General features: G+C 42.1%; 2 long non-coding RNA genes, 1 other non-coding gene and 2 pseudogenes across 6 annotated transcripts in view; 3 read left to right on the top strand and 2 right to left on the bottom strand.

Annotated features, from left to right (window-relative positions):
- Positions 1-1895: 1895 nt before the first annotated feature.
- Positions 1896-22880, bottom strand: LOC100728456 (uncharacterized). The gene is made up of 3 exons (XR_002788462.2): positions 22640-22880; positions 19183-19248; positions 1896-4985 (listed from the first exon to the last, which is right to left on the bottom strand). It is a non-coding gene; the product is annotated as an uncharacterized LOC100728456 (long non-coding RNA).
- A 10343-nt stretch (positions 22881-33223) lies between these two features.
- Positions 33224-33330, top strand: LOC134476197 (U6 spliceosomal RNA). The gene has a single exon (XR_010047756.1). It is a non-coding gene; the product is annotated as a U6 spliceosomal RNA (small nuclear RNA).
- Positions 33331-41535: 8205 nt separating this feature from the next.
- LOC100727989 (shootin-1-like) lies at positions 41536-42787 on the bottom strand (annotated as a pseudogene).
- On the top strand, positions 42786-48732 carry LOC100728274 (pyridoxal-dependent decarboxylase domain-containing protein 1-like; annotated as a pseudogene).
- Positions 48733-57940: 9208 nt separating this feature from the next.
- LOC134476169 (uncharacterized) overlaps positions 57941-61350 on the top strand; it is a 106590-nt gene continuing 103180 nt past the window's right edge. Inside the window, exons 1-2 of one of the 4 annotated variants that reach the window (XR_010047740.1) lie at positions 57941-58209; positions 58624-58781. This is a non-coding gene — a long non-coding RNA (uncharacterized LOC134476169). The other 3 variants (XR_010047741.1, XR_010047742.1, XR_010047739.1) reach the window with 3 other exon arrangements.

The following is a 61350-nucleotide window of genomic DNA, read 5'->3' as shown; positions in this document are numbered from 1 at the left end:
CCCAGGGCAGATACACCACACACAAAATCTGTGCTTCCTCCTGTTACACAGAACAAGGTATTTACAAAGGGTCTTGACTGCCTGTTAAGAAAACTTTTAAGCTTACATTGACACAATGTATCAACCGTAACAGCACCCAAAATCTCCCGCAGAACCAACTTCAGCAACACAGCAAGATACAAGAGTGACACACAAAAATCTTTACCATTTGTAAACACCAGTAACAAACTGAGTAAAAAGGAAATTATGAAAACAACACTCTATGGATTAACTGGACCAAGGAAAATAAAAAGACCTCTAAAAACTACAGCACTCTGAAAAGAGATTGAAGAAGACATCAGGAAATGGAAAGACATCCTTTTTTCTTGAATAGAAAGATGCAGCATTATCAAAACTGGCCAAGGGCCAAGGATTTAGCTCAGCAGCTCAAGCACTTGCCTGGTAACTGCAAGGTTGTGAGTTCAATCCCCAGTACCAAAAAAAAAAAAAAAAAAAAAAAAAAAACCAAAACAACAAAAGACCTGGCCATTTTCCTCACAAAACAGTTATACAGATTCAATGCAGTCCCAACTAAAACACCAACAGCATACATTATTTATTGTTTGAGACAGGTTCTTGTTGTACTCTAAGAAAGTAGCTTCATCATTTTGTGTATTATAGCAAACCTGTACCGTGGCTTACTAAATGTTTTTTTTTTTCTATCCTTTTTCCCCAACTGATATGTTCAGTGACCCAATTGAAATGTTGAGCAATACTCTCCTCTGTAAAGAACTGCAAGAATTTCACTTAATTGAGATGTTAACCAGAGCGGCCCTCTACAAACAAGAAGAGTGGTGCTAAAACAAGCTAACAAGGGTTGTTAATCATGGTTAGGCACCTCTATTCTTCGCTAAAGAGCTAAAGAAGACTAGAAGGCCCACTGATTTACACATTGTTTGAAATAACTTGTTTATATGCAGGGAGATTTGTGTATGAGTTTAACCTTTTTACCTAACCTTAGTTACTTTTCCCACAAGATAGATACTCGCCGTTTTCCTGTTCTGTAATGCGCCTTATTGCCTCCCCCCACCCACCTATCTGGGCCATAAAGAATTTGGGTTTCTTGTGACCTCTCCCCGACCCGGTGATGATCTGTCATAAAATGAGCCTGCCCCAATTTTAAGAACTGCTTAGCTTAAAAGAAATTACCGGGTAACACTATGGCCCAAACCCCGATCGGTGCTTTCCTTTTGTTCTGTATGTATCAAATGAGTTAGATATCAGATCTTTGTAAAACTTAAGTTCCAGCGTCTCATAACTCGTGACCCCTTCGCACTCACTAGCGAAGACAAGCTGTCCTGAGATAATTAACTCTCCACTTTCTTCTCCAAATATTGCTGCAGACGTGCCACTCTGAGATAATGTCAGTCTGCAGGATGGGAGTAATTTAAGGAATACCAGGAACTCCCGAGATTGTCAGAGCTAAGTGGACAGCAATACAGTTTCCAGATGCAGGTCAACAGGTTTAATGGCCTCGCAGGTTTCCCCCCACTTTCCCTTACTTTTAAAAACCCCTTTCCCCAGTCTTGGGCGCGCAGTCTTTGGGTCGATCCAGGAGAGACTGTGCCACCCAGACTGGCTCAATAAAGCCTTTGCTACTTAAATTTTTGGACTCTTGTTTCCTTAGATTTTATACCGGGGCCCGAGTTATAACAGTTCTCACTATGCATTTCAGGCTGGCCTTGAGCTCACTTCATAGCTCAGAATGGTCTTGAACTAGCAATAATAGTCCGGCCTCAGCCTCCCAAGTGCTGGGATTACAAACATGTGCCAACATCCTGAATTTTCTACAGCGTACTTTACAGAACTTGAGCAAATGATCCTAAAATGTATATAAAGACAGAAGACACACAGAATAGCAAATGAAATTTTAGGCAACAAAAGCAAAACAAGAGAAGGCACAGTTAATTCCTAATCTCAGTTATACCACAAAACAATAGTGATAAAAATAGCACATTACTGGAAGAAAAACAGATGTATGCATCAATGGATCAGAATACAGGATATAGAATCTTTCCCAGACACATTCATTCATTTTGCTTTGTTTTGTTTTTCATTTGGTGGAGAGAGTGTCTCTCCAAGCAGTTCAGACTGGTCTTTAACTTCCTATGTAGTACAGGCTGGCCTTGAACTCAAGCAATCTTCCTGCTTCAGTCTCCTGCGTGTTCTCACTAGAGATATGCACTATCATGTCCACGCAGTTACGTGATCTTAGACAAAGGAGCCGGAAGCATCGGCTGCAGAAAAGACAGCCCATTGAACAACTGGTGCTGGTAAAACTGGTTATGTGTTTGCAAGGATGGAAACTGGACATAAAGTAAAATCAAAGTTGATCAACATTAAAACAGAAACATTAGATGTTCTGAAGATAAAACAGACAAAACACTTGAAGATACCAGTATAGCATAATATTTTATTTTCTATTCTTTTTCTTTCTTTTTTTTGTACCAGGGATTGAACTCATGATATCTCATGCCTGACAGGCAGGTGCTGTGCCACTGAGCTACATCCCCAGTCCCAAAAAACATTTTCTAATGAGAACCTTAGCCACTGAATAGTAATTTTTGCCAGGTAGTCCTCAGACAGAGGACAAATATCTAATAATACGCAAAGACTCAAAAATTAAGACACCTGAAATTAAAGACTGTCAAAAATAAGCAAGAGAAATGAACAGATACTTCACAGAGGAAGACATACCAATGATCAACAAGTCTATGAAAAAAATGTTCAAAATCTCTGACCATTACAGAAATGTAATGTATAACCCTGATACGATTCCGTGTTGAGGCTAGACCTCCTTATTTTTCTCTTACTGAGAAGCTTTTTTTTCTTTCAATAAATTCTTTATTAAAAAAAGGAAAAAGAAACAAAATTTACATGTTTCTCTGTAAAGAATGGCAAACATTAAGAAATGAGAACAGTATCAAATTCTGGATGAGGCTGTCACAAAAAAAGAATCCTTCTTTGTTGGTGGGAATGTAAATTAGTACCAGCATTATGGCATAACTATGGGGGTTTCTCAAAGAACTAGCATTAGAAATACTGTATGACCCAGTCTTCCCCTTGAAGTATCTTCCTTGTCACAGTTGATACACTGTATCAACTTGAGAATTGAGAAGCTTAACTAAATAACCCAACAGGACAAGCCCAACAGCTCTGGGATGCTGTTCATTGTGTCAACATGAGAAGTTCAGAGGGTCAATCAAATGACTCAGCAGGGGGCCAGGTGCCCACTTTGTAAACACCCTCATCCTGAACAAGGTGAAGGCAGGGAGATGCTGTGAGAGCTGTACCCACGGTAGCCTGCTCACAACATAAGGGAGGAAAAGAGGCTTGTACCCCATGCTCTGTGCTCTTGTTGCTTTGTGTTCTACCACCTTGAAATGTTGCCTCTGTGCCATGCCAACCTGCTTTGCATCTATCTGATTACAGACTGAAACCTCCACAAACCGAACTATATAAAACATTCATTCCTTTAACTCGGGGTTTCCGGTATCTCATGTCCAGTGAGAGAGACGTAAAACATCCCCCAAAGATCTTGATACTACAGTTACTCATGCATACCAATCTTTATAGCAGCATAACCAGTAATAGCTAAATCCTGAAGGCAGCTTATATACCCCCAACAGACAATTTGATAAAGAAAATATGGTATCTATATGTACTGCAGTACTACTTAGCTATAAAGAATACAAACATGGGATATTTGCATGAAAATAAATGTACCTGGAAAATACAAAGTTGAGTGAAATAAACCAGAGCAACAAGGTAAATACCACATGGTATTTCACATTAGAGTGAGGCAAAGTAGAAAGAGAATAATAAAGGATAGATAGAAAGGGACAAAGGGATGGATCTCTCACAATAGAAAAGTGGTCCAAGAGGGCAAGGACTGAAGAGGGGGAAGGGGAAGGAAAAACACAGGCTGCATACAGAAGCTAATGAGCTCAGTGAACGCAAACACCATCTGCCATAGCAGGAACTGCCACTGATGCCTGCCAAGGCTCCAGACAGGAAGGGTGCTGACCTGAGCCTCTCCACCATGTCTGACCTCCAAGCCCCAGGCTTGCAGCTAGGAGCCTGCACAGGCAGGGCTGGGGCAGCATCTGCAGAGAAGCCCATGGACTCTGTAGTTTACTGGAAGGCGAATCCAGCTCTGAGGCCACGTTTTACTCAATGATTACTTAGGTGAGACTTAAATCCAAGAGCCTGCAAAAGCTTAGTACACATTCTTCCAATCTCACAAGGGCCCTGGCCCGGCCCAGCATCAGCCAGGAAAGGGAAAGGGCTTGGTTGAGGCCCCAGCCCCTGACAAGAACCCGAAGGCTGTGTTCCCACCCCTCCCAATGCCAGAGGGGTGGCCACAGGCCCCAGTTTCCTACTCTCCTGAGCTTCATTCATTCTGTGTCTCTAGACATGAGGTGACAATGGCTCCCTGTGACCTGTTGGGGAGCTCAGTGCTCCTCCCTTGACTTCCTGTTCCTCTCTCCTTTGAAAGCCACTCAATAGTTTCAGCAGTACAATTCAATTCAAAGCACTTTTACGCTTTAGTAATTAAGAAAAATGCCCGAGAAAGGGCTCTGGCCAGCCTCACCCCACACACACAGCAGACTCTGCAGTGAGCACCTGAGGCCAGGATCCTGTGTGCAACCAGGTCATTCCCTGGAACCTAAGGCCTCCTGACAGACTTCAACAGCTGTGCATGTTCACTTATCATCACAAGAGTTTTCATCTACAATTGCCAGATCCCATTTTTTCTCCAGATAAAATCCAATGCATGCTGAAACAGCTCCTACCTGCCTCTTGGCCTCTGTTTCCAGCTGTTGATCAAGTCTCCAATTCAACTGAGGCACAGCAGTGCACACATTGCATGCAGTCCCAGCATTTCGGGGGCAGAGGCAGGAGGATCACAGGCTCCAGGTCAGCCTGTGCCACAAGGCAAGATCCTGTGGGGGGAAAAGAAAAGGTCTGAGTACCTTGAGGGGAAAATCCCTTACGGCTGGTCATTGGGCATCGGCATGTAACTCTCACCCATTCTTGTGAAGCTTTATGATCTCAGAATTCACTCCTGTTTATCACACTTTTATTAAGTTGCCTGACTCACAAGTAATCTCACTTGTAAAAATACCACCAGCAACACCAAAAAATGAGGGGCTACGAGACCTGTCTCTGCTGACACATGTAAGCCCAGAGAGGGTCGAAGCCCCAGTGAGCAAAGCCCACAGCTACTGGAATCAGCAAAAGTGATGTGGGCTGAACTGTGTAAGTGACTCCTCTCACATGGCAGACTGGAGCTGGAGAAGTAACCAGTGCGGTGGATGCCCAACTGAAGGGTTTTCCCTGCAGCTATTTTAGGGAGGTTCCCTGTGTAAGACTGAGGTACCCAACACCTATTACTTCACGGTGACTGGGTGGGAGACAGCCGTGAGCAATGGACACATCCTTGCTCCCTAGGTCTGGGCTCAGGCCCAGAATGACACAGACACCCTGTCCTATCTGCTGAGAAGCCAAGTCAGTCCACTGTGGCTTCTGGAGGGCATTTGGTCTAAGTGTTGGCATGAAGCCTGGGGGTTTCCTTGAACCTGCACTCTGCTGCCCAAATCCAGCAGAACAGTGCTGTTTGCTTTCTTCCTGTCCCTATGTGACCAAGAAGTCATCTCAGCTTGGATGACTGTCACAGACCAGGGCACTCACAGAAAGGCCTGTGGAGTTGGGTGGGGAGCACATCACAAGCCCTGGAAGCTTAGGGCTAGGAAAGGCAAGCAGTGACTCAGGGAGTCAGTACAGAAACTGGAAAAGGCTGCAGTGCACACAGGCTCAAGGTGGATGCCAGGGACCAATGAGGAAAGGGAAGGGGGCCTCGGCATTCACTCACAGAAATGCTTACACCCACTGCTGCAGGCAGTGAAAACCAAGCAGTCATCAGACATATGCCGTGCATGTTCACTTCTGCATCACAAGCATTCTTCCTGTCAGGAAGTCCCTGACAGGAAACATTATTCCTTTTTTGAAAGTTTTAGGTTTGCTCTTTTTAGTTTTTTTATTGAGGTTTTTCAAACTATTTCTCTGTTCACTGCTTTCTGTTACTTTTATCTAACTTTATTATTTTTCTTTGACTTATTAGGGTCCTTTACCTTTTTCTCACTTGCCTTTCTCCCTCATGTTCCTTTCCACTATTTTTCTTTTCTTTTTTTTTCTTTTTCTTTTTTTTTTTTTTGTCTTTTTCGTTTTTATCGGTACCAGGGATCGAACTCACAACTGCCTGCTTGCAAGGCAGGCGCTTATGCCGCTGAGCTAAATCCCCAGCCCCTATTTCCACTATTTTTCAAATTTCACTTTTTTCACTTTGCTGCTCCCCACTGCTTCTACCTGTACTATTATTAATATTTACTACTCTTTAGATATTTAGTTAACTATGCTGTTAAGGCTGAATTCTTTTCTATTGCTAATGGTGGCATGATGTTGTCTTCAATACATATTTATTATATATCACTATTTGGATCATCTTCCTGCCTATATTAAAATTATATATTTTTTCCCACATACTTAAAGATGTACAATGGTAGTGCCAATTGAATTTTATGACACTTCCATATCCAGACTGTTAGTGACTAATGTGTGTGCACATGTGTGTTTTGAGACAATCACTTACTATGCAAGTCAGCCTGGACTTCAACTCACTATGAAACCCAGTTGTGCTGAAACTCATGGTGATCATCCTGCCTCAGCCTTCTGATTGTTTAACTCTATTATTGTTGCTGATTTTTTTCTATTGCCCAGGAGGCACAGATGTGACTATGAATTGGCTTTTCACTGTACAGCTCAATCTGGTTAATCTTTGTGTCATCAAATATGTATTTCTGTGGGACTGTTGGGCAGATGGCAGAGTGATGCACAGCAGCTCAAATCAACCTCTCTACGACTTCAAATCCAGACACTGGAAAGTAACAACTTGGGGAACAAAAGATAAGGCAAGAGCTGGGGATTTAGCCCAGGAGCTCGGGACATTGCTGGTGAGAGTGACTGTGGTGCACTTTGGGGAGCTGTGGTCCTTACATCAAGCACCGCTTCCTGGCTCCAGAGGGGAAAATGTGTGCCATTTAATCTCCAGGACAAACTCAGACTGGCTTCCTGGCATGCACTCAAATGTGCTTATTGTTGGAGGAGTTCAGAACCTCAGTGTCACTGAGAATGGCTGTGGTGCTTCCTAGGATAGCCCTGGTCTTTATTTTGAGCATGACTTCTTGGCTCCAGCAGAGAACCCTCATCTCACCAGCACAGCTCCTTCACTCTGCTGGCATGAACTTTCTAGCTTCCACTGCTCACCTTTGGGCCTTCCCAGCGTGGATCCATAAAACAGACTGACATGAGTCCTTTGCATGGGCTCTAGACCTCCAGATGGACTTGTGAGAGCCTTTGTCATGGGCTCTAGGTTATCATCTGCACTCATGTAGAACATTGCTGTGGGATTCAGGCCCTTGGTTAAATATTCTGGGTCTTTAGTGCTGTGGATAGATTTCCTGCACTTCCTTGTTAACTCTAGGTGACCATAATAAAATATTATAAATTCCATGTCCTGATTCTAATTGTTCGCCTCACAACCCCTGACCACAACACCTGGCAAGCACCAGGTTGTGAGTTTAATAACTGGCACCACAGTAAATAAATAAATAAATAAATAAATAAAGGATGAGGTGAACACCCAGGACCCAGGAAGTATCTTGAGGGAAAACTGGATCCACAGTGCAAGTGAAGTAACAGATTACAATACAGAAAAAGTAGGTAGCTAAGTGCATTTTCTACCCAGCCTCTGCTTCACAACATGAGAGCAGGATCAAATCCACCAAGGTGGTGAGGGTTGAGGGTGGATGACTCCAGAGCCCGCCAAGGAGATACACATCAGGAGGGATGCATGCTAAAGCAGCTGGCCTTGGAGTGAGCTCAGGCCAACAGCCCACCATGTCCTGAGAGATTGCTAGGCCAGATGCCACTTAGGGAGGGGCCACCTTAACTTGTGATGAGGAGTAGTTACGGGGTGACTTCATCTCAGGGCTCCCCATGTCAGAATCCCACAGTGAGTGAGTGAGAACAGAAAACTCATGAAAGAAATACAAGGGAGGAACCACATCTTTGAACAAATGGGCTTAGTAGATACCTACTCAGTGTTCACTCAATCATAGAACACACGTTCCTCTCAACACATGGGACTTTCTCTAAAATAGACTACCTCCTACCTCCCAGAATATGCTTAAAAAAATGCAAGAGAATTTAAATGATAACTAAAGATCAGAGCAGAAAGCAATACAATTGAGATTAAGAAAATGACAGAAAGAATCAATGCCTTGAAGAGTCGGTTCTTGAAAAATCAAATATAATAGACAAATGTTTAGCTAAGTTAATCAAATAACAAACAAAAAAAAGGAAACAGAAGAGTCAAATTCATACAATTAGGAATGAAAAGGGAAAAATCACAACAGATCCTGCAAAACTTCAAAAGATCATCAATGCTTACATTGAGAATCGTTAATGAGATACAAAATGTCTGGAAAAGACATGGATAGATTCCTAGATACACATTAATTATCCCAGCTGAATCAAGAAAATATACAAATTCTAAATAGCCCAATTTCATCCCATGAAATTTAATACTATTAATAATAATAGTAACAAAAACTACCAACAAAAAAAATCCAGGTCTTGATGGATTCATTGCTGACTACTATAAGAAATTTAGAGCAGATCTAATGCGACTACTCCACAAGCTTTTTAATGAAACTGAAAGTGAAGCCTTTCCAGAAGCAAAAGTTACCCTGATACCTAAACCAGAAAAGGATCCAAACAAATCTGACAACTACAGGCAAATCTGCTTAATGAACATAGATACAAAAACCCTCAGTAAGATACTGGCAAACAGAATGCATCAATTCATCAACCAGATTATACATTGCATGCAAGTAGAATTCATCCCAGGATACAGGGATGATGCAATATGCAAGTCACATTAACAGAACCAGAGGCAACAACCACATCACCATCTTGATAGATGCAAAAAACCCATTTGACAAAGCCTAACACCCATCTGTGACAAAAACCTTAAAGAAAACTAAAATACAAAGTCCATTGGTTGAGATATAGCTCAGCAGCACAGCACCTGCCTGGCAAGCATGAGGTCATGAGTTCAATTCCAAGTATATATAAAAAAAAGTAAATCCAAATCTATTGGAAGCCTTCTATGACAAACCAATAGTCCACATCATATGAGATGTTCAAACACTGCAAGCTTTCACTTCAGGAAAAGACAAGGATGCCCATTATCACAACACCTATTCAATATAGTTCTGTAAACATTAGTCAGATCAACTAGACAAGTAAAAGAAACAACAGGAATAAGGTAAGAAAGGAAGTTAAACGTCACTATTCATGGATGACATGATTCTCTACATAGAAGACTCCTAAGCTCCACCAAAAGACTTCTAGATTTAACAAACAAATTCAAAAATGTATCTGGGTACAAAGTCAAAACTCAAAAATTAATAGCATGCTTGTATACAAATAACACTGATAAGAGGAGAATCGGGGGAAACACCTTGCATGACAGCATCACAACAAGTGAAATGCTTTGTGATGGGTTCTACTTGTGCGAGACTCTGTCAGGCTCAGTAGGATACCTGCCCAACATGGCACTGACCCCTAAAACAACAGCGCCTCTCACCCACACTAACTCCTCTTCAAGTCTTCTGGTCCCAAAACAATACACCATCTGCCTCCCTTTCATGTGCACCACAGGTCCTCCAATCCCCCTCCCCAACATGGTCCCCTCAGGTAGTCTCCACCCCTTTTGCCTAAAAGTCCTGCAGCCCTCTGCCAGCCTGATGACCTATCCACCCACAGTCTCCACCTTTGTCCCTATCCCAGAAGGGCAACTCCTCAGCTTTGTTTCCTCTGAGGTTCCTTGCAAACTCCAGCAGCCCCCGTGCCAGAAAAAAAAGGTTTTCTTTTATCTCTGTCTTTGTTTCTCAACTGCACCAAAAAACCTAATACTTTGGAATTGATCTAACTGAGGAAATATTTGAGGCAAAATCAATATTGTACAAAGGACCGTATTTCCTAACCCATTACAAAAGTTTAATGCAATCTCAATCAAACTACCAGTAGAGTAATTTAAGTACTAGAGAAAACAATCCTAAAATTCATTTGTAACCCAAAGGGACCTAGAATACAGAGCAAATTATGGAAAACAAATACAAGGCAGGAGGCATCACAACCATCAACAGGAAATTATACTGCAGAACTATCATGATAAAAACATTACAGAACTGGAAAAACAGAACAAAACATACCCTTAGTCAATCTTTAAAAAAAAACACAGTAAGTCAGTGCAAATAGAAATGGAAAAGGTAAAATTACAATTGAAGGCTGAGGATTTAGCTCAGTGGTGCAAGCGCCTGGTAAGCACAAGATCATGAGTTCGATCACTGGCATCCAATAACAAACGAACAAGAATTACAATGCACACTACTGAAAAACAGATTATTAGCAACTTTAAAACACGTACTCCAATAAATTGGGAGTACTCGAAGACGTGGATAGATTCCTAGATACATACAAATCACAAAAATTCAACCCAGAAGATACAAAAACCCTGAATAATTCAATAATAAACAACAAAATTGAAGAAGTAACTTGATTATTTTTTTTTCATTGCTAGAACAAAATGCCCAACACCAAAAATGAAGGAATGCTTTATTTAGTTTACAGACTTTGGAGGTTTCAATCCATAATCAGTTGCTGCAAGGCAGGGTGGCATGGCATTGAGGCAACACTTCAAGGCAGCAGCCAAGGCAAAAAAGAAAAGCCTCTTTTCCTGCTTTATATTGTATTCAGGCTACTCTCCCAACCCCTAAGGCAGATGCAGCACTGACAATGTCTTTCTGCCCTTGCCTTGCACAGGATGAGGCTATTTACAAAGTAAGAAACCTGCTCCCTGCTGAGTCTCTCTGTAAAACTGTTAAACTTCTCAAGTTGACACAATTTATCAATCAAAACAAGCAGTATAAGAAAACCTACAAATTAAGAAAAGCTCAATACTTGATGGATTTGCTACTGAATTCTGCAAAAAGGAAAATCTAATGTCAATATTCTGCAGAATCTTTAATGAAACTGAAAAGGAAGGAGTACTATTAAAAAGATTACTAGAAGCTAGCATAACCCTGATTCTCAAACCAGACAGCAACCCCCCAATTAAAAGAGAGCTCCACCCATATCTCCTTAATCAACACCAACACAAAAATCATCAACAAGATACTTGCAAACAAAGTGCAACAAATCATCCAAAAGTCATACATTAGCTGGATATGATGTAATCTTAGCTCTCACATGAGGACTGCCATGATTTTGATGCCAGGCTAGACTACAAAGTGAATTGAGCTCAGCCTGAACTGTGAACTGCATAGCAAGACCATGTCTCAAAACAAAACAAAACAAGGGGAAAAAAAGAGAAAAATCAAATACTTAGGAATTAATGAACCCAGAAAGTAAAAGACCTCTACAATAATATAGTACTCTGAAAAATGTTGAAGATGACATCAGAAAATGCAAAGATATTCCCTGTACTTGATAGGACCAATATTGTCAAAATGGATAGACTTTCAAGACTGATATAAACATTTAATGCAGTACCAAAAAAATGCGAATTGTGTTCCTCAAAGAACTAAAGAAAACAATTTGAAAACTCCTATGGAACCAGAAGACATCAAAAATAGCAAAAACCCATGTGTGTCAAGAGCAAAGTCAGAGGCATCCGGGACCTAGATTCCAAGCTACAGTACATAGATACCAGGATGAACAGAAAGACCTGGTGCTGGCACAAAACCAGCATGTGAGTTTGTGCAGGGGAACAGAGGATGCAAAACAATCCCAGGCATATTAGCCATCAGATCTTTGACAAAAGTCATAAAAGTCCATACACTAGAGTTTGCATAGCCTCTTTAACAACAATGCTGGGAAAACTGGCTATAAACAGGATCAAAAACACACACAGGGTATAATACAGCATTTTCAAACATATGATGCTAAAAAAATTGGCTGTATACATACAGAAAACTAAATTCAGAAATATACCTCTCTCCATGCACTATCAGAGAAGTCAAAATGAAGCTAAGATTGTTATAACTTGAGCCCCGGTATAAAATCCAAGGAGGCAAGAGACCGAAAATTTAGTGGCAAAGGCTTTATTTCCAGGCCTGGCGACCAGTCTCTGGGAGCCAATTTGGAGACCGTCCCCTAGAAGCTGAAGGGAGGACTTTAAAAAGGGGCTGGAGGAAAGGGCGGGGGGAGAGAAACAAAGAAACCTGTAGAGCCATCAAACTTGTTGACCCGAGTCTGGAAACTGTATTGCTGTCTATTTAGCTCTGACAATCTAGGGAGTTTCTGGTGTTTTTTAAAAATTATTTTTATCCTGCAGACTGACATTATCTCAGAGTGGCACGTCTGCAGCAATATTTGGAGAAGAAAGTGGACAGTTAATTATCTCAGGACAGCTTGTCTTTGCTAGTGAGTGCGAAGGGGTCACGAGTTATGAGACGCTGGAACTTAAGTTTTACAAAGACCTGATATCTAACTCATTTGATACATACAGAACAAAAGGAAAGCACCGATTGGGATTTGGGCCATAGTATTACCCGGTAATTTGTTTAAGCTAAGCAGTTCTTAAAATTGGGGCAGGCTCATTTTACAACAGATCATCACCGGGTCAGGGGGAGGTCACCAGAAACCCAAATTCTTTATGGCCTAGATAGATAGGTGAGGGGAGAGGGAGGCAATATGGCGCCACACAGAACAGAAAACGGCGGTAATGTGTCAAGGTCAGGGTAAAGGGTTAAACTCACAGGCAAATCTCTCTGCACACAAGCAGGTTACTTTAAACAAATGTAAATTAATTGCCATTTTAGTTTTTCTTAGCTCTTTAGCGGAGAATAGAGGCTCCTAGCAGTGATTAACAACCCTTGTTAGCTTGTTTTAGCACAGCTTCTGTAGTTTGTAGAGAGCAACAATGGTTAACATATCAATTAGGTGAGATTCTTGCAATTCTTTACAGAGGAGAGTGTTGCTCAACAGATCAATTAGGTCCCTTAACATATCAGTTAGGGAAAAAGGATAAAACAAATACATTTAGTTAGCCCCTATACAGGTTTGCTATAATATACATATAACAAAGCTATTTTCTTAGGGTACAACAAGATCTAAATGTTAACATGTGAACTATCGACTAGAAACTAAAACAGGTGTAACTCTTGGAGACATAATGCATAGGCAAGCACATTCCAAACAACATTATGACTACACAAGACATAACACCAGCAATCAACAAATGCAATTACATCAAATTGAAAAGTTTCTGCACAACAGGAAAGAAAAATCTATGGAATGTGGAAGAGAATTTGGACAGACAAGTATCTAAAATATTTCAAGAACTAAAATAAATTAGATTCTCACACAGTAAAAGACCTAGTCATGAAATATGCAACTGAAATGAATACACACTTTTCAAAACAAGTACATATGATTTAAAACTCACTTCTCTGGCCATTAGAGAAATGGAGTTTGAAAGAACATGGAGATTCCTTCTCACTCCAATGAGTGGCTGTCACATTAGTGGAAAATAATGAAACCCTTCTGCATTACTGATGTGGATTCAAACTAGTACAGGCACAATGCAAATCAGTATGGCACTGTCTCAAAAACACTAACAATAACAAATTACATCTGAGCCAGCTATTTTCACATTAGATATCTTCCCCAAAGAGTTGAACACATTGTGTAACCATGCAATATACACACTCATGCTTACCACAGACCAAATAATAATACCTAAAACATGGGTGTGGCCCGTATGTCCATCAACAGATGAAACCACAAAGAAAATGTGGTTATTTATGTTCTGTAGAGTACTACTGTTCTAAAAATGGGTATATGTGAATCATCTGTAAGAGAAAAATCCATCCAGCTTAAACCATATTAATTGGCATAAATCACACTCACAAGCTGAGATAAGGCACAGTGTTTCATATATGAGCAAGTACAGAGAAACTGAAGAAGAGAATAAAAGAGGAAACAGGGAGGCGGATCCTCTATAGACAGGTAGGGGACCAGAGATGCAGGGAGGAAGGCAGAGTGGGAGGGGAATGGATGAAGAAAGAGGAGCTAAGAGCATGGACCCACTCCCCACATAAGTGCAACCATTGTGGGCTGCGGTCATTACTAACACAGCATTTTTCAATGTTCAAGAAAAGCACCTATTTTTTGGTTCCAAGGATCAAACTCATGACCTTGTGCTTACCAGGCAGGCACTTGTACCACTGAGCTAAACCCACAGCCCTATAAATTTTTTTAAAATAAGAGTAAAGGACTTAAACTATCTATTTTTCTTTGCATTTTCAATCAATCACCTATCATGCTAGAAATTTTTTTCTTAAAATGCGGTGTTGGAATGACAGGGACCCTGTGCTTCTCACTGTTGCTGGAGGGACAAGGTTCAAGGCCAGCTTCCCAGCAGCACGTCTGGCCACATACATGAGGGTAACAAAACTTTGTTTTGTGAACATCTGGATTACAAGAAAAACAAAAGCTTGTCACTGCGCACAGCCTGTCCCCTCTTTTCTTTCTCTTTTTTTTTTTGACGGGGGGAGTTCTGGGGATTGAACTCATGACATTGCACTCACCAAGCAGACACTTATGTCACTGGGCTGAACCCCAGCACTCTCCTCCTTTCCAGCCCCTTGTCCTGCACTCACAAGCAGCCACTTGTGCAAGATTGGGCCAGTCTTATCCAAATAAGCAGACTGTTTAACCTTATCTGAGTGTCATCTGACTCTCAAAACACCCCAGAGAGAAGCAGGACTACTTTGGTCTCTGCTCCTGTCTGAGAATCTGGGCAGAGCTCTCCAGGGTCAAATTCCTCATCTGAGGTCACCAATAAATTATGGCAGAGAAGCAACCAAAAGCCACTCACTTTAGAGCAATAAATTTCAAAATGTCTTGTTTTTTTGAGTCAGGACCTCAGAATGTACTCTAGTCTAATCTAGAAATTGCCCTGTCACACAGGCTGTCCCTGAGCTTGTGTTCACCTGTCTCAGCCTGCTGTGTGCTAGAATGACAGCTATGCATTTCACACTGGTTGAAAACATACTTCTTTAAACAAAATATGCAAGATCTGTGATCTAAGATACTGAACATACCTAGATGACTGCCTGTGAGTAACCGTAAAACCAGAGATTAAAAAGTGTCAGGGGGGGCTGGGGATTTAGTTCAGTGGCATAAGCGCCTGCCTTGCAAGCAGGCAGTTGTGAGTTCGATCCCTGGTACCGATAAAAAGGAAAAAGGCAAAAAAAAAAAAAAAAAAAAAAAAAACTGTCAGTGAAGACCAAGGAAAAGGGATCCTCACACTTTGTTGCTGGGAATATAAAACTGCAGAGTCACTTTGGAAACCACACTGGCAGATCCTCATTATAAACACAGTCATGCCACAGCCCCAAAATTCTACCTTAGGTTTATATCCAAACTGAAGACATATTTTCTACACAAAACCTGAATATGAATTTGAGCCTATTATCAGCAGCATTACTGACAACAGCCCCAAAGTGGAAACAACCCAAACAAATCTTCAGCAATTCATAAAATGTTTCATTAAAAATGCTATACTACCATGAGTAGGCGTGCAGTGTTACTAGGTGTCATAGTGCGAGCCTAGAGTGCCAGACATTTGGGAAGCTGAGGAAGGGGTTGACCTAAGGCAGGACTCCATCTCAAAATAAAAGTTAAACAGGGCTGTTATGGATTTAAAACGAGTGGTCAGCTTAACACCAGCTGAATTAAATCAGCGTGGTGCTGAGTGCAGATGGCCACCTGAGAAAAAAAGAGCACAGCACTGTGAGCTCTCCTGTGCTGCAGTTGGGAGCAATTGTTCTCCTGGAGGAGCCTGTCATGCAGGCTTCCCCATATGAATCCAGCCACAGTCAGCAGGGGAGCTTGGGACCTTGTCACTGAGAGTGGCTGCGGTTCAGTTTGGGGGAGCTCTGGACCCTACACTGTGCATCACTGCCTGGGTCCAGAGGGGAAGATGTGTGTTTAATCTCCAGGAGAGCTGGCTTTCTGATATGAACTCAACTGTTCTCATCATCAGAGGACCTAAGGACCTCATTGTCACTGAGGAGGACTGGGGTGCTTCTGGGGGAGCCCTGGTCCTTGTTTTAAGCATTGCTTCTTAACTCACATGTAGAACCCTCAGCTTACTGGCACAGATCCTTCACGGCACTGGCATAGTTTCTGACTTCCACTGCTGACCTTGGGAGCTTCCTGGTGTAGATCCATGAAACAGACTTCCATGAGACACTGTCATGGGCTCTAGGTCTTCAGCTGGACACATTCAGGATACTGCCATGGGATTCCAGGCCTTGGCTCGATTTTCTAGGTATTTAGTGTTTTGGACAGATTCCTGGCCCTTTCTTGTATTTAATTCTGGGTGACCATCATGAAATAATATAAATTCTGTGTCCTGTATGTAATCGTTCTCCTTGCAATCCCTGACTACAAGGGCTGGGGGCCAGGTTGGTGATACATGCTTGTAATCCCAGTAATGAGGGAGGACAAAGCAAGAAGACCACAAGTTCCAGGCCTACCACAGATATTTAGCAAGGCCATGTCTCAAAAAATAAAAGGGAAAAATATTGGGATACTATTTAATAGTCGAGTGTCCTTAGATTAAATCCCCAGTATTGTCAAAAATATTTTTGGAGCCAGTTGTGGTGGCACATGCCAGTAATACCGGCATACAGGAGGCTGAGGCAGGAAGATCATTGCAAGTTTGAGACCACCTTGGACTACAAAGTGAACTCAAGGCCAGCCTGATCTGCAGAGTGAGACCCTTTCTCAAAAAGAAAAAACAATTTTTTTTCTGAAGAAGGAATGTAGTACTCACTCATGCCCTGAGACACATGAATCTTGAGAAGAGTTTACCATTGAAGAAGCCAGACACAAAAGACCTACTCTATGAGCAATTGATATGAAATGTTTAGTGATCAAATCCATAGAGACACAAAGTAAAATAACAGCTTCTAAGAGGTGGAGGTTAGGAGGGGCTGGCATATCTTCCAGTGTAAAGAAAATGCTTTGCAATGCTCAAGGTCATGATGTACAGTTCAGTAACCATATTTAAAAAATGGTCAAAATTATACTATAAATCTACTGTGATAACAGAGCATGGTATTGACTAAAAACAGACCTGAAGATTAATGGAACAGATTAGAAGAAACCAAAACAGAGAGACTAAGCCAACTTATCATTTAGAAATGGACCAAACTCATTCACTGGAAGAAAGACAGCCTCCTTAATAAAATAAAAGGTGCTGGAAAAACTGGCTCAGCACATGCTGAAGATTAAAAATGGACCCATGTCTTTCACTGTGCACTAAGCTAAAACCAGAGTAGATCAAAGATCTTAATATTAAAACAGAAACATTAAATCTGCTGGTAGACAAAGTAAGTAAAAGCCTTAAACACAGTGGTGCGGGTAGACTTTATGAACAAAACAACAATTGCACAGGAACTACCAAAAAGAATCAACAACTGGGATCTCATTCTATTACAAAGTTTTTGCACAGCAGGAGAAACCACCAACAGAGTGAAGAGATTTTCTCCCATGATATGGGAGAAAATGCTTGCCAGGTATAGCTCAAAGGATGACCACTGAGAACATAGAACAACAACAACAAAAAAATCCATCCTCCTATATGTAAAGACCCAATCCAAGAATAGGGATCTGAGATGAATACACACTTCTCAGGTGAAGAAATAGAAACAACAAATAAATATATATATGATGAAATGTTCAACATCATGAGTCATTTCAGACATATAAATTAAAAAAACACTGTGATTCCACCTCACCCCAGAAATAATGGCTATTATCAAGAAATCAAGCAATGACAAATGCTGGAGGGGTGGTGGGGAAAAAGGAACCCTTCTCCACTGTTGGTGGGAATGCAGACTGGCACAACCACTGTGAAAATCAGTGTGGAGAATCCTCAAAAAATTAGGACTACAGGTACCACTGGACCCAGCTATTCCCCTTCTGAGTATCTTTCCAAAAGAATTAAAAACATCATATCACATTGATATATGTGCACCCATGTTTACAGCAGCACAATTTGTAATAGCTAGAACTTGGACACAATCTAAATGCTCACTGACTGAGGAATGGATAAAAAAAGTTGTGGTGCTTTTACACACTGAGTACTACTCAGACATAAAGAAGAATAAACTGGAGCTTTTTAAAGGTAAATGGATGTAATTTGAGGCCACACTCCTAAGTAAAATAAATTAAGACTCATATGTAAACACTGCATACACTGTATTGTCTCACTACTGTGAGCTGAAAAAAACAACATCTATATGTGTGTGTGTGTGTGTGTGTGTGTAGTTAAGATACTTACAGTACTGATTTCTCTGAGCGCATTAAAGAGAAAGATCTGTGCTGGCATTGTTTGGACAATTGAATGTAGATATCTTGTGCTCTAGGTTAATGAATTGGGGATCACAATGCACAATATATGTCCATTGTTCCCCTGATTGATGCATTTTGAATTTTTTTCTCTTTAAAATAAAATGGATTAAAAATAAAATAAATTGAATTTTTAAAAAAGTAACCAGTGTGTATTTTCGAATGGAAAATGTTGAACATGTTATGCTGTATGAATTATTTCCCATCCCCAAAATTATTTCACTCCAGAAATAAAAAGCCATTCAGACAGAGGCCCTAGACCCATGCTTATGCTTTATCAGAACCTCAACATCTCTGAAACTCCCCCAGCCTGTATTCATGGTGGACAACTGAATCCTCCCCTTACTCAATCATGGCCTTGCAGTGAAGGAAGGTTCCTAACCCAACTCCAGTCCCTAGTGCAGAGCATGCAACATTTCAAGCTGCTGTACTGCTAATTTCCAGGGATGATGATCCAGTAGAGAGGCCTGGATAAATTTCTGGCCAGGTGCATGCTGAGCTGCTAGCAGCAAGGCTCACACAAGTGGGACACACAGGTCAGACCCATGCCGGTACAGAGCTGCTACAGGACGGCAGCTGGCAACTCACCTCTCCCCACCTCTGGCTTCTCTTTTATGGATGGAAACCCTGGTTTTCACAAGTGGACTATGCAACCTGGAAAACAGGAAATACAAGCCTTTATCTGATGAATGCAAACCATCCTGCTCTTCATTCACAAACATGCAATTCATTCACTCAGCATCTGGTAGGACAGTACAGAAAACACTAATTTCCTATATTTTTGGAGTTCACACTATGGTTAGGGAGATAAACTATAAACAAGATGATATAATATTGTGTTCAGTTTTACAAATGAAATAAAAGGTGGCGTAACAGTGAGAGACAAGATGCCATGGCATAAGTGTCTGCCTGGCAAGTACAAGGCTGTGAGTTCAATTCCCAGTACCCAAAAATAAATAAATAAATAAAGTATGAGAGACAGAGGCTGGAAGAGGCAGAGAATATTTTTATTAAGGGCTGTCAGGCTTTTTCAAGGCAACACAACAGAAATGATTAGATAGGGATCAAGCTAGAGAGAACAGCATTTCCTACAGTAGAGGGAGCTATGATCCCAGGCAACTGACATGGAAATGCATACTCTCCTGAGAGCAGGGTCCCTAAATACAATGAGCACACAGCAGTGGCCATGGACGTGCCAAAGGCAGAAGGTGGCAACACTGAGGACCCTGTGCTCAACTGAACCGAACAAACCAGGGACAAACGGAGGTGTAGGTGTGCAGAAGAGGGAGTAAGAGGAAGATTTCAGGCAGGAATCCCAGGGTGGCCTGTCACAGCAGTTAACTAGGACATCTGCTGTGCTGCCCTTTCTGGTGGCTGCTGCTGCCCTCACCAACAAGGCTGAAATCTTCATCAAGTGCACTGCCCCTGAATTCACCACAGCTCAACACACTGAGAGCTATACTTTCTGTCTGTGGAATAGCATTTTCAAAGCACTCCCCTTTATTACCATGGTGTCTGCTGTATCCTCAATATGCTTTTACTAAAATGTTTAATGAAACCCAAAACAATTAAATATCATTCTATCTTGAAATTTGGAAGAAGCAACACAGGTTCGTTCAGCCTGTCTGAACCCCCCCCCACACACACACACAAACTTACAGCTGAAGCCTTAAAGGCCTATCTTTAGGCTTCCATTAGTGACTCTACCCAAGTTGTACATTTCTGTGTCTGCCTTTGACTGAGTTGTCAGAATCCAATTCCTCAGTCTTTGCAAACAGCACTCCAAGTCAGTCTGCCATTGGTGATCCAGACCTGAGGAAAGCAAGCAGAAGGACTTTGGAGATGCCTCTCACCTCTAATGCTGTTGGCAATTTCCAGGTGCTCCCGCTATTTCAGAACAAGCATGCAAAGAGCTTTACTCTAAAGGAGACAAGCCACATGAACACAGGACGCGACTCCCCCTAATCTTCAGGGGCAATGACCTTCCTGGGAGACAGATGAGTGGGGCAGGGTTGGAAGAAGGACTACCAACAGCACTGAGCTCAGCCTGTATCACAGCACAATGGGTTCTTCAAGAAACCAGGGATCTCATCTTTTGACAAGCTATGCACTCACCTAAACCACATTATGTGCTGTGGTACATCCACATTGTATTTGTTGTATATATTTGTACTGTCTCCTTTTAATTTATTTGTTTATCCAGCACTAAGGATCAATCCCAGAGTCTAGTGCCTGCTAGGCAATCATTCTACAATTGACCTATACCCTGAGTCCTGTATTTATATTGTCACTGAATGAAGAATTGAAAAGGGATAAATAAAAGGACTGTTTCACCAAATGTAATGTGAGATTTCTTTATATCTTGATTCAAGCAAAATCAACAAGGAAGATATCATAATGAAACTCAAATGCCAAATGTCAGTTTTTCACATGTAGTACTTGTTTCATTGATTTTTCAGAATGACCTTTTTCTCTATAGACACAAGTTGATTGTCATCATGCAGGCCCAAGGCGGTGATGCTGGCTAGGAGTAACTGCTAATGCTTCTCCCAGGCAGGGGTAGACACACAAACACACAGGAATAGCCAGCAGAGGCAGCTGGAGCTCCAGTAACATGGGGACTGGAGACCCAGAAAGCCTTGGCGCAGACCTGGGCCTGCCACTGCTACTGAAGACAGAAACACAGGACTTGGGCAAGCCACTTGGCCCACTAAACCTGTTTTTTTTTTCTATGAAAAATGAGTAGCATCCCTCCAGTGGGAGCTCACACGATGCCACACAGACCCTTTAAAGTCCTGGAACATAGAAAGTGGTCAAGCACCAATAGTGAAGGTGGTGACCCAGAGCTGAGGAGGCAAAGCAGAAGGGCCCATAGCTCAGAGCCACTGCAGGCACAGCACTGCTGCTCTTCATGGAGCCCAGCTCTGGCCTGGATGGGAGCAGAATTGACCCTGCTGGAGGGTCAGAAATCTGTGACTGGGGCAGAATACTAGGAATGCTTATTAATAATAATAGTATGGGGGACCTAAACAAAGACGCTTATGGAACTTCCATCAGAAATTGGCAAACTCTTTCTATGAATGATCAGACAGATTTAGCCAGCTTTCCGAACGACAGATGTGTCCCTCACTTGAACTCTGCCACTGAAACATGAAAGCAAATGTGAGCCAGCGGTAAAAACCTAGGATTCTAATAAAGCCGTATTTCAAAAACCAGGCGGCAGGTTTGATTTGACCCATTCATGCAATAACACTGGGCAAAAAAGTGACTGTGAAAATAAGGATTAAGCTAATAGAAGACAAGAAAGAAAAAGATAACAGAGCAGAGTGTATCAATAGTTACACGATAGGCTTAAGTCAAACTTGAATCTAAAAGCACATTAAAACCATATTACTAGGGGCTGGGGATTTAGCTCAGCGGCATAAGCACTGCCTTGCAAGCAGGCAGCCGTGAGTGCGATCCCCGATACCGGTAAAAAGACAAAAAAAAAAAAAAAAAAAAAATATATATATATATATATATATATTACTAATTGAAAAGCAGAGATTATCACAATGGATCAAAAAAAAATCCCTGCAATATCAACTATTCTGCAACATGAAATACTTTATGTATAACTTTTACCTTAAACCCTTTATTTGAAACGGTTTTAGTGTTAGGCAATGCTACAATGAGCTTCTACCTTCTAACAGTACCTGTGACCACAAATAAAACACAAAGAACTCAAAGTAAGACACTGATATTTGCACAGTATTACTACATAAAAGAATTCATGAGGGTTTCATCCGTTCGCCCATTAATGACCTTTTCCTATTCCAGAGCCAACCTGGGACCCCACATATCTTTACTTGTGAGGTTCCCTAAACCTCCCCCAAGCGCTAACTCTTCTTTCCTCATCTTTGGATAGAGCATCTGTCGGTCTGTTTGCTTTCTTTAGAACTGTGATGGATGGGCCACAGGACCTCTGTGACCTAAAGAAAGAGCACTGGGTGATAATGCTCAAGTGTGCAGCCAGAGAGCAGGGGTCGCGCGGCTCTGGAGTTACCTTCTCCATGTCGCTCGGGATGAGTTCCTCGGAGGAAGCCTGGAGGGCATCGGCTCGCTGAAAAGTCCACCGCAGCGTAACACGCTTGTGTCAGCACCATCTCGAAAGAAAAGAACGCAAAGCCACCTAGAAATCTTTTTTGTGCACACAGCAAATATACTTGTTCAGTCTTTCTTTGTCGGTCTTCCACGTGGCCCTTGCCTGCACCATCTGATGATGTCACTGTCTGCGCCGTCGCGACGCAACAGCTCCAGTGCGCCTGCGCAGCGTCATTATTCTGGGGGTCTTAGGGGGCGGGACCACTGCTGCTGTCTTCCCAGATTTAGACTCTGGGTGGCGCCAGCCTCTCACACATCTCTTGTTGAGACCCCAAACTTAAGTGAATAGGAAAAATGTGGCACAGATACACAGTTCCAGATGTGGCTCTGGTGGCACAAGTCTGGGATCCCAGCCATTGCGGGGGCTGTGAAGCAGGAACAGAGTATGCTTGAGGCTGGCCTGGACTATATAATGAGACACTCTGAAAACACAAACAAACAACCAGCACATACACAAACCTGAACAAAAACATGCTGCAGTGGAGGCAGGTGTGGGGCGTGGGAGAGCGCCAGGGGTTCAGCACTTGCATAGCATAAGCAAGGCTTTGCTTTTCATCTTCAGTGCTACTAAAACACAAACAAAATAACTAGCAAAAGGCAATGAGATTTATCACAGTGGACTGCAAATCTGTCTCTATATTGTGTACTTTGTCATTTCTAACTTGAGTGCTTCTGAGGAGGCCCCAGAGTGTGTGTACATCAGAAGAATGAAGTGTGGTAAACTCTCCCCTCTCCCTGAGTTTTTGCATGATGTACATGCAGCTGAATAAGCCTGGACATTTAGCACAGAGAATGACTCCTCTTAATTCCTAAAGCTTGGATTTACTTGAATCCATGTTTGTTTCAAGGTGCAATGTATAGAAAGTAATTAAGTTAAATTCATTTGTAAAGCTAAAAGCACTTTTGTTTGCAAAAAAAATTTACTTAATAGGCTTTTCTCTTTTTCTAAACACTCAGTATTTTCTTAGCAGCCAGGTTATCCTGTGTGAGCTACTGGCAGCCTTTTCAGCACCAGCCCACACAAGGCACACAACCATGTTCTCATGCTGCCCACACAGAGGGGTCAAACACCTGGATTTCAATTTTAGGATAGAGGGAAGCACAAAGAGAAAATACCACAAGTTTGCAGAGCACAACATTAGGCTACACAAGTGAATTAAGGGTGATACATAGTGGTTTCATATTTTCACAGACAACACCAAATGTTAGAAGAGAAATGATGAAAGCAATCAAAATTCAGTAGTTTTTCTGGAAAACTGATTTTCAATTTAAGATCCACACTTACCTAAATTGTCTACCCAACTGAACAAAAGGCACTTTCCTGCACAAAATGGTTTTGTGATTCCCTGTCTTGTGTGTTTCATATCTCAGGAAACACTGAAGTCTATGTTCTACTGAAGCTAAAAGTGCACCAGGGAGAAGAAGCACCACCAAGAGCAGGTCCAACACACAAAGAGGGCAAGAAAACCCAAGGACAATTCCTGCTTCCCAGTCATAGAGAACAAACAGGTGAAATCTGAAAGATTCAAAAACTGTCTGTGAGTGTATTAAGTCAGAGTTAACTAGAGAAACAGATATAACACAAGATACAAAACAGTACAAGAAATTACAAGAATGGCTTACAATGATCAGCCACAATGTTGAATAAGGAAGCATGCAAAAGATGTCTGCACAGCAGAAGTTTAAGGGTCTAGCCCATGGGCTGGAGCTTACTGCTGTGTCCCATGCAAGTCTGTATCAGGAGGCTGATGCCTCTATGATGGAGCACAGAAGAATCAACGATGGAGGTGGAAGACTCTATGACAAGGCTGGGGAGTCCTAGGCTGAGCCAAACAGAAGCCGGGAGATGATGATGTCTGAGCTGAAAAATGAAGACTGGAACTCCTCCTAGAAGCAGCAACCAGTCTCCCCTCATTTGCCTATTTTATGTATGCAGGATGTTATAAACTAGGGACCCTGACCCCTGTTGAATCACATAGTTATTAAGTTCCAAACTTTTCAAATGCTGAAACACTTGTGAAGCCTCTAGACTTCTCAAGTTGACATTGAGTATAAACCATAACAAGTGAGGAAGGTGGAGCGCCAGGTATCTGCAGTCGCCCACAAATGTTATTGGATCATATGTTACATCAGTGACCATCAGGGCCTTCAAAGGTGCTAATGATCAGCTGAGACCAAACACTGGGGCCATAAGTTATGACAACCCATATGACAAGAATGTCGATGCTGAAGTTGGATATTTTGTTTTCCTTGATCTTCACAGGCTATATATGACAATAAAATGCAAAGCTGGATTGCTTCCTTTTTTCTGAGAAGCACAGTCCCTGCTTCTTCTGAGAGAAGAATAAGTCAGGCATATCCTTGACTCCTGCAGAGCACCAAGTGTCCAGTGTGTGTACATAGAATGGATGTCAAAGTATCAAGTCTGCAGAAACTGGAAACAGTCACTGTGAGGACTTAGCTCAACTGTCACCTGCCAGTGAAGGCTTCCTTGGCTAGGACACCTTTAATGACAGCCACTCCCACCCCAGTTCTCCCTCAGCCTGGCCCACCTCAGTGCACTCATGGATCCAGTTCCTGTCTGCAGTTGTCAGTTTCTGCTGTGGCTCCCATCTCTCCTAGAGAAAACATCCTCAACCCGGCCCCAAACCCTGTGAGATCTGGCTGGGGCCCTTGCCACCCCAGTCTTCCCATGAATCCCACCCTGAGCACAGTGCTGAGGGCTCCACTTCCCCTGCTGTTTCACCTCTGGCCACAAACTGGCCTGTCCTCTTCCCAGAACACATAGGGAGAGGCTGGCAATTACACATGGGGACACTGAGGATACACAGTACATTTTTGCTTCTGCAAAAATGAGTGCTATCCCAAAGGAGAGAGCTAACAAGGTCTCTCCAGGTGCCCAGCACACAGGCTACAGCTACAGCTAAACAACCACAGGGGCACAGAACCTCCCCGGTATCCCCCACTGTGCATGTGGGTCCAAGTCAGGACCTCCTCACTACCTACTGGGTAGATTCCCACTCACTTACTAATTCATTCACTATCTATTTACCTCCTATTGGGGCTGGTTCCTAGCCAGTGACGACTCAGGGGCTAAAGTTCTTCACAAGTCACCTCATCTGTGCATTTTCCACAGCTTCCACCTGCAAAGAGGGCAAAATTAAATTACATGGGGGCCCTCAGTTGCTGGGTATGCTGGTGCCCACCTGGAATCCCAGCACTCGGGAGGCTGAGGTAGGGAGAGTTTAAGGCCAGCCTGGGCTGCATAGTGAGACCCTGCCTTAAAAAATAAAAGATAAAATAAAAAGGAACCTCTCAGTTTTTTTAATCATTACAGTACTAAACTTCATAGCCTAATAACAGAGAAAACACATTTTCAGGTACACAGAGCAAAATATTTATGAAAACCAACTACATGCTAATGTACAAAAAAAGTGTAATAAATTCCATGCTGTCAAGTTCACACAAACATATTGTTTGCACTGTGCTGTAAAACTATAAATTAACTTGAAAGATGAAATATCCTCTCAGCCTGGATATGCTACTCAAGTCTAAATGACTGCCATGTCAAAATACTAATATTATCAAAAAATGCAGAATATGCCTAAAAGTTGTAATAGTGTACATTGCAATCCCTAGTTAATCACACACACAAAATAATAGCAAATGATAAGGAAAAATTGTTGAAATATGTGAAACTTTGGAAAACTTCATTCCATTAAATTTGAAATCCTAGAAGAAGTTGATAATAGACCAAAACGTCCCTGGGAGACAAAGGTCAAACAGCAGCATATTTCAGGAATACAAGAATGATTTATGAGAAGAAATCTATTGAAATTATCAATATGAAAAATCAAAACACAAAAGTCAATAGCATTATTGTACGCAAAAATGAATTCACTAGAAAATAAATTAAGAAAAAATACCATTGGCAGTAAATTCAAGAAAAATTTAACATGTATTTAATCTATGAAAGGAAGTAAAAGGCCTCTACAATCATAACCCCAATGCTATGAAAAAGAATCAAAGAGAACATCATAAAAAGGAAGGATATCCCCTGTTTTGGACAGGCAGAATGAATTTTGCTGAATTGTAAATATTACCGAAACTAATCTGTAGGTAATACAGTCGCAGACACACTGCATCTTCCACGGAACTAGTGAAACCATCTCACAAGTCAATCAAAACAGAAGAGACCTGGAGGAGTAAAAATAGTCCCAGACAGCAACTTCAAAGCAGGAGACAGCACAATCCAAGATTTCAAGTTACATTACAGAGCCACAGTGATTAAAAACAGCATGGAACTGGCACAAAACAGGACGCACCAAATCAGTGGGACCGAATGCAGGGAGCAGGGGTACCCCAGGCACATTCAGCCAGAAGCTTTGACCAAAAAGCTCAAAACCAGATTAACTCAGTGGAGGAAACAAGAGTAAATTCCATACAGTTGTGCCTTCTCCTGTATGAGTAACTAAGTCCAGGAATAAATACAATAAAATGGATAGAGGAAAGGAAACTACAAGGTAGTCTTCTAAAGAAGGAAAATTGGATGAAAGGAAGGTGAAAAGAATGGGGGGGGTCATTGAATTTAGGATGATAAAGATGTGTTAAATATATTTAAAAAATTTTCCCCAGAAGCTCATTATGACTTGTTACTAATGTGATGTCATACATACATTCCATACAATGCAGGGAAAAGGCATGAGTGAGGACAGGTTAGATTAGAATGTGTCCCCCAGATTCCTATTCTGGAGCTGATTTTCCAATGCAATAGTGTTAAGAGGAGAGGGCTTCCAGAGAAAGAGGTCTCATGGCTCCGATGAAGGTGTTCATGAAATAGTTTTGGGGAGTTGGTTTGCCTCCTTCCACTCCTTCTGCAGTGTTAACACACAGCCTTCCTCCTCCTACAGCACATAGCAAAAAGCCACCACCCAGGAAGTAGAGGACTGGGCCCCACCAAACTCAGAGCCTGCCAGGTCCTTGATTCTAGGGGTCTTCTGATTCTGAGCAGTAAAACTCTGTTTTGTATAAATCGCCAAGCTCACACAGTTTGTTACAGTAGCACTACCATCTTTATTTGTATTTAATGCTTTATTAGAGGTTCCTGCTAGTATCATATGGCTACAAACATAAGAACTGAGAAAGAAGAGTGTATTACTTTCTTTACTTCTCTCTGTCTTTTTGAGACAGGATTTTATTCTGTAGTTCAGGCTGGCCTTGAACTCACTGTGTCACCCAGGCTTGCCTCAAACTCACAGTAGTCCCCTCCTCAGCTGCTTATGTTATGAAATTACAGGTGCGCACCCCTATTGGGGCCTGACCTAGATTCTCAATCTCCCAAATGAGAGTACAGCCAAGGATTAAATAAAATGAGACAAGTGGTATGATTTTAGGGCTCCAGGAGGGCCCAAGCCCTTTAGCTGAATTTGAGACTGAGGGCTAAGACAAAGACTTCTCTGGACCACCCATTTTTTATTAGGTCCAAAACAATGAGTGGGGGAACTGAGGAAAGGGCAGGCAAAGAGCAAGACCTTGGGAGTCCCTTCAAGGACATCTCCAAGTAATAAATCATGTCAATTTAGGAGAATCATCTTGTTTTCATGATGAATAGTAGGAGTGAGACTGGGAGTAATTCCTGCAGCTGCAGTCTCTCTCTACTTAATTGATGTTTGAGCCAAGTGTCCACAGCTATGGCCTTGTCATGCCTTTTGAGATATCTCTGGCTTCACAGGCCACTACAGGTCTCAACCAGGACCAGTGATTCATGAAGATTCACTTATTATGAATCAGCTCCTGTCATCAGGCAAGGGGTATAGGCCTAGGACAGACTCACAGATAAACACAGAAAGCCAAACAGTTAATCTGCTCAGAGCTGCCTCATAGTGGTCTCCAGCACACCACCATGCCCAGATATTTATTTACATATTGTTTATTTGTTTTTTGAGGCAGGCTCTCACTGTGTATGGTCTTGAACCCCGTGCAGTCCAGGCTGGTCTTGAAGAATGGATGAGTCATGAGTGAATGGTGCCGAATTGTGGGAGGAACATGGAGTCTGGAAACACAGAGGCTGGGCCTCCTTCGGCTCAGTGCTTCGGTCTCTGTAGGAAATCCCTTACCTTCTGTGAGCCTTCGCTTCTTTAAGATGGGTACAGGGTGCTGTCTACCTACAGAGTCCCGCTTTGCAGGGCCACGCAGAACAAAGTGCCAGTGTCTGCCATATCTCATCAGCCTCAGCCCCTGGACAGCCCATGGTGGCCAAGCAAGCAGTCCAAAAGTAGGAGAAGAATTACTTCTAGTTTTGCTCTCCCTAAGGAGTGCTCGGCCCAAGGAAGACATGGAGAGAAGTACAGGTTGGCGTGGCAGTGACTGCCCTCCCTTTTTGACATGTTTGACTACCTTAGTCAGGAGAGATAATTTTTCATTTTCCATAATGAATCTTTTGTGTTTCCTGATTATTTCATGGATACTTGTATTGTCTTTGTAAGCATTGCTTTTCCTCTTAATGCACTTTTTAGGTCTCAACTATCCTTTCTGTGCTCCATCTAACAGTTGATTTCTTATTTTGTCTTCATAATTTTTTTGGTACCAGCGATGGAACTCATGACCTTGCACTTGTCAGGCAGACACTTACGCCACTCAGCTAAATCTCCAGCCCTTGTCTTCATAATTTTTAAAGATCCATGTATTTACTGTTTGCATTTACATTTGTTTGGCTGTGTAAGTGCAGAGTGCGTGTGTGTTTGTACGTGGTGCTGCGCAACGGTGCTGCATCCCTGGCTTGTCTTCTGCAGGTTTCCTGTGTGGTGTGAGGCTGTGCTCCTTGTGGTTGCCCAGACTGGCCTTGATCTCAGTCCATCTCCCTTTGCCTCTTTGGGTGTTTGCAACTGCAGATCCTGACAGCATTTCGGGCATCTTCATCCTTCATTACCACTTTTCTACATGGTACTGTGGACCGGGTGTGAACATTTGAGTACTGTGTGCAAACACCCTGACACTGAGTCACACTCCCACTACAGGTGACAGGCAGTGGACCTGCCTCCACCCACAGGCAGGCCCGGTTATCCTATAGTGAACACTTTTACTCAAAGAATAAGAGATGAAAAGTCCTTGCCAAAGCCTAGGCCCCAGGCAGTTGTGCAGCATGCTAAAGAGCGGCTCCAGGCATCAAGGCTGCGGTGATGGTAGAGGGAGAGAGACCCTGCTCCATGCCTGTGTGGGTCTTCAGCAGTGTCACACCACAGACTTTCCAGATGCGTGTCACTGCAGATGTTACGGGAGCAGTCACAGGGGCCAAACCCGTGTACTCTGCTGTGTAGATCTGATGGCCAGATGGAAGGACCTGGAAGGACCTCACTTTCTCAGCACCTACTGGAGACTGAGACCCCCAGACAGGAGAGAGTGTCAATGGGGTGCAAATACACTGAACATAGGGAAGGAAAAGCGTCTATCCCACAGCACATTCCAGAAACATTTAACACCGCAGAACATCTGACTTCAAAGGGAACACCATCAACAGAAGGTCATTTCAAATGGATTTCACTCACAGGCTGAAGGGACACCCAAGCCAACAGAGGCCCAAATCTCAGAGATTTGGGAAAAATGGAAAGGGTGAGACAAGGCAACACTTCCCAAGGCTCAAAATGCACTAGCAATCAGCTCCAAAGACTGGAATAGGTGGCATGTGGAATAACAAATTCAAAAGACATTATTAAAGGATCACTAAATCCCAAAAGAATACACAGAGCCAAGTAATAAATTTAAGGAGACAATAAAGGCAGGTTGTGGTGGCTATAGCCTGCAATTCCAGGTAGATTAACACAGAAGCATAGCAGTGAGTTAAAGGCCAACCTGGACTAGATAGTGAGACATTGTCTCAAAAAGCAAAGAGCCAGGAATTTAGCTGTGCAGCAAATGTACTTGTCTACAAGCACAAGGCCATGAGTTTGAGCCTCGGTACCACAAAAAAAAAAAAAAACCAAACAAACAAAGAAAGAAACAGAAAGCTCAAAATACTACAGACAGTGGAGGCTAAGAATGATGCATTCCATAAAAAAAATTTTGAAAATGAGCCAAACAAAACAGTTGGAAATGTAAATCAAGTTAAATAGAACCTGAATAGAAAAACTTACCAATCGACTAGATGTGGCATAAGACAGACTTTCAGGGCCAGAGGACAGGGTAGATGGATCACAAGGTTGAGATGGTAGGAGACAAAGAAAGAAGCTATACATAAAACTTGAGATACTTCAGGGAAACAATTCAGAGACAAAATTTATGAGTTTTTTTTAATAAGAAAAGAGCTTAAAGACTAAAAGTACAAAAATCTATTCAGTAAACTAATAGCAGAAAAATCCACAAATTCTGAGTAGCGAAAAATTCACCAAACTGACATGACCAGAAAGGAACCTCCCACATCAAACTTTCATTCACACTTCCAGAGGAGAGTGCGGGGCAGGGGAGGGCCGAAGGTGTAGGAAAGCTGGGGAGAGGCAGGGAAAGTGAAGAGGCTCACAGAGACATCTGGCAAATAATGAGTTAAATCCTTCCTAGAGAAAGAGTGGCTAAGAAAAACTGAGAGCTGGCCAGGCTCAGGTCCCTCCTTCCTCCATCTCCAATTTAACACAAAGGAAACAAGGTGGGGTGTGGCGTCTCCACTGTGGAAAACTCACTGTGCATAAAATATGCACTGACATCCTGGCACTCACACACCTGCATCTGACTGCATGCGTATTTTATTTTTCTCTCACCATATTAATACACAGAAATGCACATGTATCCTTTCTACTAATCCACACGTTAGTGTAACTCTGCTGCAGACCTCACAAGAGGAGCACCAGAGAACACAAAGACACCACAGTAGAGCTCATCCAAGAATGTGCATTCAGGCGGTGGACAAACCAGGAGTCTCAGCCAGAGCAATGGATCTAGGTATAACAGCCTCAAGGGGCATAGTCCCTTTGGTGGCATGGAGTGAGAAGGGCTGTGAATGAAGACCCCTAAGTTCTGGAGTGAGACACCCCACCTCACCACAATAACTTATCTCCTTACTTCTCTTTTCTTCCCAGGAAAGGAATTTTGTTTCTTCTTCTGAACTTATATCTCTAATTCTTCCATTGATGGGGGATTTCTTATGAACCCTAAATAAAATATTATTTCCTCAAGATATAACAAAGGGCTTGGTGTGGCCTGTGCCACTGTCCCTGCAAGGCCAGCAAATTCTCCATCTGCTCCTGGCAATGAGAAGAGATGGAGCCAGGAACAAAGGACACCTGACCCAAAGCCAAGGTCTCCCGGTCCATGCAAGCCCACCACAGAGCTCTACAGGAGCTGCAAGGGTCCAGGGTGCTGTGTGTTTGCTTCTTAATAAACAAAAAGTAGGGTTTGAAGGCTGGCCACACTGTTGGATATATGTGGATATTGCTTGGTATTTTTAGTTAATTTGAACATAATACATAATGTTGTCTTATTAAATTCTTTAACTAATGTGCTATAAAAATTAAAAGCAAAAAAGTGAATACTGAACTGTTTGTAGGTCTCTCTTAAAGAACATTAAGCTCAAGAAATTGTTTTGTAAGAATCTTAATAGTGGGGCTGAGGATTTAGCTCAGCTGCATAAGTGCCTGCCTTGCAAGCAGGCAGTTGTGAGTTCGATCCCTGGTATTGATAAAAACAAAGAAGAATCTTAGTAGTATAAGTCTTTGGTAAAACTAGGAAAATGTGAAATTGTATCTTAAGTTTACTTTAAAGAGAAGGGAAAAAATCTGTTTAAAGATACATGAATTTTGATCTAAAACTTCATATTCAAATCTTTCAAAATAAAACATTTTCAGCAATGGTTTGAAAGGTGCCTACTCTTTATTTGAAATGCTCAATAGCAGAATTGTGACAGATTCTCTCAGATTTTGGGAACCTTGACAATGCATAATAAGACATGTTGGGGTGTAGGGAGCCATGGAAGCTGACCTAGGGCATGAACCAGAGGTGATCCTACCAGAAAACAAAGAGCGCCTGTGTCAGCCACGTGAAGAACTTGCTACAGCCCAGAAAAACACCAATCCCCTGGACAATCCAAGCAATGGGCTGCTGGGCAGAGGGGCTGAAGGTGCCATCATCCTTCCCAGTGTACAATAAACACGCTGCATTGGTTGAGCAGCACCTTTCCTCCCTTCAGGGGGTGAGGATCCCCCTGGCCCCAGCTTTGACTTTTATTTTTCTCATCCTCTCTTGGTCCTTAACCCCAAGAATCTCAGGAGCCACATTGGAGAGTGCATTAAAGTCTGACACAGAATTCATTTGCACTTTGTGTACCTTGTGTATTTAGCCCAAAGTATTTTTATAAAATATTTTGAATGCAAAGGGAGATCAGGTATTACATTTTCCATTCAAGGCTTAAGGAATTCAAAAAGTTCTGGATTTTAAAGCATTTTTGATTTCTCATATGTGTGTAAACTTTGAATTAAATTTGGTAATTAAAATTTGGCTTTAAGTGCTCACTTTGGCAGCACATATATTAAAATTGGAATGATACAGAGAAGATTAGCATGGCCCCTGCACAAGGATGACATGCAAATTCGTGAAGCGTTCCATATTTTTGAAGCAGGAGCAACCAAAAATGGGATAAAAAGAATATTCACAGATACATTAAAGCAAAATTTCCCATGTATAGCAAAAAGAAATGATATCCAGATAAAAGAGGCATACAGAGCACCAGCTACCTACAACCAAAACAGATCTAAACCTAGACATATAATAATCAAGATTCCAGAAATCCACCAAAAGAACAGAATATTAAAAGCAGCCAGAGAAAAGAAGCAGATTACCTACAATGGGAAAATTATCAAAATAACAACAGACTTATCAACACAAACTCTTAAGTCAAGAAGGGAATGGGGAGAAATATTCCAAGTCCTGAAAGAAAACAATATGCAACCAAGACTCATATACCCATCAAAACTCTCTCTTAAAATTAATGGAGAAATAAGATGCTTCCAAAACAAGGAGGAACTGTGGGAGTTTGTGGCCACCAATCCAACCTTACAGAGAGTGCTGAAGGACATTCCAGAGAAAGAGAGGAAGGGATACCAGGATTCCAGCAACAGTGACAGAGAGGCCTCAATGAACGGGGCAGACAGTGGAATGAGAGAATAAGGTGGACAAATTATAGCAGAAAAGTGGAGTAGCAGACATGAGGCAGAGACGGTAAGCTATAGTCTTAGTATAGACAGCTCTGAAACATTATAAAAAAAGGCAGAGGTCATTGTTAATAGTGTATCAGAATTTAAAAGACACAGTAGTCTTATCGCCATATTTAGTTTGAATTTAATTTGTTCTGGTCTGTCCACTCATGTCAGATTTGAGGGCACAGACATCTGACCCAAAAGTAGCAGGTTATACCATGGTAACTATCCTTACTTTCCTATTAACTTAAACTGAAATCCTGTATTATTTACATTGTCTTACTATGACTGATCTTAATTGAATCTGAATCATAAGACTATGGGTTGGCCTTGGCTGATTTTATTTGAATTTGGTATGCTTGTTAGTATCAACCCTAAAAGTAGAGGCAACTACTCTGAAGATGACAAGATGTAAAGGATATCCATACTGGTATTAACTAGTAACAGCTCTCAAATCCTACAATGCTGTCAAAGTTAAGTTTTTATAAAAATAGGTGATACTGTGTTTAACTATAATAAGCCCATGTTGTGGACAAATCTATTGAAAATAACAAGAGAAAACATAGTAACTACAGAAGATCACCTATATTGTGGTCTTTTCCTTTGCATGTTTTTCTAGGAATTTGTTTTGCTGTCTTGTTACGACTTGTTTTTCCCTATAATACAGAGAGGATAGATATATATGTAGAAATTCACACATGAGTTTTTTTTTTTTAAACTATTTACGGGAACAGATTACATAATGCAAGATGTAATGAACAGATACTCTGAAGAAGAGACGTTAAGAAACCCAATGCTAATTTTGTAGCATTATGATATAAATTCTAGCAATACTATTGTTCGCTGATTAGAATGACATTGGTCTGGTCTCTTGAGTTCAATTTCAGCGTATGTAGAGATGGGGATGGCTACCACGAAGAGAATGAGAGATGCAATGGTAGTTATTATTGTCTTCCCTAATTTGGAACTTGAAGACCTAAAAAGCCTTCATCATCCTGTCATGATTTGATTAGTTCTATAATATGCAATAAGTATATAAAGTGGGTGAAAATGGGGACAACTATTTGTAAGAAACTAGAGACAGTTAGATAGACAGTGAGGATCTCCAGTGGACTTGCTTTGAAATCTGTATTTCTTTAGATTGTTTTTTAACTGTTTTGTTCTGTTTTGATATGTTTAATCTTACCCTCTCTGAGATGTAAAACAAGTGTGTAGGACTGATAACCATATTACTGAGTTTTTGTTCGATCATTGAGCAGAACTGTTTGTAGTGTCACTTTTTGAATGTCATTTTAAATACTTTAATTTTGTAACCTGCACAGCTATTTCTAAGATGACAATATGTAACTTATCAACCAGTGATTTCTTACAGTTTGTTTTTCTGTAATTTTGTATTATTTCTACCCTTTTTTTTTATCTCCATGGTTTTTTTTGTTTCCTTTTCTTTAAATAAAAAGAAATTTAAAAATTTTGGCTTTAAGAGTGGGCAGAGGAAGCTGGGATGCGGCAGTGCATGCCGATCATCCCAGCACTCCAGAGGCTGAGGCGCAGGAGGATCGCTCTGAGCTTCAGACCACACTGGGGCACATAATGAGAGCTCAAGGCCAGCCTGAATCACATAGGGACACCCTGACTCAAACTAACAAAATAGAACAAAATGGAACATGTAAAGCAGCACACAGCTGTGCTCTTAGGCATGGCAGACCAGGCAAGCCTGGGGAACCGATGAAAAGCTCTGGGGGTCAGTGGTGAAGCACTTGAATAGCACATGCAAGGCTCTCTATTTACCTCCTAGAGAGGTGGCAGAGTTCCCTTGTTAAGATTTATAAATAACTCTGACTGGCTCCATACATTTCTGAAGTTCTGTTTTGTGGAAGAAGCACAAAATTGAGAGCTAAGCAGTAAGGAATGCTGTGAGCAGATCCTTCCTATCAGCTTATATATTTGACTTCTTCAAAACACAAGTTAGAGCCAGGCATGGTGGTGCACTCCTGCAATCCCAGCACTTGGGAGGCTGAGGCAGGAGGATCATTGCAAGTTCGAGACTCAGGACCAGCCAGCACTTCAGAATGAACCTAAAGCCAGCCTGCTGCACAGAGACTTTGTCTCAAAAAGAAAAAAAAAAAAGAAATAAAATTTAAAAATAGTAAAACACTAGTCATGTTTTCACACAGTGGAGAAATTATTTTTTTATGTGTTTTTCTGTCACCTGTCTCCTTATATAGTTCAGGCTGAACTTGCCTCACTGTATAACTAGGCTGGGCTTACATTCATGATGATCCTCTTGCCTCAGCCTCCCCAGTGATGGAATTATAAGCATGTGACCACACACCTGACCAGAAACTTGTCTTTTAAGAATTTGCTTAAATGTAGGAGTTTTATCTTGTTTAGATATGTAAGAAAGGGAGATTGGTGATAGTATGTAAACTGAGTAGATATTCTGTATTTTTATTAAGGAAAATCTAGAACAACATTCTAAATCAATCAGTCTGAGTGACAAGTTTAGTCATGTTTGAAATTGTGGGTTAATTTAAAGCAACAAACTGAAATGGTTTATTTTTTTAGTAAACATCCTCAAACTTTCAGAGAACTGGGTTACTGACATGCTCACCAAGATCTCCTGCAGTCATGTTATACCTTGATTTCTCAGTCGCTCTGTCACAGGTACGTTCCTAACACACATTTGTATGTAACTCTACTCCACAGTGTTTAGCACAGATCTTATTTGCATATAGTCCTCTGGAGTTTATGCATTTTGCACAGAGGTGACATCAGGTCTCTGGAGGCCGGAGAGGAGTGATTTGGATTAGATGGAGAATGACCCCCCAAGCCTCACACACTCAGAGGCAAGCTTGTGGGTGTGGCTGGCTTAGGGGTGCTTCAGGAGACCTGGTTAGAGGACCTGGTTAGATGTGGTCTGGACACTGGAGCAGGAAGGATGAATCTTCTCCGTTGTGTTCCTCCACCCCTGGCTCCTGGCTGCCCCTGTGCCCCTCTGCCATACAGTGTCTGTCTGGGAACCAGGCCCCTGGGAGCCAAAGTAAATCTCTCCTCTCATCTACGTGTGTAGGTATCTGTCCCAGCCAGGAGAAAGCTGATTAAGACAGGACCTGTTACTTGGGACCACAATGACTTTTATTTTTTTATCACCTGTAAACAATGTTAGTTTAGCCCCAGTATCAAGCATTCCCTGAAATGTCTGATTATTTCCTTTCACCCAGCACATGGTTACATGGAAAGATTCCCACAGGTCCTTTGGGAAAGGATGGAAATGTTAACAATAATATCGTTTTTCACCAAGGTCCATTATTGAAGGGCCCAATCTCTGTTTTGTTCAAGGGTTCTGGGAGTGTAAACTGGCTAAAGTCTGGGAATTAGTGTCTTCACATGCTATGAGTCACATGTTGCTAATTGAAGTACAATTTGACTCATTTGTCCTTAATTTTTTTCTGTGTATTGTGTACATGAAAGACTTCTCCAATTATTTTTTGTCAGTTACTGCAAACAAATCCATTTTGACTTTGGCAGTTGAGAAATGACACTGAGTCCTTTGGGATTCAATTATACTTGCTATATTTTGGCTTCCCAATTGAGTAACTGGAACAACCACCAAAAGGTCACGCATGCAGATAAGAGTAGTGATGAAAATTTCAAGGGTGCTGGTGCTCTTCTCTGAAGCTCTCTTTTTTTTTTTCTATACCTGGAATCGAACTCATGACCTCATGCTTGCCAGGCTGGTGATGTGACACTGAGCTGTACCCCAGCTCCAGAAATTCTTCCTCAAGGTCAAGGGATCATTTTGTAGACCATCTCTCTGTGGAGTAGTTTTTATGTGGCAAATCCACTCCACCATTCCCACCTCCCTGATCTTTTGAATTCCCTCATCAACAGTAACCCCACTCCCCCCAAAATTCAGGCTTCTGCATATCATTAAGAGTGAGCATCTCCTGATCCATATTTCAATCCAAATAAACTAATCACACTTTAGGTCCTCCAACTGTTGCACCAGCCAGAGATTTAGCTCAGGTGTAAAGTCTATACCTGGCACGAGCAAGGCCATGATTTTGATCTCCAGTACCAGGAAAAAAAGCCCTTTACATTGCAACCAAAATGTTTGCTTAGTGTGTTCTTACAAAAGTTCAGCATGGTCTAGGTTAACATTCCTTGCACCGATATCCAACTTCCTTAAAAATCCACTCTCACACCTTTTCCTTACATTTTTTATTGTGAGAATTAAAAAGGGAGAAATTTTTTGGGAGCACTGCACACATCCTTCAGGGCCAAACTGTGCTCCTCATCTTTGGGAGCCCTGAGATATCAGCCTGGTCTAGGACTAGAGGGCATTGTATGCAGTGAAGCTGGGTTCTGTTCAAACCATAAAGTACTCAAATTGAGACATTTGTCTTACTGTTATGTTTGTAAGTCCAATAGGATGCAGTCACCATGAAATACAATGCACACTGTTTAGAACTAATCTCGATCGAATGGAATCCCTAGAGTGTCCCATTGGGTGGCCTGAGGCCTGGCACCAAGACTCTACTTATTCCCATGTGGTCCACACAGGCCCCAGCCTTCGTGAACAAGGAGGATGAGACTTCCCTCCCTTAAGGGGGAGGCAGAAACCATAGCCACCAGTCAGGGGAGAGGCGACCACGACACCCAGTATCTGCAGGGCAGCACCTGCTGCTTGGGAGCCTGACTTTGTGTCTGATGAGGGTGGATCACAGGTAGAGTTTGTATCACTTTATACCTGTGAAATAAGTAGAGATTCAAGTTTTAGAAGGAGAGTCAAACTTACTTTATTGGAAAGGGAAGAGAAAGGAGACAGACAGCTAGTACCTTGGAGTGAGGCAGGAAGCACATAACTGTTGTGGGATGCTTTTTTCCCTCTGGCTCCTTTATCAGATGATAAGAAAGGGCCTCAAGCCTTGAGAGCTGTTACCCCTGGGTTGGCTGTTCCAGCTGGAGACCCCTGATTTGGCCATGGCCCCATCCATTCCCATGTGCACGTTGTCAGATGAGCACTGTTGTGGCTCCTTGTGCTGTCCTGGCTTCTCCTGAGAGATCTGCAGCAGCCTCGCACTCAAGGCGGGGTTAGAAGGAAGAGATGCGTGTGCCCTGCACTGTGTTAACATGGTGAGAGGATAGTGCAATGTGTGCGTGCTCACACCGCGGTACGCGGTACGTGCGTATCTAGGAGTTAGTGTGTATTTTATATTCCAAGGGGGTTTTGGTTTTGTTTTTTAACATAACCTCCCTCACTTCCCCACCTTTTTCCTTTTGTGTTTAATAGAAGGGGGAGGGGGAGGGAATTTGAGCCTTGGCAGATTTCGAGAGATTTATCCTTTCTCTGTTTTGTTCTTAATTGTGATCTCTGACTCTCTCTCTCTCTCTCTCTCTCTCTCTCTCTCTCTCTCTCTCTCTCTCTCTGTTTAACTGTTTATTTGCCAGAAACTTCACTGAGACTCTTTAACTATCTCTGCTTGTCTGCTAACTTTACCTACAATTAAATCTTAGAAACAACATCCATGTATATGTTGCAAGAGATATACCTTGTCTACACAATTATACACCAACTGAAAATAAAAAATAAAAAATTATACTCCAAGAACTGAAACTCAGGCTTTGGATTTAGCTCAGTGGCATAACTTCCTGCCTGGCAAGCATAAGTTTGTGGGTTTGATGCCTAGTACCTCCCTAAAACTGAATAAACGTCCAATCTTTGGTGACTGAGGGTGATGTCTATTCTTTGGGTCTTACTTTGTAGGTCAGGCTGGCCTTAGACTCGTTATGTGCCCAGGCAGGCTCTGACCTCATGGTGATCCTGTAAGCTCTGGGATTCTAGGCATGCACCCCACTCATAGCTGTCTCTTCACCAGTGTAACACACCCTAAGTTAATACTTTATGTTATCCCAACTGACTCAACTTTTAGTAACAGTTTACAAAATTATTTGTTATAAAGAGTTAGTAGCTGTATCATACCCGATATGGTAACGATTACACGGTCTAATGCTGACAGATTTAAAAGGTGAAAAAGCTGGCTTGCTTCTCTATAATAAATAAACTACTATTTGACTGTCCACTCTTTGGTTAAATTAAATACTTACAATGAAGTTTTGATACTGTTTTGTTGGGGTTTTCCTACTTTAAGCATGTTATATGTTCTTTCCTAGATATACAGTGTTTATATCTATGTATGACATAATTCAGGACACAAATATGAGTTAATAACATGAGTTTTAATACTATTGGTTAGCTCTTTGTGAGGTAGCATACATAGTCATAAACGATGTGCTTATCTTATAAATTGATCGCTTATATATAAACTATAATTTTTTGACTTTTCAAAGATCCATTATCTAGTTTATGACTATGCAAGGAAGGCCTTCTATCCATTAAAATAAAATGCTACAGTCTTTTTCCTCCATATACAATTTTGGAAAAAGAAAAAAATCAAGACAATGACTAACAGGTGGGAAGTAAGGATTGAGCAGGTTGGAGAAATCTTTGTAACAATGTAGTATGCTACTCAAATACTAGGAGATCGTTAATATTTGAATTTCAAAGTGAATGGATATAGAGTTAATTTCAAAGATGACATTTAGTAAAGAACTTTAATAGTCGCATACTTTGCTCTTCTGCTTCATTTCCTTCAAAACTGCTATACTAGGGTCCTTGCTTTAATCTGGTTCAGATTCCTAAAGGCCTGTATCCCGGGAACTTCTTGCTCCTTTGAAGAACACCCTGGAAGTAGAATTTATTCATGCAATTCACTGAAGTCACTGATGAGAGGAACATTTACTAAACACTGACAGTATGAAGCAGCCTGCACACAGCTGCTGGGGATGCACCACAGCTCCTGGCTTCCGGGAGCTGCAGAGCCAAGGGTGCGCTCGGTGGTGCAGCGCTGCCCTCCTTGCATGCACGGTGCCCTGCGCTCAATTCCCAGCACCATAAAAAATAGTTGAATAAATACACATATGTCAGAGTGGCAGATTGAGCTCAGCAGCATAAGCGCCTGGCTGGCATGTGGAAAATAGTGAGTTCACACCCTGGTGCCAGATAAGTGAATAAATAAATGTATGTCACAGAGGCCATTCCTGGAGTCTGGGCTAACTGGGACCCGCTGAACTCTGTGCTGAGGTAACCTCCTCTGCCAGGGACCAGCTTTTGTTTTCATCGTCAGCCCTTACACAGGCAGTGTGGGCTACACTCTTAACGCCAAGAACACTCCGGACTGTTTCATGTGAATGCAACGTCTCTCCAAACCAGTTCTGAAACCTGACCTCAAAGAGCGTGTTCTATTTTCTTCTAATTTCTTAGTGGTGCCTGAGTCTGTGCTGGAGATACCCACAGCAGATTCTAAGCAAAGACATTCAAATTTGAATCTTAAATATCTCCAGTGCCTATGTCTTCTTTTCACCATAAAGTTGGCTACTCTAATGTTCATTAAAAGGAAAGCAAAATTTCTTAATTTTGGATTAATTGGTAAAAGCTAAAAAAGAGAGAAAGTCTCAATATTGTGAACTACTTGATGACAGAAGTTATTCTACTGTGTGTCTGTAGTTAGACAGGAATTTAAAAACCAATCTTGCTATTCCCCATGGCATTCAGTACTGATTATATCCAATGCTTCGTCCTTGGTCTTAACAGATGAAGAATAAGATACACATCCTGCCTTCTACCAGAATGCTTTACATTTCTGCCATTTTCTTCCGCATCCTGACATTCCAATTCCAGTTTGCTCTTATCTTTTTCTAGAAGCACCAGTTGCTGTTTGAGGTTGTGCATCTCCATGCAGTCTTTTATTTTCTAGTTGCTCCTCCATCTCTTTGACCTTTGGAAGGTGTGAAATCTCTTTTCAAATTGCTGGATGAATTCTGCATTTTCAGCTAAAGCTTTCAAAGCTGCTGGTCAGGGACTGTGTCCTGTAGCAGAAGATGGCTTTGACACTGTAGTCCATTTTATTCTGGGAACATCTCTTATGCAGATGACGCTGCTGCCTTTGGAAGGTCCTCTCCTGCTCCAGGCTCCCTTGCATCTGCTATTCTTCTACTGCCAACACGGACACTTGACTGAATTGTTCTAAGACTTTTCTCTGTTCAGGACCTTCTGCATGTAAAACAGCCTTTTCTCATTTGACGTTACTAACTTCTTCAGTTACTTCCACAAGTTTGCTCTTGAGCTTTGGCAGCTCAGTGGCAAATACCTCCTTTTTCTCCTGGGCAGACATGATTTGAACTCGAAGTTCTTTGGTCCGCTTCTGTCACCAGTGAAACACGGGTCTCTGCAGTTCTGGCTGTGTCTGTGGTGGCATCTTCATTGTTATTGCTTCTCTCCCCCATTGTCACCTCTTTGTTTTTTGGTCTTTTTTTCATTTTTATCGGTACCAGGGATTGAACTCACAACTGCCTGTTTGAAAGACAGGCGCTTATGCCGCTGAGCTAAATCCCCAGTGCCCCCCCCCCTTTGTCACCTCTTTCCTCCACTTGGCCAGGTGTAACATGCTGATTCTCATCAGCGTTTGATTTTCTTCAGTTAGCTTTGTTGCCTAAGCTTCGCACTTTCTTGACAAGTCTTCTGTATTCCAAGATGGATTTGCATGAGGTTAACCTCCTCCATGACCACGGGAGAAATTCTCTGAAACAGCTTCATCTCGGGCTTGCCTGGTTTTGTCACACTTCTCCTTTGTTTTCTGGTTCTCTGCTCTGAGAGCTTACATCCACCTAGAGCTGACTCCTTCAGGCCATTGTGAGCTGCAGCTGCTTCGTCCTGTCTGCAAGGTTCGCTTTGGTGGTGCAGCTGCGACTAAAAGGAGCAGCAGGAGCGGCAAGGGGGCCATGGGCAGCGGGGAGTGCAGGTCCTCAGCCATGGCCTCGGGGCCCAGAGTGGGGTTTGCTTCACTCTGCCTCCTCCTGGTGCCCAGCATGGGCCAGATCATCCTTGTGGTGGGTAGAACAATGTAATTTTAAAATACAAATCAAAACTGGATAAAAAGATGATGTATTTTTATACAATGGAATATTTCTCAGCTATGAAAAAGGATAATCTTGAGGCTATTGTAGGTAAATGGAGGCAGCTTGAGACCACACTCATGAGTGAAATAAATGAAACTCACATTTGTGTATGTATTGTCTCCCTAGTGTAAAAAATAATAAAAAATAAAATCTGAGAGAATAATAAGATCCTAAATATACAGTAGATATTGCATAATGAAAGGGAAGAAAAGTGCTCCAAAGGACAGAACAACTAGGATAGGAGAAAGGAAAAAGGAAGAAAGGAAAAGATCATATGTACATTGGTAAGCACATATAAATGTGTGTGCGCACACGTGTGCTAGGCAGGTAACTACACTGCTTATCTCTGTTAGTTCACCAAAAGGAGCAGGCTGTGCTGTCACTGCTTGACTGATCACCTTTGAGCCTAGGTTTTGTAACCCGAAGAACAACTTCTGAGACAACAATACGTAATATATCAACTAGTTGTAAATCCTGCTTTATTTGTATCACTTCCATTTTTCTATTTTACTTTTTCAAAACAATTAAGAAACAGTTCAGATGAGCCAAAAAATATCAGTCCAGATTCATAAATGGAACAATTCAGCAAAGACAATAATCTTTTTATATATGATATATATATCTTCATTACAATGGCTCCATAAAGCAGATGCTGCTCAACATAAAGGGACAAACAGATATGCATATAAACATAGCGGGGGAATTAAATACCCTACTAGAAGATTAGACCACAAAGTCAAGGAATGTCAGCCTCAAAATCCACCGCAGGATGAATAGATTTAAGAGACATCTGCACACATTGGTCGTTTTGCCCCACGGCAGCAGGATATAGATTTTTTTCCGCAGGTAATGGAACTATAACAGTAGATCCTGTTTTCACTCCAAAAACAACTCTCACCTTACACCAAAAAATGGATTTTGCTGGATTACAATGGAAAGAAACTAGGAATCAACAGAGAAAGAAACTATATTACCAGGTGAGTATTCAAAAGTCCATGGCACTCAGAAGGAATCAGGATAGAAAATCCTTTGAAATATCAGATCATAGTGGAAAAATATTCAGACTCTGTGGGAAAAAGTAGAAGTCATTCTAAGAGAAATTGCACAGCTATGAGTACCTCTGTTAGAAAAATGTATCAGTCCCAAGTAAATAATCTAGTCACGCATGTCAAGGTCCTACATGAATCAGAACACTGCAAACCCAAGACTGGCAGATAAAAAGCAATAGTCAGAAAGTTTCTGACTAGAATCCCAATAACACAGGAGATAAAAGTGGCTTATATCACATAAAAAAATGCCCTGCAGAACAAAGGAAATAACAAACAGGTAAAAAAAAACATATGAAATGATATAAAAGTTTCCTAGTTATACTCTGATGGAGGACAAATACTTAGAATCTATAAAAGCTCAAAAAATTATCCTCCAATATGGCCGAATCAAAACTCCATGAATGAACGGAATAATCACTTCTCAAAAGGAGGACAAACCACCAATAGTTCCATCAGAAATGTAAAGATGGGACCTGGGCATTTGGCTCAGCAACACAAGTGCCTGTGTAGCAAGAACTAGGTCATGAGTTCGATCCCTGGTAGCAAAACAAACACACCAAACTAATGTATAAAAATATAAATACATTTAGGCTTTTTAGCTGTTAAGAACATGCGATTCAAAATGAATTTGAGATTCCAGTTTACACCAGTTTAAAAGGCAATCATCAACAGCACAAACACACACATAAGAAATGAAGCCTGGCAGGGTGCAGACAGATGTGTGTGATTGAACACACACAATGCAGTGCTGCATTGTCGGTGGTGATTTAAACTATGAGAAGCATTGGAGGCATTCATTAGAAACTCAATAAAAATTTCAGTTGGCCCAGCCATCTCTCTCCCAAGTGCATTCTCAAAAGAGATAAAGACATCATCATAGAATGATACATGCATAGCCTTGTGGTTTACAGCATCCTAATTCAAAACAGGAAAGGTCTGGTAACAGCCTGGATATATGGACAGATGAGCAGATGAGGAAAATGTGGCATTTGTACACAAAAGAATTTTAGCCATAAAGAGTGAAATTGTTTTATTTCCAGGGAAATGGATTGTTAGAAGTTCAGACCCTCATGCTAAGGAAAATGAACCTATGATTTTTCTATATTTAGAGGAGGGGACCTGGGGAGCTGACAGCTAGTGGATAGAGTGTTTTGTCTTGAGATAACAAAAATTATCTACATTTCATTGTCATCAGGGTTGTACAACTCTGTCCATAAGCTAAAATACAATAAGTCCTACATTTTTAGCTTTTAAATTGTGTACTATGCAAATTTTAATAAAATGAAGTCATTATCAAAAAAAGTAAACAAGCCAGACACATAAAATTGTCACACATTTGCTTTAATTAGGAATCTGAAACATTCATAAATAAATGAATAAAATAAAGGAAAATAAGATGAAGCTTAAAGGGTGACACTTGGAAATAATGAAGGGGTTCAGATGACGGGAAGTAAGAAGAGAGAAAGAAGGTAAAAAAAGAAAAAAAAAGAAGGTGAGATATTTCAAGTGAGCAATGGACCAACATCCTGAAACAAGCATTACTTTGTGAAATACAATCATACAGTTAAAAATAGGATAAAAATGTAACTGGAGCAAAACTACCTGTTGGCCAATTTAGTTACAGTCTGTTCAGACTGGAATGTTTGCATTTTCTCTGCCATTTATAAAAGTTACTTTAGGTTTTCTTATTAAATTTCAGGCACTTTATAGAATTTTAAAAATTATTCTTTCATAAGTATTTTCCCTCAAATCATCTCTTTAGGGGCTGGGGATTTAGCTCAGCAGCATAAGCACCTGCCTTGCAAGCAGGCGGTCATGAATTCAATCCCTGGTACTGATAAAAATGAAAAAGACAAAAAAAAAATCACCTCTTTAGTTCTGCTTTTCTTCCCCTCAGTGTCTTGGGTTACATCATGCTCCTTTCTGACTGCCTGATCTTGTGTTTCTTCTTTAAAAAGCTTCCTTAATCACAATCACAAAAATGTTTTAAAAATAAGTGCTAACCCACTGCATTTTCTAATGTTGCAGTTAATGTATTTTTAGAGATTTAACTCAGTTTTATTTTATTTGTGATGTTAGACCGGGCCTAACTTCCCTTAGGAGATGAATATAGTTTACTGTTTCCTTTTCCTGCTGAAATGTTGCTTCAGTTCTACATTAAATGACCATGTTCATAAGTGGCTGCTTTGACCCCTATTAGCAGAATTTGCAATACAGGTTTAAAAACCTATTACCTTATCAACCTGCAACACTGCTATTTTTTTCTAAATGGATTTTTGGAACTAGTTATGTTAGGGCCGACGCCGCAGGGAAAGAGACCCCAAGGACTCAATTCTTGGTGAGGGAAAAAAGTTTATTTCCATGCGCATGGGGTCCCCCAGGCAAACAAGTGCAGAGGGGCCCCGAAGGGGAATTGTGTAGGGTTTTTAAGGGCGCAGGGAGGCAAGCGAATTTACAGAAGCAGATTGCATTGGTTAATTTTGAGCAGCATAGGACTTGGCAGAAGTTGATTGGAGGGGTTTGGGGTTGAGTAACCATGGAGACCGAGGGTCTTGGGTTGACCTTAGAGTGCCAGGTGCTCCCTGGTCCTGTTTATACAGTACATTCTTTTGCTTATCTCTATCTTTATAGAGAACAGAGCATTTAGTGGTTAATGACTAGCAGAGACATTTCTTTTGGCCCTGCTCTGACTATCTCCTGGGAAAGGTTTAGGGAGTGAAGCACTCTTTACTGCTCTGTTCTGAGAGCTCCGGGGAGTTAGGGAGTCAACCCTTTCATTCCCCGCTCTGGGGAGTTAGGGAGTTAACCCTTTCATTCCCCGCTCTGGGGAGTTAGGGAGTTAACCCTTTCATTCCCCGCTCTGGGGAGTTAGGGAGTTAACCCTTTCATTCCCCGCTCTGGGGAGTTAGGGAGTTAACCCTTTCATTCCCCGCCCTGGGGAGGGGGTTGTAGCAGGGGGGTCGACTCTCACAGTTATTGAGTTGAAGTCACTTGCCTGAATTGTAATAGTGATCCATTATATTTATATATTTTAAAATGAGAAATCATGAATTTCCAAGATTAGGTCTTCCATAGAAGAATATTACCAAGCCTTTTTATGTACCTTTCACTGAAATTGAAAATATTCTTTGCACATACATAAGTTTGTGGATTAGTTAATACCTTCTGTTACAAGTGTGAAAGGCACTATTCTTACTAGGTATTTTCAGTGGTCACTGCGAATTGAAAGAAAGACACTGATCTGGCACAGGAAGCAGAAGTAGCCCCAGGCCACACCAGACCCCGTGCTTCTGCCCTGCAGGGTCCCTGGAGGGGAGAGCAGACCCTACAGGAGCTGAAATGGGAAAGGCCTGAAGGAGGCACTGAAGATGGAGATGATGGTCACAGAAGAATAGAAAAAGGTCAGAGATGATGGTCACAGAAGAATAGAAGAGGTCAGAGAAAAGAAGCTTCCATCAGAGAATACACCGGGGCCTTTCAGGCAGTGGGGGAGATACGGTGAGTACCCTGCAGCTAGTTCAGAGTCTGAAGCCCAGACATGATGGTGTGGAGCCCCAGAATATGGGAGATCGCCACCCAGAATATGGGAGAATGAGGTTACATGGCTTTGCAGGGGCGCAGTGTAGGAGCTATGACTTAACTCTGGACAAAGAGAGGCCGAGAGAGCTCACAAATAGGATTTTTTTTTCTCACAATTAGGATTCTTTCAGATCCTAATTCTTTCAGATCCTAATTGTGAAAAATCTGACTACCCATGGCTGTGCAGAATTTTCTGGTGTGGAAATGGCTGTGCTGATTTCCATGAGGAAGAAAGAGAAGGCCTTGCCCAGACCTGTGGGCTGCCCATTCATTTTCCATATGAAGACTTTGAGTAAATGGATTCAACGTGTAATATAACAAAAAGCCTGGTACAGATCTCAGTGCTGCTGGGAGACCTGGCCTGGACCAGTTCCTTTTCACTCAGCCTTGTACTCAGCACATTTGTACTCAGCACCTTGGTACTCAGCTTTGTGCTCAGTACCTTTGTACTCTGCTTTGTACTCAGCTTCTTTGCACTCAGCTTTGCACTCAGTGTTCAGCTCAGTTTGCCCTTTCTGCACTTGAGTCATGTACCCTGAGGCAGGGGGTTTGGGCTCCAGCATCAGATGGATATTGCCTTCCTCGGGAAACTGAGTAAACATGGCACAGAATGAGGGAGGCTGCCCTTGCTGCTTATTGCAGATGCTGTGCAGAGCTGCAGCAGTCAGGCACACACAAGGCTAGAGTCTGAAAGCATGAATGGGGGTTGTGGATCTGGTGTTATTGGCCCTCGCTGAGGTCTCCTCATCAGTACCAGCTGCAACTAAATTTGACAGTGTGTCCTTGAGTCCTGGCCCATGGCTGGTTATGTCCACTGTTCCTGTGGTGACATTGGACAAATGTGATGATCCTGCCTTCACATGAGTTGCTGTTCTTACATCAAGAAAGTCAGCAGACAAACTCCATGCCCTCCTCTGTGGTTGTCTTTACAATACTTGGCACTGCATGGCATCCTGGAGAGGATAAAGCATGCCTGTCAACTTGGTCAGTGTTTGCAGGATAGTTTAAGAAACTAAACCAAAATTTTGGTGGAAGGTGAGTTCAGTTCTCCAGAATTTCAGTTCTCAGATTTTGCTAGGAGTTACCAAGCTCATTTAGTGTTAAAACGTGTCTTGGTGCCAGCCTGGTGCCCCCCAGAGTGCTCTGGGAGACACTTTCCTGGGAAGCTCTGAATTCCTGGCTGGGAGAGCAGTTGAAGCAACTGGTGCCTGTGAGCAGCCTCATCATGGTGGACCTGCAAGTCGAGGGCAGGTGTGTGCAGTTCAGCCCTTGGGTGAAGGCAGCAGAGCTAGAAACATGAGGAGCGGATGTGGATCAGTTTAGAGCCTGCATCCAAGCAAACTGTCTGTCCTGACCTGAACCCTGCAGCTTCGAAGAGAATCCAAGAGGGAAGCAGTAGGTACTACATATTTGCAACTGGTCTGGAATAGACGTGGTCAGGCTGTCAGGCAACTGCTGATAACAGCAGTCTGAAATCAGATCCAGAGGAAGAAAGAATCCATGCTGAATTCCTAGAAAAATGAAACAAGCCGGAATCTGACCTCATAGTTAAAATGGGTGCTGAGACAGGAGTATGAAGAGCTGTGTTTCTGTTCCTCAGGAAACTGAAGAAAACTCAAGGCTCCTGGAAGACATGACAGAGCCATCTGCAAAGGAACTCAGGAAGCTCAGGGTGGGCTGCAGAAGGCAAATAAGGGGTGACTTCTGGATGCGGGGATATTGTGCAGATCCCTGTGGTAGGACCATACTGAGGTGTTTTTCTCCAGTATAAGCTTCTCAATAGGCAGGAAAATTTCACTTAATAGCAGGCTCTCTAGAGCCCATGGAGCACACCTATGTGTACAAAGTGTACAAAGTGCAAGGTACAGGGATGACACTGCCTCCAATGCCCCCAGGCACTTGCACCAAACAGAGGTGTCCAGGGTAGAAGTCTTTAAAGTGGTTCCTAAGGGATCAGATGCTGGGAATGAGAGCAGCTCAGTCAGTCACGTAGAAGACTTAGAAAAGGCCAAGGACACATCTGGTGGGCCAGAGCAAAGCACCCTAGAGGCCCACAGCGGCACCTCCAGGGGCTCCTGCTCTCAGGCCAGCTGCCTGAGTCCTCAAAACAGCACCCAAGGATGACAGCCCCAGGTGGAACAGCCAGAGAGCCCAAGATGGAATCAGTGCTGGGTTTGAGCCCATACTGACTGTTTCTCCAGGGAAGAAGTTATACTGAAAGTGTGCAGCATGTCACATGTCCCTCTGATAGATATGACATCTGAGCTGGCATTTTTGCACAAATCTATGCCTGAAAGCCAGAGTTCCCAGGAGGATAATCAGTTATTTTATATGTTTGCAGATCAACAAACTATTGTTCCTGGCTCACTCAAGTGCAGTAAAACCAATTCCCCCTAAGTTACAGTTGACACATTTATTCCTAAACAACACTTATAGGTTCAGATGTTTGCCATCAGAAATACTTGCTCTCATCTTTCTAAACATAAGCGCAGGTGATTAGATTGTGCATAGTGACTTTTTAACAGGCCTTTCTGGGTGCTGTACAGAGCTTTCACACAGCCAAGACAGCAGTGGCCTTTGTCTGTTACAATGGGTCTGGGTGGTGGCGTTGCCATGGACACCTGGACAGGCTGGCTTCAAGGAATGGGTTTCACTGAACCCAAAGAGCATCCAGAGCCCTCTCCTGCCAACCAGCAGCTGCTGCTTTTTCTGGAAACTAAGAAAGCACTGTGTCCACTTGAGATCGGCAGGGCTTGTGTCTGGGCTTGTCCTTTGCTGCAAAACTTTTTTCTTTCTATGCTATTTGTAAACATATTTGAAGACTTGTCAAATTAAGAATAACTGGAGTCTCTTCCTGCCTCACTGAGTATGTTGGTTTTTAAATGCTGGTAAAGCTGTTAACTTAGGAGGGAGGCACAGGTTTTGCTTTCTTCTGTCTGGAAGCCTGGGATTCACTTGCTGTGCAGCCTGGCCTGGGTTGGAAGGGTGAAGTTTGCTTTTGTCTCACTCCAGAGGTCCCTAGCTTCTCATCGCTCATGGCTCACCCTGTGTCCTACTCAGAAATGGCACCTGAAAAGCCATCCCTCCCTCCCTGAAATGACAGAAAGTAAGTTCCAGATTCCTGCTGATTCTATTTCCCCGCAAGAGTGCATTGTTTCTTTTGTCCTCAGGTTGGGCCCCTGTGCCTTTTCAGTCTGCAAAGTCAATCACTGGGGGAGCCATCTTAAGATGGTGATGAATTCACAATGGGTTTGTGAGTTACTGTGGAAGCCTTAGTTATGCCACATTAAGCCCATCACATGGATGGCCTTTTTGACATTTGGCACTTGAGAAAATGTAATTTTCCTGATGCAGATTAAATGGTCTTCTCTGTGTATTTGGCACAATGAAGTAAAGCAGATAACATGGGACAGAGGTAAATTATCATCTTTAACAATATTAATTTTAAAGTAAAGAACAGCAACATGCAGACTATAGGTCCACACTGTTCAGTGGGCATCTGAACTCTGATGAAGCTGCCACGGGGTTGATTCATTTTTTTCCTCCTTAGAAGGTGAGAATACTCACCCAAACATGCTTGGTCACATCCTTTCGGCAAAATTAAACTCTGTCACAATGCCAAAACTTTATGTTTTAATGAGAAAGCCTGCGGAACTCTTATCACGTCTGACTTCAATATGCACTAAAATGTGCAGAATCTTTATAAAAATTTGTGTTATGTTACAATAACATATTATAATACTGAACTATTTATCCTTAAAGTAAATTAGGCATATTGCTTAATCCACTCATGATTTTGGTTTTTCATTCTGTATTTTGCCTTTCAATTTTTTTCTTTGTTTTTTTTTTTTAATGGTACCGGGGATTGAACTCACAATCGCCTGTTTGCAAGGCAGGTGCTTATGCTGCTGAGCTAAATCCCCAGCCTCCTTGCCTTTCAATTTTAAGAGCAAAGTTTTCTTTTGGTGTTTGTTTGCTTTTTGTGCAAACACTTCTGTGCTTGGAATCAGGTCATGCTGGTTCATATAATTAATTTGGAATATTTTCATTTACATTATGCTCCAAAATAGTTTGTACAACTTTGGAGTGAACCCTTATCTCAAAGTTTAGTGGAATTTGCCCTTGAGCTCCTCAGGTCCATGACCTTCACTCCTGGCCCTCTGCGAGACTAACTTTATTATCTGATCTTCCTCTGGTTTGCTCTAAATTTCAGGGAAGCATTTATTCAGGGCAGCATGCCTTCTGACTTTCAGTGACGTGGCCAATGGGAAGCACTGGTTAAAAATGGAGGAAGGGAAGAGGGAGGAGAAAGGGGACATCTCTCCTTCTTGCTACTTCTTGGGGCAGCCTCTCAAACAGTTTCTGAATGCCCTTTACAAATCCCAGCACTATTTTATCTTCCCCCTCATTGAGCCAGATGCTGATGGGAAGCTCCTGCTACTGGTGCCTTCCCCTTGGTCCCACCAGCTGCTGACTGCTGCTTAGTGATCCCGCTATTTCTCTAGGCTCTGTGTCACTTGTGTACCCAGTGCCCTTATTATGACAGCTTAGTCTGAGATGCCTACATTTGTACGATCCCACTGGTACTATGGTTTTATAAAAACCATAACCTGATATTTCTTTACTCAGTTTTGATTATTTTATGCATTTATGAAAATTACATATTGTTAAATTTTAATTTTATTTTCATTTTAATTGAGTATTGATTAATTTTAATTTTAATTTTCTCTAATATCCATATTGAAATGTCATTTCCTTTTTCCCTAAGAAGTAATGTATTTTATACCTCTGTTTAATTAGTTAGGGAAATTTGTTTATTCTATGGTTATATGATTATATGGTTATATGATTTTAAAATCCAGTTTACTTCTGATTTACTTCTGTGGTCACAGCCCTGTTGTTGTTCATTAAGTAGCATTTTTTTTTGAATACTGGGGATTGAACTCAAAACCTCACGCTTGCCAAGCAGGCACTTGTGCCACTGATCTAAATCTCCAGCCTTAAAATTGCTTATTTGTATGTGTTTTTAATGATCAAAGTTGAGAGACGTACATCTTCTTTATTATGCTTTGGAGGATACTTAATGTAAATTCTCATTTAATCCTTGAATCAGTTTCACAAAGAGGTTTATATTTTCTGAAAACAAAAACAAAGAAAATCATTGCTTTTCATACCCAAGACAGCAGCTCTGTGGGGTTGCTGAACTGGGACTCAGGTCTCCTGGGCTGAAAGCCAGTTTTCCTCACTTCCCCAGACAGCAGAATCCTCTGAGCAGGGGGAAGGACCATCATCTACAAATGATACTTCTTTCTTTCTTTCTTTTCTATTTTTATTTTTTGGTACTGGAGATCAACTCACGACCTAGGACTTGCAGGCAGGTACTTATGCCACTGAGCTGAATCCCAGGCCCAGACAATATTTCTTAAAAGGTCCTCATTTTGCTTCACATTGAAAGAGTTTTGCCCTAGAATAAACTATAGGACATTACGGCAGTCAAAGGCCAAATCCGCCACGTGTACGCTGAGGTCACTTTCTCCTTCCCCATCACAACTACCTTTTGCCTTTCTCAGTGCTTGTGAAGAAAATTACCATCAGCTCCTCGTGTGTTGTCAGTCCCCGTCCTAAGCATCACCCCTGGTCAAAGGTTAATGTGTCCCCTACCCCATATCCTCCTTGAAGGAGACAGCCCAGCCGCCATGGGTTATGTGCTCCTTTCCACATCTTCACCTCAATAAACTTGTTTGTTTTATATTTTTACTTTTCTATTGCACCCGAATAATCCAACACACTCTGTAAGAAATTGTCATAAATGAATAATTAAAATAACAATTGTTCTGAAGGAAAGGAAATGTTATCACCCAGCTCTTAGTTTGGAGTTAGGAGGCAGCCAGCTTTATCCTGCTTTACTCTGGCTCAATAGTTGGTTTTTGAAATGTGAACTCTTTCTCTCCACTAGGTTTTTATTTTTTGATGTTGAAGTTGCCCAAAGCGATTCAAATCATGATACATGCCCCAGGAGCCTTCTCCAGCCACTATGGAATGACATGGCCCTTTTGCCCTAACCCCTGCAGCTCAGTTAATAAAAAGACTTTTTCTTCTTCCTCCCAAGGGGCTTCCCAGAATGGCCGGGGCATTGGGATTCCTCTTGGGCACCAGGTCAACCCTCACCAGCTGAGCACAGGGCCCAAGCTTCTTGGCTGGGGCAGCTGGGGAGGGATCACTTGGTGTTTCTATGTTGCAGGTCTCTGTCAGTGAGGGGCAGGGCTGAGCCCAGGGAATCTTCTGAATGCTGGGTATGCAAATACAGGGCTGGGTCTCTCTCTTTCTGGTCTTTGCCAAGCCATGGTGTCCCCTCCTTTACTCAGAAACAGGAGCCTCTGCAGTGACTGGAGGGAAGGCAGGGCCTGTGCTTACTGCCTGGGCTCCTGTGGGAATGGAGAGTGGCAGCTGCACAGCCAGCGAAGACCCCACCAGCCTAGCAGGAGAACACTGAGTCAGACTGTCCCAGTCCTTTTAGGGACGGGGGCAGAGAGCAGCTGGCTGAGCTGCACAGACAGCTTCAGCCAACATGGGGAAAGTGAGGGGCAGGTGATTCCTTTCCCTTGGACTCTGAGTGGACACAGGGGTGAGGAAGGAAGGAAAGGAAAGCAAGCCCCTGCTGTGCTGGGCACAGCCTGCTCCCAGGGTGCACCATCCAGGTGTTTGTGGAGAGGTCTCCTGAGGTTGGGAAATGCAGATGCTTTGCAATGGGGATTTCACTGAGTCTCACAGCAACCCTGGGTGTCGGATATCAGTGTTCCTGCCTCACAGATGAGAACCAGGAGCCATAGAGTTTATGAGCTGGGGTTTGCCTCTAGTCCCAGGAGTAACTGAGCAGTTGTGTTGGGAGCAAGGACTCTGGGGGTAGAGTCAGAGCACAAGGGACATTCAGGCATCTGACTGGGAGAGAGGGGCTGCATTCACACGTGGTGTCCTGAGCAAGCACCAAGAGTCATGTTTAAGAATAGGCATGGGATCAGCAGTGCCGTTCCTGACCGGTTCCTGGCAGACTGCTCAGCCCTCAGAGGCTAGAGGTAACTTCCCCAATCAGTGGCCTGCTTTCTTCTGATTCCTCACCCTTCAGCGCACCAAAGCCTCTGCAAACTGTCTCATGCTGGGAAAAATCTGTACTTCAAGGCTAACACCATATGTGGAATGCCCAGATTTAATCTAAAATTTGCATCTGCTAAGAATCACTTTTCCACACAGAGTGCATTGTCTCTTGAGCAGAAGGTAAAGCAGCACCTTAGGAGGCTGGAGCCACACCTGATGCTCTGGAAGCTTTGGGGCAGAGATGTGTCGCTACTTCTTGCATTTCTTTATGCAACAGCCCTGAAAGCTTGGGTTGCATCCTTAGCGTTTGTAAACCACAGACCCAGGGCCTGGATACAAAGGATTGAAATGTGTGGTTCCCTCTTAAGCCAAGCTCATACAGTGCAGTGGTTACTATATACCTATGGAAAATCATGTGTAAGAGTACATTTCTATGTTTGGATGCATCTGTGTAAGTCATTAACTACAGGATTACTGCCTTTGAGGAATTTAAAGTTAAATTGCAAAAACTTGTAAAAAATTAGGATATAGTGACAAAATAGTTTATTGAAGACAGTACAGGAGACAATTTGAGTGACCCCTGTGGTACTCAGGACAAAACCGAGTGCAGGGCAGTGACAGCTGAATGACAGAGGGGAGCAGGGGGCAGCTGCTCCTGAAGACACACTGAAGCTCTCCCAACCCTGCTCAGCCGCAAACTGCACTGTCTCAGCCTAAGTCCCTGTGAGCAGTTATGTAATGTGGTCTCCATGGTTCTTTAAATAGTGTCTAAGATACAATGAAAAATTAGAGAACATTTTAAGGGACCTATTCGCTCTACACTCAGGAAGAATGTCTTTCTTTTTTATGAGACAATACAGTGAAATTGGTACAAAACTCCACAGCAGGATACTGGGATAACAGTAATAGGTACATAGTACCCTCACAATAGTTGTCCATTCAATCAGATATAGTAAAATCAAACCAAAATCAAGAACACTATAAAACCAACCAAAACATAATACTGAATAGAATGAAACAATCAGAACAAAGCAAAACAATGAAAACAATATTTGCCATCAAAGAAATGGCAGAAGGAAATCTCTCATTTTGCTATATTGCATAGGGTCATCCTCCCATGAGATGCTCAACCTCTGGCTCCCAGCTGCTAAAGGTGGGGAGGAGAGCTGGACATATGATTTTCAGCCTATGCACTGGTAGGCTCACGGAAGAGGCTGACTGGTTCTCTTCCTGGCTCGCCTGCCACTTACTCCAGGCATGACTGCCTACCAGGAAGGGGAGGGTTGCTTTCTTGCTCAGAGCCCTAAGTTCCAACATGGCTGGATCTCAGGAGATGCTGACTGCCATCAAGAAGAATTTCCCTGAAGCAAAACTGTAGCTTTTGTACAGGTACAATGAGATAGCAAGAACTTTAAAATGATAATTTAATAACTTTAATGGATTCAGACAAGTGGAGATAAATAAAATTCAAGAATAGAGAGTAAATTTGTATAAAGCTATATAAACGTCAGACATTTTCAAACTGAAATCTACTGTATTGTAAATAAAATTTATCTCAGACACATTAGCACGCACTGGACACAGTAGAAGGAAAGACTGGTGAATTTGGAAATGGAACAAAAGAAATCATCTGATCAAAAACAGAAGAGACATTTATAACCAATGATGAGATCATCTGAGCCCTGTAAGAAACCTATGATGAGAGACTCAGACAGACATAAGTTACAGCAGAAGAAATGTTGCAAGGGTAAGAGAGTTAGGAATATTCTGAAAATTATCAAGCAGCTTATCCACAAGATTCAAGCATTTTAATAATCTTTAATCACTGCAAGTAAAATAAAAGGGAGTCTTGTGGCACCATAATCAAAGTATAAAAGATAAAATCTTTAAGGCTACCAACAAAAAATACCTAATCTAATAAAAGAAATAAAATTAGAATGATGGGTTACAGCTCATGAAATATAAGCAAGTCACAGGGACAGTGGAATAATAACTTTCCAATGTGAAAGAAACAAAATGAACTTTCAGTTTTTTCACCACAAAACCAGAGCAGTTTTTCCTGCAGACCTGGTCCACAAGAAATGCTAAGAGGATTTGCAGGCTGGAAGAGAACTCATAAAACATCACTTGTGGTCAGTATGCAAAAATGCAAACCTGAAGATAATTAAAAATTATATTTGCATTGGGTAGAAACCACTGACGAATGTAAAAATTACACCAAAATTTTTGGGATTATTTCTCATGTAGAAATGAAATATGCAAAGGCAGGAGCACAAGAAGAGTTTGGTTACAATCATGCACCAGGCAGGCAGGGATCCTGCCGTCACTGAACTGTACACCAAGGCACCACAGGTGTTCTCAGTTGTCCCCAATGGCTAGAGAAGCCTTGGAATTTCCTTCCTACCCATCTCCCCATGTAGCTTCCCAGCCTGGATGCCAGGAGGGAGCTGGGACACAGACATCTTCAAGACTGGGCTCCAGTCTCATCACACATCCTGTCAGTTGGAGAACAGTCAGGGAGAAGGTGGAGGGGAACCTCATCCAGCGCATTGCTGGACTGACAGGTGGGCAGAAAGGCCAAGCAACACTGCACTTTTTAATGTCCCTTTGAAACATTGCCTCATCACCTAGTAGGAGACTGCACCTAAGGACCCCTCTTCCTAACTGAAGAGAAGAAAGGGCTGCTGCCTTGCTGCCCAAGTGAAGGGGAGGTCGGGTCCAACTACGAAGGTGCAGCCACCTTAAAATGAAGGCTGGATTTGACCCAGAGGAAGATTACAAGTGAGGTCATCAGCGAAGCTGAAATCTCAGGTTTCCCAATACATGGACCAAAATCTGAGATGGTGGAATGTCAGTGAATGTGAAGAGTGCCCTGCAATTCTCTTAAACCAATGAAGAAAATTTGTGGAATTTCTTAAAAATACTCAGAACAGAGAACACCAAGTTCAAAGTCAAAGATACTTATTCCAGAAAAAACAAAAACAAAAAACAAAACTAATGAATGTAAAAGAATCTTACTGGAGCTCAAATAAAACCACGTGGAAAGAACTAAAATTATTTTAGAGTCAATGATAGAGCTGAAACTCCTGTTTAAAAGAAACAATGTTGACAATTTAGATTTCAAAAAGGACAGAATATATCCAAGGCATTGCAAAGTAAAATGTAAAAGTTATCTTTTTTCCTTTAGAGACAAGTTGCTTCCTCAGGCTAGGGCATGCATAGCTTCCTCCCATATCCTGAGTTCAGATAAACAAATAAAATATGCAGATACTAGCATCAGAAAGCCAGGGGCCCAGTTTCCTTTGCACAAAAGCAAGAGAACAAAGAACAGAGGAGGGCTAACCCTGCGGAATCTGGTGTGGAGACCTGCATTACCCTCCTGCATTTCCCTCCTCTCTGCTCCTCACTGTGAAAGAGCCTGGCCAGCTCCATGCTGAGAAGATGATGCCACAGAGGCAGCTTTGGGCAAATCTTTCCCTTTTTCTCCAAACTCATGGCCTCCTCTAATTTCATCAACCTTAAGCAGAGAAACCTAAGCCTATGGACCTAAGAGTGTAGTAAGTTTGGGGAGCATGAAGGGACACAGGCCCCGCCTTTTGAGAGGCATGCATGCTGGGAACAGGGATGTAGTGCTGGCAGCTATTGCTGGGCTACTTTCCTAATTAATTAATTAATTAGTTATTGGTACTGGGAATGAAGTCGGGCCTTGGGCTTTCCAGGCAGGCTGTGTGGTGCTGAGCTACATCTCTGGCCCAGGGTTACTTTCTTTTTTCGGGACAGTGGACCAAACTCACAGCCTCATGCTTGCCAGGCAGGTGCTCATGTCCCTGAGCTGTATCCCTGGACACCATGGGTCACTGTTTTTTTTTTTTTTTTGTTATTTTGTTAGCAAGGCCTGAACTCAAGACCGTTTTTAACTAGGAATGACTTTTTTAACTAGGAATTTTCCTCCTTTCCTATTCACGGCATAGGCAGCCTAAAAAGATTCCCCCTTTTGCTGTGAAAAGGAAAAAGGCTGCTGGGGAGCTGGGGAGGGGGAGATTTGTGCCTGTTTTCCTGCTGGGAAGTTCTCCCCAGAATCCACTGGCCCCACGGCTTGGATTTACTCCAAGGTCATTCCTGCAGCAAGGTAAGGACCTTCACTGTTGGGGGATTGTGGGATGTAATACATTTTGAGACATCAGGTGGTCATCAGGGCCATTTGTGTGAGGAGGGTGCAATTCTTGGTGGTCCCTTGGAACTGTTGCTGTCATTTGGGGACACTAATTGGCTTGAGAAGAGATTCAGAGGTTAAAATTATTTGTCTAGCAGTTATTTTGGATTGCAGTATTCATTTGTGCTGGCTTTGCTCTGGTATGCTTTTATTTGCTTTTGTTTCTTTTCTCTTTCTCTTCCTGTAACTACCTTTAGCCTAGAATGGGCAGCAGGCTTTGGTGCCCATTAGAATTCTGTAAGCCACTTGGGCTCAGTTCTTTTAGGGCTTCCTTGTGAGTGTGTGAATCAGCAGTAAAATATGTCCACGAAGCAGATTGTGTATGAGGACTGTGAGTGGAGCCCGGCAGGACTGGAGGGGATGCAGCCCTGAAGCTACAGGATGTGGCCCCTTTCCTGCTCTGTCCCAAAGCTGTGGGCTCAGGGAGGACATGCACTTTCCATAAATGTGGTTAGGAATCCCCAAGGAAAGCCCCTGTTCTCACTGAGAATAAAACACACAACACTCCCAAAAGTAAAGGTGACTATCAGCCCTCCCCTCACATGTCATTTTCATCAGAGATCAGTCCCAATATTGATTGGGGAGCTACAGTGAAGCAATATAGAGCTCAATGTTCTTTTATCACTTGGAGGTGAACAAACTTAGATGGAAAGATTTCAGGAACACAGAGCACTGAAGGTGCCTGTCAGGAGCTCTGTCACAAAGTGCTCAGAACTAAAAGTGCCATGTTGCATCTCTCTAAATATTTGTAGTTACCCATGACGTGAAGAAGGTCATTTGGTTGTGATACATTGTAGCATGTTAGCAGAAGGCACCCTCTGATTTCATGGAACTGCCCTCAAAACGGTTCTCTGAGCCTGGGGGTTTAGTGCAGCAGTGTAGCTGCCTGCTTGGCAAAAAAGAAGTTGTGAGTACAAAAAAAAGATTCTCGGAAATCACTTTGTCCAACATGATATCCACACCAGCTTTCTTTGCATTTGTCTGTGTTAGGATGGTGGCAAGCAAGAGCAGTGGGGCTCCTGAAGGCCGAGGCTCTTTGACTAATGTCAGGCAGTTTCCTGGGGCTTCACTCCACCTGGTTTCTGTAACAGTCCTTGACTCAATGTAAAGCAACTGTGCTTGAAAACATTTGTAAAACATGTTCCCTAAAACTTGGTTTTTGTATGCTGCTTCCTCCTTTCCTTAACCACCACAGCAAACACCTGTGAGTACGGAAGTTTTCCTTTTGCATTTTTCCTGGTGGGCAGCATTGTTCCTAATCAGGCATCTTTTCCCATATTACAGCGAGTTAGCAACAGAGCTGATGTGAGACATAAATTTCTGACCAGGTGTATCTAATTTAGCGCAAAAAATAATGTATTAAAACCTAGGGCAGGGGCTGGGGATTTAGCTCAGCGGCATAAGCGCCTGCCTTGCAAGCAGGCAGTGGTGAGTTCGATCCCTGGTACCGATAGAAAGGAAAAAGACCAAAAAACAAAACAAAACAAAACAAAACAAAAAACCCCCAAAACACCTAGGGCAAGAACTTTGAAATTGACTAAGAACTATCTTAGTTATGGCATTATCTTAACATGGTATGAAAGTCACCGGTTTTGTTGAATTGTTACTTTGCATGTTTGTATGGTCATACATTGTCAAGAGCCATGTTTCTCTGGGTTAATAAGAAACACTCTGCTCAAAAATTTATACTCTTAGATTGTAAAATAAACATTGTTTTCACCTTATATTCAAGATTGGTTAGATTCTGCTGAGTATCTAAAATATTACAGTGGTGTCAGTAAATTATAATCTTAGTAAATTGTGTGCTTTATTCTAAGTGGGAATTCACAGTAGTTTAAAAATCATCTTAATTACATTTCTAGAAGAACTAAAGCTTGCTTCACAATAATATTGGCTTTCTTTCATTAACCTGGTCCTGTGTTTCTTAGTTCAAGTCTATGGCATAGAATAAATTTGCATTATGGTTTCCCACTGGTTTTATGTCTGTTTATGGCATAAAACAGAGATTAAAATCTGTAATGGCCATTGCAACCATTGCTTGTCAAGATTCTAACAACTTAAGATGTTAACTACTAAATAGAAAAGATTATACATGACAGCAGACTATAAGAATCACTCTTTCTAAATCTGATATTGTTCAAATTTAACACAACTAGAGCTGTGACTATGTGTCACAGCCACTGCAATGCAGCGTGTATTCTAATTAATCATACGTATGAAAGTTTCCTGGCCACCATGCTGCATAGCTATCTATGATTAATTGACAGTGTCTTAAAAATGCATTCAGAGATAAGGGGGACAATTAGCAAGAATCAAAGAGTTACCTGTATGCCAGACCTACCAAAGTAAGGAGAGCTGCTGAGGTTTTGAAGGGTAACCCTGATGCAGGACTGATTAAAAGCCCCAGGCTCTGCTAACTTGTAAGTTAGTGTGGTTAAAAATCTCCGGAGCTTGGCTTTCATTGATAATTCACATCATGAAGTTT

This window comes from Cavia porcellus, unplaced genomic scaffold (genome assembly GCF_034190915.1).
Source record: "Cavia porcellus strain 051 isolate PalLab524CR breed Dunkin Hartley unplaced genomic scaffold, mCavPor4.1 scaffold_5, whole genome shotgun sequence".
NCBI lineage: Eukaryota > Metazoa > Chordata > Mammalia > Rodentia > Caviidae > Cavia > Cavia porcellus.
This window is presented reverse-complemented; position numbering and strand designations above follow the sequence as displayed.